Source organism: Aphis gossypii, chromosome X (genome assembly GCF_020184175.1).
Source record: "Aphis gossypii isolate Hap1 chromosome X, ASM2018417v2, whole genome shotgun sequence".
NCBI lineage: Eukaryota > Metazoa > Arthropoda > Insecta > Hemiptera > Aphididae > Aphis > Aphis gossypii.
In genome coordinates this window covers 41,988,533-42,060,621 of record NC_065533.1, presented here as the reverse complement: position 1 = coordinate 42,060,621, position 72,089 = coordinate 41,988,533, and the positions used below count along the sequence as shown (strand labels likewise).

At 27.3% G+C, this 72,089-nt stretch overlaps 3 protein-coding genes and 1 long non-coding RNA gene across 13 annotated transcripts in view; all 4 read left to right on the top strand.

Moving 5' to 3' along the window:
• Positions 1-3,737, top strand: part of LOC114129353 (transcription factor E2F5-like) — a 7,030-nt gene extending 3,293 nt beyond the window's left edge. Inside the window, exons 5-12 of one of the 7 annotated variants that reach the window (XM_050205141.1) lie at positions 178-462; positions 564-654; positions 1,392-1,466; positions 1,923-1,997; positions 2,190-2,264; positions 2,457-2,531; positions 3,438-3,482; positions 3,557-3,737. In XM_050205141.1, the coding sequence (XP_050061098.1) occupies positions 178-462; positions 564-654; positions 1,392-1,466; positions 1,923-1,997; positions 2,190-2,264; positions 2,457-2,531; positions 3,438-3,482; positions 3,557-3,675 (840 nt within the window). In that variant the 3' untranslated portion in view covers positions 3,676-3,737. The remainder of the gene's footprint in view (positions 1-177; positions 463-563; positions 655-1,391; positions 1,467-1,922; positions 1,998-2,189; positions 2,265-2,456; positions 2,532-3,437; positions 3,483-3,556) is intronic. The other 6 variants (XM_050205143.1, XM_050205142.1, XM_050205144.1 and 3 more) reach the window with 6 other exon arrangements.
• A 3,050-nt stretch (positions 3,738-6,787) lies between these two features.
• LOC114129351 (uncharacterized) lies at positions 6,788-16,606 on the top strand. 3 transcript variants are annotated; one of them, XM_050205140.1, is made up of 3 exons: positions 6,788-6,907; positions 7,045-7,142; positions 12,248-16,606. In XM_050205140.1, exon 3 carries the CDS (start codon positions 12,403-12,405, stop codon positions 15,823-15,825), a length of 3,423 nt encoding a protein of 1,140 aa, XP_050061097.1. In that variant the 5' UTR covers positions 6,788-6,907; positions 7,045-7,142; positions 12,248-12,402; the 3' UTR covers positions 15,826-16,606. The 3 variants fall into 3 exon arrangements, with proteins under 3 accessions (XP_050061097.1, XP_050061096.1, XP_027849868.2); XM_050205139.1 differs by having other exon boundaries at positions 6,788-6,940; XM_027994067.2 differs by lacking the exons at positions 6,788-6,907; positions 7,045-7,142 and adding an exon at positions 8,061-8,226.
• A 4,374-nt stretch (positions 16,607-20,980) lies between these two features.
• On the top strand, positions 20,981-38,161 carry LOC114129352 (contactin). Of its 2 annotated transcripts, XR_007605465.1 has the most exons (22): positions 20,981-21,417; positions 24,192-24,421; positions 24,582-24,821; positions 24,960-25,113; positions 25,190-25,367; positions 25,444-25,644; positions 25,744-25,846; positions 26,997-27,178; positions 27,565-27,855; positions 27,928-28,065; positions 28,299-28,439; positions 28,519-28,688; positions 30,065-30,203; positions 30,289-30,426; positions 30,488-30,723; positions 30,786-30,962; positions 31,029-31,214; positions 31,475-31,649; positions 31,947-32,080; positions 32,141-32,324; positions 32,824-32,942; positions 35,952-36,097. XR_007605465.1 is itself a non-coding variant. In XM_027994068.2 (21 exons), the coding sequence occupies exons 1-21, from the start codon at positions 21,229-21,231 to the stop codon at positions 36,044-36,046; spliced, it is 3,681 nt and encodes a 1,226-aa protein (XP_027849869.2). In that variant the 5' UTR covers positions 20,983-21,228; the 3' UTR covers positions 36,047-38,161. The 2 variants fall into 2 exon arrangements, 1 of the variants encoding a protein (XP_027849869.2); XM_027994068.2 differs by lacking the exon at positions 32,824-32,942 and having other exon boundaries at positions 20,983-21,417; positions 35,952-38,161.
• A 5,414-nt stretch (positions 38,162-43,575) lies between these two features.
• LOC126552904 (uncharacterized) lies at positions 43,576-44,792 on the top strand. The gene is made up of 3 exons (XR_007606357.1): positions 43,576-43,668; positions 43,739-43,797; positions 44,618-44,792. It is a non-coding gene; the product is annotated as an uncharacterized LOC126552904 (long non-coding RNA).
• Positions 44,793-72,089: the final 27,297 nt, after the last annotated feature.

The window sequence follows — 72,089 nt, the reverse complement described above, 5'->3', positions numbered from 1 at the left end:
AATACACATTTAATTAGGAATTTAAGACTTATTATATTATTATTGCATAATTTATGTAAATAACTTACCTACAAAGAATTTTATTTATATAGAAAAATGTCCATTTGCATATAAGCTATTTATAAATATAAAATTATACTAATATATAAGTTAAAGCCATAACAATTTTTATTTCAGATTCTTTCTAATGATTTAAAATTGCTTCAGGAAGAAAAATCTTTTTCTCGTTACATGTATTTATTGAGTAGTGACATCTCCAATAAACAAGAAAAACAATCAGTGTTTACTGTACAGCCTAAGAAAGCACTTAAAGGAGAAATTTTCATACCAAGAACAAAATTTAATCAAAATTCTAGTATTCAACCAAACAATAACAGTATACCCTTTAAGATAAATTTAAATTCTAAAACTGTGCCAATTAACATGAATCTTATTTCTTTCAAAGGATTTGCACAACTTCAGGTAATTTTAATAATTTTAATTGTTATTAGTTACATAATATTTTATATTATAAAATTATATTTACACAAATTTAATATTGATGTTAAACATTTTATGTTTAGAATAAAAGATGTGCTTCGGAAACAAATAGTAAATTAAGAAAAATACCTCGCACTAATTATTCTGATGATGTAAAATCTAGTATTACATGCAGTAAGTACTATTATTGAAAAATGTTTTTAATTTGTATTTATCTTATAAGAATTTCATCAAGGCATTTGTTATTTTAACTTTCAAACCAAAAAACCAAAAAAGGCAGTTTGAAAATATTGTATTAAATGGTTCAAGATAGTGGCATATATTATACTCTGTGCAAGTAACTTGAATGGTATATAGATATCCACTGTTCAGCGTAATTTAAAATTTAAATAATTTTAACTTTATACTGGTTGAATTTCAAATACCATCATTATTGATTACTGAATTGCAAATTTAAATCATATGATATTATGGGTTAGCAAATTTTCAACAAATTACCCCCCACTAATATATTCATTGTGTACTGCACTACTGTACCAAAGTTTGTACATTCAAACTGCCTATATTTCAAACAACAAAATCACTTTTTTTTCTAAAGAACTTGATAGGACCTATAGTATTATCAAAATATTTTGGCCGATCTATTTTGTTACTGATACCTTATACAATAATTAAAGTCAATAAATAGTTATAAAATTTTACATTAAAAAAAAAAAAAAAAAAAACAAATTTCATTATTAAATTTAGTTCTGCTTGGTTATGTTTAAAATAATTAATAAGGTTATTTATTTATGAATGATTTGTTATGAGTTTTAACAAGGATATTAATGCTAACACAGTCTGAGACATACTATTAAATCTGAGGTTCAATACATAAAATCAAATTTATAAATATACCTTATTATTTTTAGATAATGAAGAAACTGATGATATAGTAGAAATAATTGTACTGAATAAAGAAGGTAAAGAAGTGGAAAAAATTATAAGTAAGTAACCTCCATATTATGTTATGATTTTGTAATTGTGTATTTATATTTTCTAAATAAAAATGTAAGAACTTTCTCATTCAGTTATTTAGAATTTATTAACTTTTAATAAATCCATAAATCTGTAAAATATAATCAGATATTTGATTAATACAATTTAATACATTTATAATTATACCATATTATTTTTAGATAATGAAGAAATTGATGATGTATAGATAAAATACTGTACTGAAAAAAGAAGGTAAAGAAGTGGAAAAAATTATAAGTAAGTAATCTCCATATTATGTTATGATTTTGTAATTGTGTATTTATTTTCTAAATAAAAATGTAAGAACTTTCTCATTCAGTTATTTAGATTTATTAACTTTTAATAAATCCATAAATTGTAAAATATAATCAGATATTTGATTAATACAATTTAATACATTTATAATTATACCATAATATTTTTAGATAATGAAGAAACTGATGATATAGAAGACAATACTGTACTGAATAAAGAAGGTAAAGAAGTTGAAAAAATTATAAGTAAGTAACCTCCACATTATGTTATGATTTTGTAATTGTGTATTTATATTTTCTAAATAAAAATGTAAGAACTTTCTCATTCAGTTATTTAGTATTTATTAACTTTTAATAAATCCATTAATCTGTAAAATATAATCAGATATTTGATTAATACAATTTAATACATTTATAAATATACCTTATTATTTTTAGATAATGAAGAAACTGATGATATAGTAGAAATAATTGTACTGAATAAAGAAGGTAAAGAAGTGGAAAAAATTATAAGTAAGTAACCTCCATATTATGTTATGATTTTGTAATTGTGTATTTATATTTTCTAAATAAGAATGTAAGAACTTTCTCATTCAGTTATTTAGTATTTATTAACTTTTAATAAATCCATAAATCTGTAAAAAATAATCAGATATTTGATAAATACAATTTAATACATTTATAATTATACCATATTATTTTTAGATAATGAAGAAACTGATGATATAGAAGACAATACTGTACTGAAAAAAGAAGGTAAAGAAGTGGAAAAAATTATAAGTAAGTAACCTCCATATTATGTTATGATTTTGTAATTGTGTATTTATATTTTCTAAATAAAAATGTAAGAACTTTCTCATTCAGTTATTTAGTATTTATTAGCTTTTAATAAATCCATAAATCTGTAAAATATAATCATATATTTGATTAATAAAATTTAATACATAAACAGTTTCTACAATTATACAATATTGCTAATTATAATATTATGGTTAACCAATTACAAAACATTATTCATTTTATAACACATTACAGTCGTTGCTAGATAAATTGAGATGGCGGCGGCAGCGCAATAACAAAAAACCAGGGGTTCTCCGTATTTCAATGTTACTACCAAAAATATATTAATATATATATTTATATATTGATTTTTATACATAGATGGATTATTATAACTTACACATATATTTTACACATCGACTAGTTAGAGATACACCTACTGAAAAGCGCTGCCGCCGCCGCCTTAGTTTATCTGGCAACGACTGTATTTACTAATGAATAGTGAATCCATATAATTTTAATTTTAAACTATACATATTATTTTAGATAAAAGAATGTTAATAATCAAAAAACTTACAACATGTTACAAGTTTTCATTATTTATAATTTAAAATACCTATGATTCTTTTGTATTGTCAACTCAGAATTAATATAATTTTAGACTTGAATTTTTAAATTATATATATTATATATTTACACTTAAGTTATGCTGGAAGAGTTTTCGTCTTTTATTCTGCTTATGTAAACTCGTGGTCACAAAATTGTTTATTGTAAATGGGTTTTTTTATGTTTAGATTTTAAAAAATAAAAATAAATATTTTTTATATTTTTACATTATTAAATATTTTTAACACATGATTTTAACATTTAAAATATAATATATTGTTATACGTTTTTATTTTGCAGATTGTGATACACTAGATGATAATGGAACTAAATCATATACCAGAGGTATGATATCAAATAATAGTTTAATAGTATACTTTTATTCAATTTATTTACATGTAATTTTTCATTTATTTTAGTTCCTCCACTTTATTATCCAATGTTCAGATTGAGTCCACCTCCATCAGTAAATACTTTTCCATGTGTAATTGACCCTTCAGAAGGTGCATTTGAAGCTTTTGATATTAAACCTAAATAATAAGAGTTATTGTAATTAATATATCATATTATTAATTTATCAATATATTGTATTTTAAATTATTTTTTTTTCTATTTTTTTAAATTATTGTTTTCCTTGTGTAATGCAATAACTAATAATAAATTAATTCATATTTTATTAGTTTCTGGCCAGGTATATATTATAATAGATTTCTCTCATTTTTTTTTCTATTAAATCGGTGGCTACTTGTAATTGACAATTGGCTGTTATAATATACTTCTATAGTTTATTTATTGTATTTATGAATATACTCAATGTGGCTGCAGGAAAAATGGTGATTTAAAATAATTTAGAAATGTTCATTATAGTAAATTTCAATTTTATAAATTATATTACATTTTATAAGATTTTTAGAATATAGTCTGCTTGTACCAGGAACGGACAATAATAGGCCGTGCGCCTGATTAGGTACGTCATGCACTTCGTACGCACCTTATATTACCCACCGACCAATTTGTGTATGTGTGTGTATGTGTATTTAGTTATAGCACTCAACATGAAGTGGCCAGGTTTGCCGAGCAAGACCTGTGAGTGTTTGTAAGTGATGGTGTGTGTAAATGTGTATAAGTGTGGGCGTGTGCTTAAAAACTAACTTATAGGTAACTGATAAAGACGGTAAATCAATTTGAAAATGGAAAATAAAATATAATAATAAAAAATCTGCGGCCTCTTTGGTCCAACAATAAAATACATAAAAGATAATAACCATGGCCTTTTTGGCCCAACAGGTAAAAATAATTTGGCACTACCGATAATAATAATAGTAGTAATACTAATATAATAGTTAAATTAAAATAATAATATAATAAAAAACTCACAACTCTGTCGGTGCTTGGCTGGCCAGTAGCTACCTAGGTTATAATAATTTCACACGCACAGACACAAAATAATTTAAATAATACACGAAAAATAAATAAATAAGACGATCAGCGCCGACAAAAATTCAATAACAAGTATAAAATAACAACGTAAAATTGGTGGCGATTAGCGCGCACACAATATAATATAATATAATACAAAAAATGTGGCGATTCGCGCACACATAAAATAGAATATTAAAGTACCTAGTGGCGATTTGCGCACACGAACTGAGTTACTAGTACCTAAATTAATAAAAGGGTGGCGATTAGCACCAACCGAGTTACACTTTTTGCAGTAATTAACAAAAAAAAAAAAAACCACGGCGATTAGTGCGCGTAAATTCCGTTACGTATAAACGCTAGAGAGAAGACTGAAAACTTAATGTAGAAATTTGTGTCTTTGGCTATAATAATATAATGTGTATAACCGCCAACCGGTATTGGACGGCGGCCGATAGTGCGTTATGGTACGTAATTTTAACATATTATATAATAATTCACGTCAACAATATAATAGGTAATTAAACATTAAACAGAGATGACATGTAAGTAAAATATAAGTAAAATAATCACGCCAATCACGGACACATAAAACAAATAAACAAACTTAGCGTACGGCGCGTGAGTGTAAGTGTGTGTGAGTGTGTGTCGGCCGGTGACAAATATAGGCCGTAGACCTATATTATAATAAGGTGGCTAGGCGGATGGCTGAAGCGGTGTGAGTACCGACACCTATTACGGCAGTTATTGATAATAATAAAAATTAAAAATTGAGTCTAGGCGCTGGCATAGTCTAATTAATAAGTTCAAAAATATAATATAAAATAAATAGTTATGAGAAATGAGAATAAAATACTTAGGTATTGGAACTTAAAAGTGGTGTTCATCAATTTCTATTTCGGCAAAATTTTAACTTTTCTCATTATACAAGTTTTGTACTATAAATATTAAATATTGTAAATTATAATAACAGAATAGGTAAATGAAATGTCATCTACTATTTTTTGACTTAAAAGTTAAGGCTGTATAAGCCTATAAGCATAAAAATACATATTAAATAGGTAGTTATAGTGTCACCCTGTGTGTCACGGTCGATAATTTTTTTCCTAAACAATATTTTTTAAATCTGATTTCTTCATATTAATTATTATGTTCCTAATAAACCATATATTTTTAAAGTACTTTAACAATCATTGAAAAATATAAAAATATACTTTTATCAGAACATAATAATATTATAATATCATATTTTAATAGTATTGTTTAGAAAAAAATGCAATTTGCAAGTAATATTTGGTTTGGTAAAATTCAAGAAATACCTAATAAGAATGAAACAAATAATTTAATGCCAGAATTATTTAATATGTGTATACATAGGGATCTAGAGTATGGTGACCAGAAGTACTATTTTATGTAGGATTTTTTGATGCAAGTCCTAGTGTCATTATCAATAGTGTCAAGTATAAGCAATTTGTCATCTTTTTTTTGAAAATATCAAGGGCTAATACATGTTTATGATTTTTTTATAGTTTGATATTAATTTATATTTTATGATTCAAGCTAATGCTAGATTGGTTGGTAGAAATGTAGCATAGTTAATTTAATTTGTTAATGTTTCCTACATTTTAACAAAGTTTTGTATTTATTTAATCAGAATTTTACACTTGGTATTTTTACATTTAGGGTAAAAAAGGGAGTGTTTTGGGTGTGTTTAAATACCCCCTGAAATATTTGGTTTTTGTAATAAAAATTTAATACTAACCAATTATAACAATAAATAAAATAAAAATAAAAATATTTAAACAGGATTTGTATATAACATAAAATAATATTTATTGTATATTGACATGGTGGGTACAAAAGAATTTGAAAAAAAAAATGTTCTACTTTTCAATAACTGATTTGTTTGATTTTATAATATAAGGTGAAGATATACATAATCATTTTAGCCGAAAAAGAAAATCGAAGAATATCTACGTATCAAACGTAATATACATTTTGAATAATTTAATGAACAATAATCTTATTGATATTACAATGACTTCGTCGAAACCATATTGAATAAAATTTTTGTAATAATTAAAATAAAATTAATAGTTTGTTAACCTGCGCCAAACTAATTTTATTTAAATTAGTATTTATATTATTTATATTTTGTTTATTGTATAAACAAAACAAGCTTACATAGTGAAATACATAGTTTTTTTTTTGTTATTATTATTATTATTCAAACTAGTAAACAAAATAGTGATGGCTATTCGTTATTTTTAATGTTTTTTTTAAAAAAAAAGTACATTTAAAAAAAAACGACGATTTTATTTATTTTGTTTTAAAACGTCAACACCAGTTCAGTAAGAGTGTACAATGCATAATGTAAATTTTAGGTATACTTGTTTATTATAATATGATAATTAATAATAACTAATTATTATTAATGTATGGTGTATGCCCAAAAGTGTAAATAGTTTATTTATTTTTTTTTTTGTAGCTTAAAATCTTGAATTTTTCAATTTTCAATTGAAATATGTTTGAACTATTTGAAATCGTATACCAGATATTCACCTGACATCTACATTATATCAGTTGGTATGTATAAAACCATAAGCGGTGTGCGTAAACTTTGTGTTATAGTAAATAACATATATATGTGTATATATATCTATATACTATATGTCGTATATAGTATTTGGTTATAGTGAACAAAATTTTATGATTATCATTACTTTCAAAATGTATATCTTCTTAATGACATCATCAGTTTTTACATAATGTGTCCATATGAAACTATTATAAACCTAAAAAACCTTATTTTTTTAATTTTAAATTACTCGTTTAATTTTCATCTCGCACACTTGAAAGTTGAAACTATCACTAATAGTTTAAAATTTAATTCTACCTTAAGACAATATTAGTTTATACATATAAGCCAGCCACTGCCCACTACTAGATTTTAGTAAAAATAAAAAACCTTATATCATATCAAAATAACAGTGAAAATATAGAACTTTGATACTTTTTGTACCTACTCTGTAATAGTGTAATGTAGGTACCTAGATCAAATAAAACCACCAAAGTATAAAATCTCAGGCCTAGGAAATCTACTTCAAATTAAAGTTTTGTATGAAACACATGTTTAAAACTTCCATTTATTTGTATCAAAAAAAGTCGATTATGGAGAAAATGAGACATCAAATTTTAAATATCTACCTATTATAAACTCATATAATATTTTTCTTATTTCTATGAAAATAAAACACATTTTTACATAAATTATATTATTCAGCTATAATTTATCGAAAATTACACAAAGATATTTAAACACTTTTACAATTTTACTCCTACTCGCATTATTTGGTGGCGGACAAAACGCTAGTAATCTCGTGTGTTGCAACGGTGCGTAAAGAACGTTTCGTATCGGTACCCCGGTTACGGATACATGCGACGCATAGATAATATTATCTATGATGCGACGTCGGTTGTTATCATTTTAGTATCCTTGTCACCCGGCAAGAAAATCGCCGACCGTTGTTACGAACTATTGTTGACAATTTACATTGTTGTGCGGCGTCTAACTGTTTACCGTCCGTTTCACAAACGTTTGTTTTATCGATTTGCATTATAATTGTATTCACGGATGGACCCAATACGACAGCTGCCGTACACTAAAAAGGTGAGTCACTATATGTCGAGTGTTTGTTTGTTCACAACAGCCGCGTTTTCAAATCGAGAAATTCGATAAAGCCGATCAAATATAAATTTATATATTTATATATTTTTCATGTTTTTTCACAGAACAACGATTGTGTTATACACTGCTTAAGAAATAATATAAATAGATTGTATAAGATGAAAATCATATAAACCTGAGTTATGATGCTATTAAATGTTGTGGACTATATAATATGTGTCTCTTTAACTTTTCCTCCTATCATCATGTTTCAATGGTTTGACTTCACTATGAGGTTATACTACTCGAGGGTTTACTGATTAATTTGATTTCCAAGTTTTATCTTGGAGAATAAAATTGAAAAATCTGTTGTAGTATAAACTTATCCTAAAAAGAAACAAAGTTCCTTCCTCCACGTTAACTAAAAACTACGTAATTATATTAAAACCATCGTCAAAATACTTAGGTATTATACTATATAAAATATTAGCCTGGTAAAACTATACCAAACCACTAAATTGTCATCTCCATTTACTTCGTACAATGCAAAAAGTCTTAAAAATAAAATACTTGTTTTAATTACCAAATTTGTTTTTATCATCAAACTAGTATTATAATATTGAGTACCTACTGCTAAACCAGCGAATATTTGTCCTAGATAAGTCTTGCATTCCATATACATCCAGATATGTCCTATGATATGTGACAAACACTGTTCTTCATAATGATTTAAAAATAAAATTTCAAAAACTCACTATAAAATATTCCACTCAAAATCATCAATCTACTATTTCATTAATAACAATATGTTTGACTTTACTTAATTCAAAACATTCATCATTGTTTTAAAAGAATACAGCATCTTAAAATTCTAATAACTGGTAAACTACTATTTTGAGGTTCTGTTACTGAATCGTCTTTTTCATATTCCTCATGTTCATTGTACCACATAGTATTCATTGATGTTAAATAAACTGCAGTATATTTTTATAAAATAAAAAATTTTAAAAATACTATTTTATAATGCACACCTATGTAACTTGTCACTGTGCAGTATATGCCATATATTTTATAATAACTTATTTTATTTAGTAAAAGAAAAGAAATTTCTCATAAAATAACTTTAAATGGATCATTTATTTATAAAATGTATTTCTCAAAACTATTTTTAATAAATTAATGATATTTTTTTAATTTTATAATAAAATTAACATACATACAATTTGTGTGTAGAAAAAAAATCCAGGGAAAAATAAGCCACAGAAAAAATCCAATTTAATTATTAAAAATAGTTGTATTGATTGTAGTAAATTATATTATTAAATATTTAATAATGGCTATTTATCGCATATTATAATATACTTATACATAATTAGCATGTTGATGACTTAAGCATAAATTTTTAGCTAAAAATTTGATTCATGCTCCCTGGATGCAGAATATTCTAATTTTATTTTGATGTTTTTTGCTTGTTAAATAATTTTAAGCTATGGGTAAATGCATTTTTATTTATTTATATATTTTTTAGATTTTAAAGAAAATTTGTATAACATTAAAAAAATCATTTTAATATTATTATTGTGGAGTTCTTGGTGTTATACATTGATAAAATAAGTACTCTCTCAGACATATTCCGATTATACACGCTTCATTTTTTTTTTATTTATATTTTACTTTTTAATTTATTTTTAATAATTTTAAATAATGCTTAAAATGTAAGTGTATACTATTGTTTATTAATATTAAAATTCATATTTTAAATTACTATTACACCCATTATCATACTCATACCTCTAATAAAAATTATTATTTATAAATAATTTTTTTCACTTATTTTGATTTTTTAGATCATTTTTTGAAGTTTTTAGGGCATTTTTACGTGTTTTTTTGGTCATTAACATCCTAATTATTCTACTTATATATCTAGGTGTTAGATATAAATCAATTGATTTTAAGATAATATCCACAAAATACTCAACAAAATATGTTATTTTTGTTCAATTTATGGCATTTTCTGTCATTTTATTCTGAAGGAAATTCTCTTTCTTATGTTAAGATGTACCTAACTGTTTTATAAACTATACTTTCAGTCTCACACATCTATACTCTCAGTCTGACTTCATTTTATATTTTAGCGTACAATGTTTATCATTAACCCAAATTGTGTTTTGAGGGCTACATGTACGTTTTAAAACATACCGAAAAAAATAGTTATTTAATACTTTAATTTTTATTTTTTTTTATATATTTCATTATAATTATTTTTTAAATAGTTTCCCATAAATTATTTTTGCTTGTATAATTAATAATAACATACCTACAACCTGTGTACCTATTAATAATTTTATATTTGATATATATCATATAATATATAGGTATATATATGTATACAATATGACCAAATATGTTAAAAATTTTAAGTAATACTTAATTTATTATTTAATACTTTAATTTTAATTGTTATATTATATTTATTTATTTTAATTTGACATTTTTTCCGCAGTTTATTTTTCCCATGGCTTTTTTTCTGTGGATTATTTTTCCTAGGGATATTTTCTGACTACCATAAAGTATAATGATTAACAAAATTTGGATATATGTTTACATATTTTTACCTTATCCTTTAAAGTAAAATATTATTATATTTTTAAAGCACTTTTGTAGTTAGGTAAAAGTTATTATTAAAATTTGAATGTATTATTAAATTAAAAAAAATGTATTAATATTTTTTTTTTTAACTACAAAAAAAAAATATCATTATGTTTATTAATGTTGAAAAAAATGTCTGAGAATATGTATAAAAACAATTATTCAAATGCTATTACTCCAAAGTCTTGATCATAATTTTAGGGGATTATGATGCAATTGTATATTTTTTTCTTTTAATAATTTTAATTTATCTTAACTCATTATAACATACACTCGTTGACTATTATTTTTGTATTGTTAAAAGATCATTGATAAAATTGTTATACTTGTAATGTAGTTCAAAATTTGATGAGTGATGTTGCATTCCTCTTTGTAATACTCATAGGACCTCTCTTATTTCAAATGAACTTGGTGAAGTGGAATGAAGAGGTTTTTCGGTATTCGTTTGTGCCTAGAGTTCAATCTCTTCATTTTCAATTTCTCTAGGTTCATTTTTTGGTAATAAAGTTTGTAAAATATCTTGTTTGGTAAAGTTTGATGTAGTAGGTATATTTTCATCAATTTTCAAAATCTAAGTCTATTTCTTCATATTATTCTTCTTTCTCCTCCTCAATACCTTTTTCAAAACTTCCATATTTAAAACAATTTCATGTTATTGTATCTGTCACTTAGTCCCAAGCCATTGTTATTATAATGTAATGCATCTAAGAGGTTGGTTTGTTTTGCTAATTCATTGGCAGCCAATTGTTAATGATTTGCATTTTCTATATGGCCTATTATTCTTGTCCACATTTGTTTGCAATTATATGATTTTAAGATTTCATTATTCCTTGATCACATGGTTGTATTCACAATGTTGTATTTGCTGGTAAAAAAGATTTTAATATGTTTTAAAGATATATTAGCCACATATGCAGGACAGTTGTCAATAAGTAAAATGATTTAATTATTTAGTTGTTTATTCTACTTTATTAACCAACCATTCATTAAAAATAACTGATCATCCAAGCATTTGTGTTGAGGTAATAATTAACTGGTAAGCATTTTACAGATTTAAAACAATGGGAATTTTTACTTTTCCCTATAGTCTAAAAGTGTTTGTTTTTATCTGATATACTCGTAAAACATAAGACAGTGATGCGTTCTTTTGATATCTTACAGCCATTTTTTTTTCATTTTTAAATAAATAAGTATGCTCAGGTAAAGCATGTTTAAATAACCAGTTTCTTAGTTTATTTAATAAATATTAACTATTTAGTTTAAATTTTGCAAAAAAAGTTGTATAATAATATTTTTCTATTTTGTCCTACCAATATTACAAATAGATATACTTTAAATATTTACATTATTTTAACTATTTTATTTATTTTTTCAGCTATGAAATTTTAGATAATGGTAATTCTATGGAAATGAAAACAGTCAGCTCTAACACAGATCAAAACTATACCAACATAATTTATATTTAAGTACTATATATATATATATATTATACATAACATTTTACATAGAATTCAATGTTGTACTAATAAAATGAGTGATGGTAAATTTAATGGTACTTATTCACGTATGAAGAGAACTACATATGATGAAGATAGAGCTTTCAAAGATGAACCACCTTTTAAATCACAGCGTTTATATCAACATAATGATGATCAACATTTTCAAGTACAAATTGATACTCAGTTTGAAAATACTGAAATTACTGAACACAATTATGAAAGAATTCCAGCTACAACTATTTATAAAAAATTACAGGTATTGGAGATTAGGGATAAAATATTACGTTCATCTACTACATTACCAACTAAAGAAGTTAATGTTGATGAAATTAAACCAATGGTAGGTACTTGTCAAGATATGTGCCCAGAAAAAGAACGTCTACTTCGTATACATGGTAATATGGTTTCACCATTTGAATGTAAAATAATTGACACAAAATTAGAACCAGTTTTTGAAATGATGGTAAAACAATATGCTAGAAGTTCTGCTGACCAAGCTAATCCATTATCTCAAGAATTGAGACCAACGCCTATACTTGTTAAAACTATGCATTATATGCTTAAAAATATAGTATACCCAATTGAATGTAACATTGAACAAGATTTAGCTAGTTGGTATGATTTTTGTTGGGATCGTTTGCGTGCAATACGGAAAGATATTGTTCAACAACATTTACAGAACTCAGAAGTTATAACAATACTAGAACAAATTGGCCGTTTTCATATTGCTTGTTATGATTTAATGCTTGGCTATACAGGTTTTGATATCAAGTTAAACACAGAAAACTTAAACAATTGCATTCAAATGTTGATGCCTATGTATAGAGATTCAGAACAACCATGTCCAAATGAACCAGAGTTTGTATCATATGAGTTGCTTATGCATTTAGGAAATCCACAATTTCATACAGCATATGATTTATTACCAATTCATATAAAACAAACACCTCAAGTGAGATTTTGTATTAAAGCTCATACAATCTATTTAGAATCAAGTGATTGTAAGGAGTTCTTCAATTTACTAAGAAATACAACTTTCATGAATTGTTGTATATTACAAAGAGTTATTCCAAGCGTTAGATATAATAACATAAAAATGATGAATATGTCATATACTACTGTGAAAAGAGTTTATAAGCTTGAAATGGAACATTTTATGGAAAAATTATGTTTTGATGATAGAGACTTAGCTCAAGAGTTTTTTTCTGATATTCAATTACAGTTTAATGAAACTCATGTGGACCTTTCGCGTAATATAGCCATACGTGCGCCTGAGCTTAGAAGACAAAAACAAGAATTTATAATTTCTGAGAAAAGACAAAATTTAACATATTTAATATCCAGAATAGAAAACATGCCTGATGTCATAGTAAGCCCAGTTCATTCAAGTTTTGATCATAATGATCGTTTTCATGATTATACTAATAATGAAGTAAACAAAGATCTGAATACTGAAATATCAGATTCTCAGATGGTAGTAGACAGTTTTACTCCATCAAATCCAAAAGATGACGATACAAACAGTCAATTATTCTCGACTACTCCAATACAAACTCCAGTTGTTGAAATACCTACATTTACTTTTAATTTACCGAAGTTTTCATTACCTACACAAGTTCAAAAATCATTTGTCAATTTTGAATGGAACCAACCTCCCAAATTATCTACTTCACAAGATATCTTACCATTAGACCAATCAAATCTATCATCAAGTTCTCTTGAAACAAGTAATATAACAAGTCCTCCAATACCAATTACTCAAACAGTATTTATAAAACCTCCATGTCAAAGTCCTATGAATATAAGTCCTATTCAGCAATCACATCCTCAAATTAATATTAATGAAAAACCAGATGCTAAACAAGTAATAGAACATCAAACTAATCTTACCAAAAAATATTTTTGTAAATGGCAGGATTATGTTAATCGTAAGAAATCTATGTATATTGAAGAAATGTTTGCTCAGAGAGATTTATTTTATTCAGAGTGTATTTCATCATTATCTTCGTCTCCATCATCAACAAAATCTATAAGTTTTGTCGATGAAGTCGTTGAAATAATTCAAGAAGAACCAAAAGAATGGTTAAATAAACAGTACATTTTAGCAGAAAAGTACTTCTTTATTTGGCTACGAAAAGTCCTACGTAGAAGAAGAAAAATTGAAATTGATCCTGTATGCAGCATACCATGGTCAATATTTATGCAGGTACACGGCACACCAAAAGAGACGTTACCAGATACAATTAAAAACGAAAAGTCCAAGAGACAATTCAAAATTCCATTTGATTCATTAAATAGTAATAATTCTACAGAATGTGATATTAGTATTCAAATTGCTAATATATTCGTTAAAAATGTAAAAGAGATAAAAAATGATGAATCTGTTGGAAAAAAGATATTTTGGAAATTAGCAGTTAACTATGGAGATACACCAGAACCCTATTGTATAGAAAAAAAGGTGCTGACCATTATTTATGGTAAATTAGGATTTAGTAACAATCAAATCCAGACAATTCATACTGATTATAATGCATATTTTATAAAAACGGTGCATAGTTGTATTGGGCAGTTCAATTGGACAAATAATGGTTTAAATGCAGCTCTTATTTTCACAAATACGGATAAAGAAGACATTGAAACATTGTTTAAACGCGTCGATTTAATTTTACAGTCAACTCCAACAGCTATACCTTTAGTCATGATATTTTCTTCTAAATCAGATAAAAATGGTATTAAACATTACGAATATGTTTTAGATGGATACAAGGAAAACGAGTACATAAATAATTATTCTGTTCACATATGGGAAGGACCAAAAACCATTCTGGAATCTATCGAATTTTTTTCCAAACATTATGTTGACTTGACCCCTGGTACGCGTACAGAAAAATTATATTATAATTTACTCAATTTTTCTCAACAATTCTTCGTAAAAGTACGTAGTGTATTATCTGACGATAATCCAAATACTATTATTGAAAAATACAATCAATGCTTGGATGCTTATATTCAACGTTTGGGAAAAAAAAATCAAATATTAACAGACTTGGCACCCGATTTGGTTCCATATTACACTCAAAATCCAGAAGAATTTTCAAAAGAATATTCAAACTTTAATCAAAAATATTTTGAAGATTTATTAAATATTGCACACTTATTACCGTATGAATCATGGCCTCCTAAAAATATAAATGATTTAATGGACTACGTGAAAAATATGTGTACACTTTCAAACCGTAGATCTTGGTGTTTAGACATATTGCAAATGCTTCAGTTGCATAGACAAGCCGATTTAGAACACTGTTTATTAAATGCTAGTTGGTATGAGCCAATTGAAATGTGGATTGAAGGTTTATTAGAAAAGTGTTCTATTGCACAGAATGACTTCACAATATTTTATAATGGTGACCCAATCAAAGATGTACTAAATATGATATTTTCAGACCATCAATAAATGTATTAAGTTTTTATTAGTTGAAAATATACTGAACTATTAACTATTATTAATTGATAATTTTTTATAACTAAGTAATATATATATTTCTAAATTTATATTTACATGTTTTTAAATACTAAATATCTAGTATTAACTGTTAAGATATGTATAATTACAAGTATTTTTGTAAATATAAAATAGTTAATTAAAATTTTTTTTTCGTCATTTAAACTGACAGAACTTTTTTTGCTTAAGTATAGATTTACGTTGTGACATTAAAATATTGTTTTTTTATAACTAAGATTGTAAATTATTATTAATTTGTACCCATTTGTTGAGTAGCATAATGTATTATAATAAGTACCAATTGTTTAACACTTAATATAATAGTTATAGTTACTAATATATTATATGTAATATCAACAAGACTTATTACAATTTTTAATTTTTTTATGTGTGTAATTTTTATACATAATTTTATTTATAGGTATTTCTGTTGTTAAAGTTGTCTGTATATTTTTTTTTTATTGACATGTGTATACTATATTACAGAGATTGCAAACCTCTTTGTACCAACATTTTGCAATCAGTTTTAAAAACAATGTACATGCCAGTAAACATTTTTCTTAGGTAATAAGGTTTTGAAAAAATTCACCAATGTTTTTAACATTAAATGTTTATTTGATTACTTTTATATATTTTATTAAACTTTAAGCAATTGAAGCATAATTTTCAATCAAAAATTGTAAAGAGTAAATTCACAACTATATATTAATATAATTGCTGAGTATAAAAAGAATATTTTTTTTTCAATAAATGCCACTGTAAGATTGAACAATGAAAAAAATATATTTTCGCATGAAATTAAAATGTTGACCAATGAGTCATGCTTTTCTATTTGTTCACCATATCTTCAGTATAACAAGAATATTAAAAACATTTATAATTTTCTAATGTTAATATTTTAAAACAAAATTAAAAAAGCGGGCGAGTGGGTACCGTTCTACTGTACATTAGGAGGTGGGGTGGACCTCGGACTAGGGTAGGTTAAATTTGAATGCAATGATAGGTATCATTGTATACGAAAAACGATTCTGAACGAAGATGATTTGTCTAGGATATAATACATTTGGTGAAAATTTAATTTGGTTATAATTTATTGATATATAAACAGTGATTAGTTTTTGTATTACAACCATATAAAAAAAAACGATTCGGTCGAAAACTGGTTTTGCGTAAAAATTCCCGTTTTTCCGTCATGTTTTTTTTGTTTTTCTCGATTTTTTTGAAAACTGTTGGAAAATGTTTACTTTTTACCTCTATAATGCACCAAGGATATTCACTTTTCCATCGGAAACCACCCTCGAAGTTTGAAATTGAAGCATTATTTCGACTAGCTATGCTGTACACAGACACAAAAACAAAAAAAAAAAAACATACATCATTGTAAAATCAATACATTCATCACTCCGTTCAGAATCTAAAATGTAGTAGCGGATGGTCAAGCTTAAGAATGTATAAAAAGTTTATAAGTAAAAATATATTATATTTATTTGTATTAAATTATAAATTATAAAATACCTACCTAATTTTTTAAACAAATTCATTGTTATTTTTTTGATTATCATTCGTAACTATAAGTCTGAATTGTAAAAGTGGTACAATATACTATTAATGCATTAACTATTGAGTATTGTGAAAGATTGAACTGAAATATAAATTAAATTATTGATAAAAAAAATATAGTGACTGTATATTTAATAAAAATATTCATTAGGATATTTAACCAAACCATGTGTGTCATAAATTATTATAAAAATGATTTACATACATATTATCATGGTCAAAAATGTACACACAGATTGTGTTACTTTGAACTATTCCAGTGGAGGATTTGAGTAGACATGGACGTATGGAAATTTAAAGGTGAACTAAATTGGCAAATTGCATTGTAATAACTTGATTTATTTAATACCTCTTAACATAAATTCTTTTTTATATTGATTATCTTGTCAATACAAATTATTGAGTTAAAATAATACTGTTAAGTATCAACTATGAAGTTGAATAAACTATTTAATATTATAATAAAATGTGTTTAATTATAGTTTTTAAGAAAATAATTATCCATGTCTAATTACTAGGGTAGTGAATTTGTATGAAAATGCATATCATTTTTTTGTTCATTGTAAAACATAGCTTTCTTTACACAAAATTTAAGTTTGGTACTACAATTTTATTCAATTTTAAAGCTTTCATTTTGCATTTTTGCACATTTTCTAGGTCTTATGGCCATTACATATTTATTTTTTGTTTTATTATTATTAATTAGATATTTTTAAAATGTTATGTTGTTTTTTACAATTTTATAATTTATTTTCAAATTTTTGTTACTTTTTATGTAACACAGTATTACATAAAACAATAACTTTTTTGAAACCATTTTTATTTTTTTCAACTTCTAACCTTTTTCCATTAAGTAAGGTTAGATACTTACATAATTAAACATTTGTGTTTTAAATAAATAAAATATTTTCTTTTTTGTAAGCTATATTATAAATTGATTAAAGTTATGAATTTTTCTTTTCTTTCTCAAAAAAAGCTGTACTTACTTTATTAGCTAACAAAATTATATCAATTAAATATTAAAAATAATCAATAAAAGGAAATTTGTAAATTTGACTGATGACCAGAATTCAATTTATATGTACTGTCTTAGGTAGATAAAATTGTAAAAACATTATTGGATAAAAAATGTAAAACAGCTAAAGCACAGATAAAGGTAATTTTCAGAGGTTTTTTATTGTAATACCTATATCTTCTTCTTTTTCCTCAGCTTATCCGCCCATTAAGTGCCATCGCTGCCATCATTACACCTCTCCATTTCTCTTTATTTTTTCTTTGTCCTCCAGGTTGGGGGTAATACCTATATAGGAGTTTTTAAAATAACCAGTCTCCGGTTATTATTTTTAATAAAAACTTAATATACCTCACTGGTTTTCACATGTATATATTTTTGAAGTAATCATATTTAAAATTAAAACTTCAATAAATTATAAATAAATAAATACATTTACAAATTACCTATATTAATTTAATAACATACAAAGAGAATATTAATTAATACATAACCAATACCTATTTAATAATATGAATTATGAATAATTTTATTTCTAGTTCTAATACACAACTACCTAATCATAAAAAAAATTCTATTAACTATAGAACTATTTGAAATACATCATTTTATACCATCAGTGTACAGAAATTAGTAAGCATAAAAATAAAATAAAATAAAAAATTAGGTGAGTATGTCAAAAAATGTCAATAAGTTGTATTTAGTTTTCTTATTGAAATTATCATTAGCAAATAATTGGTAGTTAGGTACTGTAAAAGTTCCTATTTACTTAAGTATTTAAATTAATAGGAAAATAAATAGTTCTATTTTTATACTGTAAGTCTGTATTCATGAGTGAAATCTACTAAAAACAAATAAAATCATAGATAGGTTCCTATTAAATCTTGTCTTAAGTCATAATATACAATTGTCATAACTACCTAATTAATAAGTTATTTTATTATTAATTTTCAGTAGATGCTATTCTTCAGTTTGTAAAAAGAAACAGGAAAACTTATTATAATTATCATAAAAAAAAAAAAACTATAGCAATTACGAAAATCAAATATATTTATTTTTATGGAAAAATGTCTAACAAAACTTATTGATTACAGAAAGTGAATAACATTCTATAGAAAAATTATTACAAGACATTCAATAGATTAAGTTACCAAAATATCAATACGAGAAATAACTAATAAGTACTTACATTAACAATAATAAATAATAGTGGTTAGTAAAAATAACTAAAATTTAAAAATGTTATATAAATCAATGTCTAAAGAACAGATAGTTAACTTTATAAATTATTAAAAATATTTAAAACATAAGTTTTGAAAGACTGACTAAAAAAATCAAGTGTAGTAGAAATAATACTTATTGACTAAAAGAGGAGCTCTAGAGATAAAAAATGTTGTACCAGTGTTTGTTTGTTTTGTAAAATAGAATGTTAAATAAATTTAAATTACTACCTAGTGTGTTTAAGAGGAATAACGAAAATTAATTAGGGCTAAGATCTCAGGACAAGTAACTAGACCATTTGTAATAAATTGTAATAAATGAACATTTTATTATCAGCTAATTTACGCCTTGTATCGAGATAATGAAGTCCTAAGGAATCTGGGAAGTTGGAAGTAATTAGGAGAAGAAAAACTTGACATAATAATATGAGCTATGAGCTAGGTATTTAAAAAAAATATATATTGAATATTGTCTAGATCATTATGACACTATTGTAAGTTGAAAAATCACACGACCGGACGAGTGAGGAAAATTCGAGATTTGATCTTACTAAAGAGTTGTAGAGAGTGTTTTGTACTATTACACTATTGATATTAAAGTTATTACACCTATTAGGTGTATTGTAATAATAAAATATATTTTTCACGCTTAAATTTCCGATTTTTGATAATTTTATTATTTAGACAGGTACCTAGGTAAATAAATAAATAAACGATAAAAAATAAATTGTTTATTAATCATGAAATATCTATTGGGCGATTGGAATATGATATCAATAATCTGGCTTCTTACGGTTCTAAATTCTCTTCTAAAAATTTTGTAATAGATATTTTTACGGTAAACCCCTTCAATAAGTCGTATTCTTTTAAACCATAATATGACGATTTCGTGCTATATTATTTTCGCTATTGCGTTATCTTTTAAAATAATATTTCAGATGGGTACAAGCAGGGGCGGATTTAGGTATGTGGTGGTCCGTGGGCGGAATGCATTGTGGGGGGCCCTTGGGCTGCAACCCATTCAGCCCTCCCTAAATCCGGCCCCGGGTAAAGGCGGCGTACGCTTCACCGACTTTTTTCATCAATTTTATTGTCACGTCTTGTGGTTCAAACACAAATAATTTTAGATACCTATTAGAAATTTGAACGTCTTTACCTCCACGGCTCCACATCGCAATCGACGGGCGTGAGCGAACGACAACGGATTACGGACGGAACATTCCGCTGATTGAAACTGATAACAACGATAAAAAAAAAAAAAAACCACCTCGCGCATTGTTCCCGACCGCAGTCGAGGCGGGCGTGTTCCGGGCGGCGGTGATAACACTACTGTTAACATTTTCTCGTCGTGTTTACTGTTTTGTCATTGGTAGGTATAAGCAATTTAACGCTTACACTGCTTATTATTATTTTTTTTGTTTTGTCTTGCAATAAACCGTCGCTCGGTTTTTTTAATTTACGCCGTTCACGTTCTTGGTCAATCGCGATGAACGGAAATCGGCCATCACAGTAAACGAGCAGTAGTGACACCGTGCGCGCGATTGATTTATTTCGCTTTTCAAAATGATCAAGTCCAGCTATCTGTGCGTTTTGGCCGTCCTGTGGTGCTCGACACCGTCCACTCGGTCGCAAATCAATAACTTGGACACCGAATGGCATTGTCCGCAGCACTGGATCCAGTACAGCACCTCCTGTTATAAGTTTGTAAAGTCGCCGTACCGACCGAGAAGTGAAGCCCACAGAAACTGTTTGGTATGTGTACCTAATGTCTCAAAAGCAAATGCGTTTGTTTTAATGTCCTCTGTTTAGAACACGACATTATGTTTATATTATCAAAATACAGTATTCATTATTAGCTGTAAGTTGTACCGTGTGCTGCGGTGGTACGTTTTCGTGTTGGATATAAACTGTAAATCATTTCCACAAGTGCATGTTATATTTTATTTGTACATTATCGGTTGTTTAACAATACCCATACATTGTGGTGGTATTTAGAATTTTGCTGACCTGTGTACACAATTTTTTTTATTCCCTTTAAAATAATATTTTCCGTGTTCCTCTCACCGGTTTTTTATTGTGACAATTTTTCTTACCCATAAAAAAGCTTACAACACATGTGATATGTTAATAGTATCATGCAGTATAAAAATTAAATATCTACCCAGTGCCTTAGAATATTGAAAATTGTAGGTACTCTCAGTAGTACCCATGATAACAAAATAATCAAAGTAAATTGTAACATTTATTAATTTATTTTTTCATCTATTTACAAAATAGTGAAATATTATAAACCTGTTTTAAAAAAAAGCATCCAGTTAAATTTACTGCTTCCTAAAAAAGTACTACTCGGGGCAATTGCCCTCCTTGACCCTCCCTCTAAATATGCCACTGCTCATAAAACATTGTTTAAATTTTTTTTAAAGATTACCTATTATGTTAAAATACACCTCAGTACTCAGTAATTATGTCTAGTATATGTAGGGCAGAGATATGATTGTATTTATAGATAATATTTTAAATTGGTTCAACATAATCTCTCTTGTTCCTTCTCTGCAGTTTAAAAATTGATGCTTCTAATGGTCATTATGGAATTAACACGTTGACTATGTATGTCTGCAATTTTCACTCATTGCCAGTGCTGAAACTTGGTTGTTTAGGGACCTGGGGAAATATAAATTGTGGGCCCTATAACTATCAAGTACATAACATAAAATGCTACTATATAGACATTTTTTATTTTGTTGATAAAACTAATTGATTATTATTTTTTTTATTTTAACTACATATTGTATTCTATGTCATAGAATTAATAATACCTGTATTTATACTTATACATCTATACTTGGATAATTAGAATAAGTTTGAAAATTTCATATAATTAACAATTTAAAAAAAAATTATAATACTAACAATATATTAATTAATTAATACTCAATCAAATTTCATTCTTTTTGCTTTCATAATTGAAAAATTTGTCACAATTTTTTCTATAGGTATCTATCTCTTTTGTATGACATTGTTCGATATTTAATACTGAAATGTTGGATAGTCGCTCTTGTCCAATTGAGTTCCTTAAATAGTATTTTTATTATTTTGAGTTTTGAAAAAGATTTTTCTGTAGTTGTAACCGTTACTGGCAATGTCAAATAAATTATGAAAGAAATACGTTTGGGCGCATTTACCCAAAAAAGATAACACTTTGGGGCTTAAATCCATAAAATGTTTGGGCGTAATCTTTTCCTTTATAATAGTATGTTTGTATTAATTTATTTGCATATATTAACATATTTTACTAAATCTAAGCCTATTAGGGTTACCCAGAAGACCGCGAGGAGGTTGGCTCAATAGTTTTCCAAAAATGTTAAAAGATTTTTTTTTTTAAAAATCTAATTTTTTTATTTTTTGATTTATCAATATTATTCTATATTATGATCTTTCCTTTTGATTAATTACTTTTTTTCCCCGCAAAACGTGGTCCTAATTTTTTATATAATTTAATAGGTATAGACTTATATAAGTCTTATAATATATTTATATTATTAATATTACTTAAAATATAAGACTTGATTACTAGTTGCAGTACCTATTGTGCTCAAAGGTGTCTTCATAAATTATACATGCTCCTGATATATCAGAATAACTTGTAGCAAAATCATTTTCAAGAATATATGATGTCACTGTTTGAATACTATTTAAATTTTTAATATTCATTATTTCTTTGATTGATAGCAGTTGACTTGTTAAATCTGAACTTATATCTGATTAATACATTTGTATGAAATTATATGGTTTTTTTTACAGTAATTTCATCTGGTCCCAAAAGTGATTAAGGTTTTGAAAAATTAAAGATATTACAAACATTATGTAAGCCTTTAAATTATATTTAATTTGACATATTATTATGTCAAAAATTGGTAAAAATACTTTTATTTTAAAATTATCTTGTATGATATTTATTAATTATATCTGTGAAATTTTTAAAATAGGTACCATGTTAATAGATAGCCCACTATGGGACCCTGTCAAAAATGACTTTGGGCCCTTTATGGCTATTGCCATAAATTTCCAACTCTCTTAATTAATTAATTTAATCTTTCATAAATTTGTATATGAAAATAAATAGGCCTATTTCATACTTATTTATCAATTTCAAGATTACTTACAGGTATATTGTTTATTTTTGTATATCATATTCAAAATCATAGCTTCCCTTCCATAATTATAGTATTAAACCTTGGTTTAACACTTATTTTAAGACTAAAAAAAAAATTGAATTTGTACTTATCTTTGAATTACGTTCTATATCATTTTTTAATTGTACCTACTTAACATACTCAAAATATATATATGACGACTTTACACAAAAAGGATATATTATATATATATAATAAGGACATTTTTTATAATTCCTAATAATTAATTTAACTAAAATATCACTTATATCTGTAAATAGTGTAAATTATTTGTTTTATACTTAAAACAGTTTTATAGTTTAAACAACTAATTTTGAACCTGTTTTTTTGTAGGCTTCTGGAGGTGATTTAGTTAGTGTTACTGACATAAATGAGCATGGTTTTCTCGTAAATCAACTCTTGAAACAGGACCCTCAACATAGACAGTGGTATGTGGGTGGTAAGCAAACAAGCCCTGGAGTATGGGTAAATGATGTAGACAACAATACTCCACTTATGAATATCGAAGGAGCATTATTACCTGAACAACACACTACATTAAACAGAGATTATCTTGCATATACGTAAGTCGTTATAATGTTATCTTGAGAAAATAATATATACATTCTTATGTTACTAATCAAATTCAATTTATGAAAATACCTTCTATTAAATTAATAGAAAATATCATATCACAATTAATTTTGTAAAAATGTTAATTCCAAATATTATTTTTTTTTTCAGATATTCAGTTCAATTACAAAAATGGGGATTTGAAAAAGTTCCAGGAGATCGACATTTGCTTTATATATGTGAAATGCCACTAAATAAACAACATTTAATAGTTGAAGAACGTTCTTATAAGTATGGCTATAACATTGATGATCAGCAAAAAGTGCCCCGAGGTCCTTATTTTATTAAAGAACCTACAGATGTAGTATTTGATAGTTCTAGAATATCAATTACCAATGATGTAGCTTTGAGGTATGTATACACAATAATAAGAAATTTACATTGTTGTTATTAATTATATGAATAAAAATATTAATTAACTTATTTAAAAATGAATATTTTATTATATTTAACTATTTATGTATTATATATTGTTAAAAAAAAATTTAGTTGTGTTGCTGGAGGTTATCCAACACCAACATATGAGTGGTTTAAAGAAGAATATGATAACCAGGATCAATTGTTAGCTACAAAAATTGATCCACTAAGTAATAAGAGATTCACATTAAGTGGCGGAACTCTTATTATTTATGCTCCTAAAAGGGTAACAATGAATAACATAATTTTTGTATTTAAATTGGTGATCAATGTATATAAACAAATAATATTGGTTATAACAGGATGAAGATAGAGGTCGATATCATTGTAAAGCATCAAATATGTTTGGTTCTGTAGTTTCTGAAAGCATACAACTTTCATTTGGATTTATTGGTGAATTTAATTTACAACGTCCTCTTGAACGTGGTAATAAGAATTGGGGAAAAACAATATTTTGTGATCCTCCTCAATATTTCCCTGGTGAGAAATGATTTATAAAATATTTTTATTATTTACTTTCAAATGAATTGTGTCTATTAATTTTGATCGTTTTTAGAGGTGAGATATTATTGGGTCAGAGAATCATTTCCTAACTTGGTTCAAGAAGATCGTAGAGTGTTCGTCTCATACGATGGATACTTATATTTTTCCGCTTTGGAAGAAAGTGATGCTGGTAACTATAGTTGCAATGTGCAAAGTGAAGTTTCAAATACCGGCAAGAATGGGCCCTTGTTCCAGTTACATGTAGTGACACATTGTATGTACTTGTATTTTTATAATGTTATTTAATGTGTATGTTGATTTATTTACTATTATTACTATTATTTTATTATTATTATTATTTTTTTTTTTGTAGCTGACTATCAACAACTTATACTACCCAACAACTTCCCAAAAGCTTTTCCAGAAGCACCTATTGCTGGCCAAGAAGTTAGACTTGAATGTGTTGCATTCGCATAGTAAGATTATTATTCTATTTTTTTTTTTTATACACCAGTTTCCAAATTTCATCTTTAAAATATCTAATATATTTGTTATAATAATAATATTGAAAATACATTTTTATGCTAGAATTTATGTTATTTCCTTGTCATAATATTTGACAATGCCTAATAAATAATAAAAAAAAATATGAATATTGAAGAAGAATTATGTTTAGTGACTGATGTTCTTTAAGCAATATGAGTTATTAAGTGCCAGTGTTTTTTTTTAATTGATTAATCTTCTTTTGTATATCAAATTGTATGATCTATGTGAATATAGGCATGTATACAAAGCTATTCAAATAAATTTAGACTAAACACAAAGAGAAATATATTTTGAATTTAGAAATTGTATAGAAATTAAAAAAATTATAAAACTTACTAATTACCAGAGTGTGGGTTTATATGCATTAAAAACTAACTAAATATCTAAAACTAAATCTTAAATATGCATAGAAAATTAGAAAAAAAAAAGTTATATTTTACTACCCCGATTATTGATATAAACCCTAAGGCCATATTTGGAAAAATCGTATATTCCTACAAGTATAAAACATAATAATTTTTTTCTTGTATTATAATAGACAAAAGTATTTATTTAAAAAATGTCTAAAAAATAAAAAAAAACATCGAAATATGCACTAAAAGATGAAATATGCAATTAAAATAGAAAAAATGTCAATATATGCACTAAAAGAGTTTCATTTTTTAAATTTTTAAGTCATGAAACAAATTTTGTGTTCACTTAGCATATCATACGATCAACCAGAATAAATATGCAAATGCATACAAATCTTCGCTTTACTAATTACTATTGCGTATTATATTTTAAAATAATTATATTATTCCCAGGCCAAGCTTATAATTATAATGATTCCTAATAAAGTAATTAACTATGGCAATATTTTAATAAATGAAAAATTTTAGTCATTGGTTAATCAATAGTTATTTTCCTTTTATAATTATTATTGTAACTTTCATTTCATCAAAGCCTGTTAAATATATATAATGTACAATTATAACTCAGTATTTGTTAAACTAAAATTAATTTAAATATTCTCCATTATTAAATTATTAAGTGATTTTTTTTTCTAATAAAAACAATTTTGACTACTTTTAATTTTAGTCCTGTACCTTCATATAATTGGACAAGAAAAGGTTCTCCGTTACCTAAAGGCTCTTATTTGACAAGCTACAATCGTGTATTGATAATTCCTGAAGTTAAAGTGGAAGATCAAGGAGAATATAATTGCCATGTTTTTAATGACCGGGATAGTAAAGAGAAAAGTGTTACTCTAACAATACAAGGTAATTAAAAGTACGGTAACATTATGTAGTTTTGCTAAAGAACTTAATGAATCATTTTTGTGATTCCATGCTTTTATCTATCAGTATAAAGTTGATGTTAATGCATTAAACAATTTCTATTTATGTACAAAAATATATCTAATTATATTTAACTATCAGGAATTATTCCTGAATTAAATTGTTCGCTATGTAATTGTCCATTGGCCAACAACTGTTTTACAAATAAACTATTTGTACACATAACTTTTAAGTCTGCAGATGATTGGAAATATTTATTATAGGTGTTGCTTTTTAAGTATTTTTCATAATATTTTTGAATGTTCGCTGTATTAGATATGTGCATCTGATGTTATGGTTATTATATTATGAACCATATATTATTTTAGCTGAACCTAACTTCACAATCCCACTGGAAGATAAACACATGGATCACCAGTCAGATTTGACATGGACATGTGAAGCTTTTGGCGTTCCAGATGTAACATATAAGTGGTTTAAAAATGGTGAACCACTAGAAATTGATAAACTATTACCTGATGATCAAAAACGGTATGTGATACAAGACAATGTATTGAGCATAAAATATTTAGAACATGAAAAAGATTCAGGAATGTATCAATGTCAAGCTCGCAATACTTTAAAAACCCGTTACTCATCTGCACAGTTAAGAGTGCTATGTAAGTTAATGACATTCTTTAGTGTATAAAACATTATAGTGAAAAATTCATAATGAAATTTTCTTTTTATAGCTTTACGGCCATCATTTAAGAAAAAACCTTTGGAGCCTGAAATATATGGCGCTGAAGGCAAAAATGTTACAATTAAATGTAATCCTGAAGCTGCACCTAGACCTAAATTTACATGGAAAAAAGATGGATACACAATAGGTTAGTTGTTATGTTTTATAAATTAATTAATGAATAATTTAACACATTGACTACCGTGCGACCATAAGTGTCCAAACATCATTAGGACACAACCACACAACATTATTTTATATTTGATTCATTCAAAAATTGTTTTGTTATAATAAAATGTTTCAATTACTGATTTTATTAACTGTATTTATTTTTATGTATTTTGCACATATTTCATTAACATTCTATTAATTTTTGTTTAGGGGCTGGGGGTAGGCGTCGCATATTAGAAAATGGAAATTTAATTATAGATCCAATTGGTAGAGATGATGAAGGCATGTATGTATGTATTGCTGAAAATTTGTATGGAATTGCAGAAAGTCATGGAAGACTTATTGTTATGCGTAAGTTTATGTTTCGTTAAGTAATTATATTATAATATTTCTATTTTACATTTTTTTAATTATCATAACTTTACTGTAGGTGGCCCTGTGTTCATTGAACAACTAAATCCCCAAATCAGATCAATTGTTAAACATGACTTACTATTACGTTGCCAAGCTGTTTCTGATGAACTCTTAGATATTGCATATGTTTGGACCCACAACAATATGCCATTGGTTAATTCTAATTCTGAACTTACGGGACATGTTGTGAGTATTAATCTTTTAAATCATTTCAAATTGTTAAGTATTTGTATTGGCTTATTATATATTATAGGTTATAGGATATAGGTTATGTTATAGGTAATAAATAAATAATTTTTATCTCATAAATTTTAATATATTAAACATTTTTTAATAAATGAATAATTGTATATAATTAAAAAAAAGTACATAAGAATTTCATCTTTGATCTGCTAAGAATTTAAGAAATAAATAGGTAGTTATAATATTATTTACAAAAATACATGTATCAATATACCATTGGTTCTCAGAAATAAAAAACTTTATATATTTTATTTTAATTTTAAAATGATTAATATTAATAATTAACAATACAATTCTTTGAATTTTTCATCTTCCCATTAAAGGTCAATAAATAAATATTATTTTTATTTTGTGTTAGTTATTATTATTTTTTTTTTTATTGATCTTAAATTAACATTGGTAGCAGCGGTCATTAGTTATTATATGTATAAATTAAAGTTTTTTACTAATCAATAAAGTTTCTCAAATTATGTTATTTAAAATAAATTATAAAAAAAAGATTTTCTTATAAATATCAAAACTTGATTAGTGGTATCTGTGTTTGGTCCAACTGCTGCGTCTAGGGCAGTGATTCTCAATTTTTTTAGTATTGGGACCCAAATTTCCCCTGAAAAATCTTTTGCGACCCACATTGTTTCACTTTTTAAAAAGAAGTTAAAAAAAAAATTCTTATTATATAAATATGTGTACATTTTTATTAGGTTATTTAGTATGAATTATTATTTATTACCTACGTAATTTTTGGTTCTCTATTGCTATAATAATATATTTAATATTAATTTAACATACATTTTTTGGAATCTATATTATTCAAAAAAAATTTTGTGACCCACCAAAAATTGACTGACGACCCATCAGAGGGTTGCAACCCATACTTTGAGAAACGCTAGTTTAGGGTTTTGGAAATGTTGAGGGTATTACGTTCATTGTTCATCTGTATACTATAAAAATCTGTAAAAATATGGTTGACTGATAGTTCGATACTACTGGTAGTGTACATTGGTTTTTCTTAATTTGCCATTAGGTACCCATGTGTTATGTTAAACATGTGTGTCCACTGTCCAATAAAAAGTCTATTTAATATTGTTTTTGAAGAGAGTTTGGCCAACCGAAGATGGAGTTCTTATTTTTCTTAATAAATTGAAAATTTTCTATTTAACTAGTTTCTACATAATATGGTAGTGACAAACAAAATTTTAAATCGATAGTATGCTATTGCATAATTAAGCAATTGCAAAAAACAGTTATTACCAAAATTTATCAAGTACTCATTGTACCTTTGCATTTAATTTATTTTTATTAATAATTTAATGTTAAAGAGCATAAATAGTGGAGAGCTTTACATTCGTAACATGACATTGGAAGATTCTGGTGAATACAAATGTTTTGTACACAGTGTAGTTGGGGAAATATCATCAACAACTACTTTATTTGTTGATGGACCTCCTGGACCTCCAGGTAATATTATATTTTTACCTAAATATTGCAATACAATTTGTATGTACTATGTAATTACAGTTCATTAAATTATTTTTTTGTATAGGTGGACTACAAGTTGAAGTCATAAAGACATCTGCCAAACTTCAATGGTCTGATGGTGCATCAAACGGTCGTCAAATTACACATTATATAGTAAGCGCCCGCTCACAATGGAACAGTACTTGGTATACAGTTGCCACAGGTAATTTTGAATTTATAAATTTATGTTTCACAATGCTTAAAACTATTATTGTATATTGCAGATTTTATAGTCAAGGAAGTTGATAGGTATAATGGACGTAAAGAAGCATTTTTAGAAAATGTTTTGCAACCTTGGTCCAAGTATGAATTTAGAATGATAGCAGGAAATGAGCTTGGCTTTGGTGAAATATCTCTTCCTTCACCTCAAGTTAACACACCAGCTGATCGTCCGTATAAAGCACCTACAAATATCACTGGAGGTGATGGCAAAATTGGAGATTTAACAATTGTGTGGAAAGTAAGTCATTGTTACTTTATTTTCTTTGAATTGGTCTAAGTACACTTATTTATATCATATAGCCACTACTTCCTCAAGATCAAAATGGACCAGGTATCTATTATAAAATATATTGGAGACGTTTGGATCATGATACAGATTTTCAGTATGAGACATTGCAAGATAGTGGTAATATTGGAATGGCAGTGGTGCACATAAAGCCAGAATTTTATTATACTAAATATGAAGTCAAAGTTCAAGTAATAGTTTTTACTTTATTTATAAAATTATCCTCTATTTGTATAATTAATTTTGTGTATCTACAGCCTTTTAATTCATTCGGTGCTGGTCCTATATCAGATCCTAAAGTGATATACAGTGCAGAAGATATGCCACAAGTATCTCCACAGCAAGTGTTTGCTATTTCTTACAACTCAACTGCCATTAATGTAAGTTGGGTACCAATTGATCAATCACGGGAAATGCTGCGCGGTAAATTAATTGGTCATAGAGTAAGTATATTTAAGAATATTAAATATGACCCACTATACAGTACGCCATGAGAGACTACAGCGTTGTGGTGAATAATGCATTACACAGCACCTAGCACCAGTTTCAAGGCTTTGACTGTTTAGTGACGGACGGGGGAATTCCATACTTATATGCATGGCAGAGTTGTGGTCTTTCATGGCTTAAAGTATAACTGTACTTTAATACAAAATATGTTATTAAAATTTTTCATAAAAACATAACCATTTAATATATTCTGTAGTTAAAGTATTGGAAAAAAGATAAGAATGAGAAAGAAGAAGATGCTGTATATTATTTAAGTAGATTTGTTAGGCCTTGGGCACTTATTGTTGGATTGCAACCAGATACAGAATATTACGTAAAAGTTATGGCTTTCAATTCAGCTGGAGAAGGTCCAGAGAGTGAGCGATATATTGGTAATATTTTAAATTTCATTACTCAGTAATAAGTAACATTAGAGAAACTTTTATTTTTGTAAACAAATAATTTTAAATATTATTTGATTGATTTTTTTAAGTTAATATCAACTTGCATGTTTTTTTCTGTATTATTGGTCATTTGTTATTAACAATTTAACTAAAGATTGATTATTAAAAAAAGTACTAATGTTTAATGAAAATGGAATTAAATAATAATAAATTAATTTTATGCACTAAAAATATGAGTCATGATGCAAAGAGTGACTAAAACTACATAATATTTTGTTTTTACAGAACGAACATATAGAAAAGCTCCACAAAAACCACCATCATCTGTTATAATAGATGGCATAAATCCAGGTACCATACATGTGACTTGGCGATATGTACAACCAACACTAGAAGAAGAACCAATCAAAGGCTATAAGGTTTGTATATCATTAAAACCAATAATTAATATAATCTTTGATTTACATATGAATTGTTAGGTGCGGGTTTGGGAAAACGATCAAGACATGAGTACTGCAAATGATACGATTATTGAAATCGAAAGCAAATTAGAAGCATACATTACTAACCTGACACCTGGAAAAGTGTACAAACTTCGAGTATTGGCATATTCTAATGGCGGAGATGGGCGGATGTCATCACCCATTAACACTTTCCAAATGGGTAAGATTTAATTAAATTATACATTTATATTTTTATACATCATTTAAATTCTTATTACATAATTTATATGATAAATTTAATTGTTTCCATTGTTAATTAATCAGTTCATTGCCTGAAGTATGTTGATAATATCAAACACCTCTGTTTCCATGTGTAGTACTTAATTTATAATTTTTATTAGTTGTATGTAATCTTTCAATTTCTTTGTATACCTAGGACCTAGGTACGGTATAATATAATACCAACATAATTGATACTTTATAATGTTTAGAACCGAGTTCAGTTATTATAATTTTTAATTTTATAAACTTAGTACATTTATAGTTATAGAGAAAAAATGTATGTGATTTTTCAATCAAATTTTCATAGCACATTAGTAATGTAGTGGTTTGTATGTGTTTCTTTATGTATCATGTATCTATAATTCAAAAATAAGTACAAAAAATGCCAAGCCATTTATTTGCATAGTTGGTTTAATATTAAATATATATAATTACAGGAAGTTTTACTTAATAGTGAAAGTAAATTACTTATATGTAGCATATAATACAAATAAATAAAAATATTTATGTACAATGTGCTGAACAAAATACAAGCTTACTCTAGTTATCACAATATGTAAGTAACATAATTTTATGTTAATGAAATAAAATAATTTCGCATGCCGATAATTGTGTACTCTTCCATGGTTCCATACCTAGAATATTGTTCAACTTATATTTTTTGCATGCATTTTATTCGAAATTATATTTAAGAAAAGCATAATTTATTTTTACATGCAATCATTACATTTTTTAATATAATTTATAATTCCTTTTTTTTATCGGGAATTTGTAGTGATTTATAATTACTTAAAGTTCTGTAATATCTAATATGTAAAAATATGTATGTACATTAATTAATTAGGCAATTCGTCGTTATTGTAATTTTGACATTCTCTCATTTTACAACGTACCTAATCAAAGCGATTGGAATAATAATAAATGCATATTTTTGTGAGAACTGTGAATCACGAAGCCTATGATAGACAAATCTTAAATCGTTGTTGGTTTTAATTATCAACTATTTCCGTTAATGTTTTTCATCGATTGAAAAATTATTTCTAATTTTCGTAACTGTATTTTTAAGTAGATATTTTGATTTTCAACGATTTCATCTTTCCCGTAGGGTTTTACACATTCAATTCGAGTAATTTGAACGCACAAGATTGTCTAATCTGTAGCTATTAATTGTAACGATTATTATTAAAAAAGCCACACCTGCAGCATGTGTTGTCTTCGTCTTACATACGGTAAACATCAATGTATATAGGACGCTATGTCAGTTTTATACAATATTTTAATTTTTAAGCAAGCTGTATGCATTTTCAAATCGCAATATTTTATATTTTATTTACACATAATTCATTAGCCATTACCCGTTTATAATTATAAAAATATTATTAAAAACTTAAACTAAAGACGTACAAACATTGAGTTCTTACCTTGAATTTGATAATTGGTCCTGAACGTAAGTTTGCTATGTTGTTCGTAAAGTTATCTAGTAGATTCCTGTGGTTGTACCTATGTTTGTAAGTTTTTAAGTTTGTACGTTAGACTATGAAAAATCATGCGAATATGACATATTTTTAATCACGCTTATAATCGTCACTGTCAAATCACCACCAATAATCATGATGTGCCATCGACGTTAACTTAATCGAGCTGCTAACATTCATTTAATTGTTCGTAACTTGTATAGAGTCGTAAAATGACGGCCATTATTTTTATGAATAATGATTAATGAATATAATATATAATATTATGGATGATTTGGAAATAGAATGTAATGAAAAAATAATTAACTTAAAAAAAAATAAATATTTATTTCTAACAAAACAGAAAAATACGAAACATTTTAATAATGATCCTTAAATGATTGAAAATTGAGGCTTCAATGTATTTGATTGTAAATATTTATTGAATTTGTACCTATGCCTTAATCTAATGTGATTAAGAAAGGAATTTTTCTGTATAAAAAAGAGTCAATATCGATTTATATTCATTATAATTTATTAATAGCTATATTAATATTATATCTTATGTGTTGAAAACGAAGTTGCTTGGAATATAATAAATATAATATATTTTTTTTCATAAGTAGAATTGAATCTATTTTTTTTTTTTAAATAACGTTTTATTTTTCACTTTTTATCACAAATGAATTTTAACGCTAAACTCAAACCATTTTGCAGTAAATAAAATTGTTAATTTTACGCAGTTTATTAGTAGTCGACTATCGCTAATAATAGAGTATAAATGAGTAATATTAATAATTAATAGTTTGCTGTGCATTGTATAATTAATAATACACGTTAAGACATTCTAATAAGTTATTAAAATACAACGTAATATCTGCCTGTATAAATTGGACTTAATATTATTTTTTTTTTATATTATTTTATATCCAAAATAATCGTAATAATATGCTAGTATATGTTATTATTGCGTATATTTTACAAATAAACTGGTATCTTTTTTTTTATATTAATTATTATATCCATGTACATAATATTTTATACTAAATTAACAAAAGTATTCGAAAGTTTATACAATATCAGCATAAATTACTTATAGTGTATAATTTAAACAGAATTTTTTTTTTTAAAAACCTGGAAGTAATTTTAATCAGACTGGTATGTGCTTATTATAGTAACGTTAAGTTGTTGGATATATGCAACAGTTTTTTCTTTATAAAAAAATAATATTATGATTTATAAATTTGAAACAATAATAATTCAAATCTAAAATATTTATAAAAAAATACATATACATTAATAGTAAATTCGTGTTAGTACATAATAATGTTTTCAGCTATAAGCCTATAACTATTGCTTGTGCGTGTAACTATATGAATTATGATAAACATTTTCATGTATATTCAATAAAGATTTAATATTGCAATAAATCTACCTAGTAAAAACATGAGTGTTTTTATGGAAAACATAGAATTGTATAAAATTCTAAATTATTTACTTGATACGTAATTTCATTAAAAATTAGTTTTTTATGTACCAATTAAATGAATTTGGAAAAATATTTACTCATATTAGTTGTATTTTACTCTTATATTTCCGTATTGTTAAAAATAAAATTGTATAACTCATGTTACTGAAATAATAATTATAATAATATTGTACTTAATATTTTAAAATCTCAATAATTGTGATTTTCCAAAACCTTAAAACTATTATTTGAGTAAAACAACAATTGTTTTCTAAATTGATCACATGCACGTCACAATGTCACGTTTTAAACACTTTTCTATCAAAAAAAAAAAAAACGTATAGGTACCTACATACGTTTTATTTGCATACGTATAAAATACACTATTTAATCATTACGATTTGTTTTCCGTTGCCATATTGTATTTCAATATTCAATATGTATTTAATTTTAACTTGTGTGTTTGGTTTTCATCCAAATGGTAAGATGTACCTACGCTTATTGTGATCGTTGTGTATTATGTCTTTTATAATGGTTTAATTGTTTTGTCTTGCATTATTGGGAGGAGTCATTCCTGATCAGAATGTCTTATCTCATAGTGTCAAACTTCTGTTTAATATATTTGTGTGTATTTTTTTTCCAGGTAATCCCGATCTGTACTTGACCAACAATGCGAGCAGAAACTCGGCAGTCTGTCTGTCGATCGTGTTACTATTGAGGTTGTACAGCATCATTTAAAAAGTAATAGATCTAAAACGTAATGCGCACGCGCACATATAATAATCTCAATTATTATATTTTTATAACACTTTTTTTTTACTATTTTAAACGTATAGTTTTAAGTTTAAGACAATAATTCGTTTTGAGTATGGTCAACTTTTGTGATTATGGTCAAAATATATCATAATAGATTATATATATTTATAAGAATATAAACCTGCAACGGTAAACTCAGTATAATATTGTTCATACAAGTAATTATATATATATATATGATTTTGGTGTACGTAATGTGCCGCATTATATACCAATTAATGTATATTATGCAGAAACAGTGCCTTGAAATATTATTAATAATATTATTATACGCATGAATCAAAAACTCTCGCCTGTGTTCAAAATATATGATTGACAGCCATTATTTAATATACTAAAATTGTGATTTAATACTATTCTGTAGAAATAAGTGTGATTTTTAATTTAAATACTGCAAAATTTACTTATAAGTATAATTTCAACGTTGTAAAAATACTTGTTTAAAACGTTTCAAGCATAAGCCATTTAAACGCATGCGCCGATGTTAGATAATACAGCTGTGGTTCTTAACCTTTTTTTTGTTCGTAGCATGGGTGTTTTATAAAAATCCCAGAGCACCCTACACACTTTAACGTGTATGAATTATTTATATTTTCAATAATTTTTCGGTACATCTAATGTAAATTCATGGAACATTAGTGTTTCGCGGCACACCAGTTGAGAATCACTGTAATAATATAGTATAAAATAATTAGTTTATAGTGATTATAATGTTCATACCTACAAGTTGTTTTAAAATAATGAATTTCGAGCGAAAAATTCCTAGTATAAAAATGAATCCATTCTAATATTATGTACATATAACTTATAAATTATAATATACTAGTCTATAATAATTTTAATATAATTAAATATCAATACAAACAAATAATTAAATATTAATTTACTTTTTTTATCATTATAGGTAAAATTTAAGAGAGTTTTTTTAAAACAGATCATTAATAAAATATTTTATACTATGCTATTAACAAACATTTTTTTAATCTATAATTAGTTAAAAAATGATAATAATACGTTAAGAAAAATGGTAAAATAATATTAAACGCTATCTAATATTATATGACACAAATTTAATTTTGAACATAAAAAACAAACTATTATTATAGTTGTATCTGTTTTTAAAGATTCACTAATAAGTAAATCACAAAAAAACTATTTAATTTAAAAAATATAAAGGTAATAAAATATTGCATTAAATTATGTTTGAATAAAATCGGAATAAGTTTATTACATCTAATATTTAGTTAATGGATCATACTTACCCATGAATAACATTCAAAATTCCCATATATATATAACTTATAGTACAACAATAGTACATACTGAGTATACTGGGTATTATATTTCCATATTTTGATTTATAATTAGGTAATTATCATTTAGGAAGTACATATAAAAATGGATTGATTTTTATAATGGGAATATTTTCCAAATATCTCTGACAACACGTAGAACTGCCAAAAAAAAAAAAACATTTAAACATAAAATCACTATTTACAATATACATATACATTACATACATATATTGTATACATTATGTATAAATAATCATAATAATATAATCCGTCCACTTAAACATTTTACAACATTGACTTATTTTCATAATGTATATTATTTTATTTTTGTACTTGCGTTTATGAATAAAAGTTAGTTATCGCGATTTCATTCTTATAGGTATATATTTTTATATTAATTGCTTTTTATATTTTTTATTCATTATTTTTATGTATACATTTTTATTTTATTTTATACTGTGTAATATGCGTTTTTTTTAGTTTAAGTGAATCTTATCCGTCCATATATACTATCTAGTGATATTTTTTAGTGCACAATAATGACGTACCTATTAAAGTAGTCGTTTATATTTTATTTATGACAAATATTAACAAACATATAGTTATGTAGTGCTTAGAACAACAATAATGTTTATTAAATACCATTTTATATACTTATGAAACTTTGTGACTTTATTGGCAATGTGTAACGTCCACTTATTTTTTGTTTAAATATTATATTATTAAAGGTAATCACAATATATACATGTATTTATTTATATTATACATTTATACCTAACTTCTTATTGTTTTCTAGACGCGTTAAGCGTTTGGAAAACTTGTTCGGTATTCTTCTACCAGCCCACGAAGTTTGACTGGATAACATGAAAAGCCTAGTAAATTTTAGATGATTTTCACTAGTCTGAAAAGTCGTGGAAAATTAGAAGTTATTTTATTTATTTATTTTTTTATTAAGAAAATTTACGGTTTCTAGAATCAGCGCATTAGTAAAATAAATAAAGTAAGTTCGCTCATTAATAAAAAACAATTTGATTAAACAAGTTTTTATTTATCTTATAATTTACTTGTTTATCTAGATTTTTAAATAAAATAAATGATTTATTTAAATTAAAGTCTTATTTTTAAAGAAAACTTGTATTTTTGTATTTAATATTACAATGAATGTAATTTTACTATTATTAACTGACTAATAAATTAAACCTTTCAATTTTTAAACCTTTTGTCAGTGTTTATGATTGAAACCATTTGACCACTGTAATTAGACTTCAAAATATTGAATATGTTTAAACTGTACGGTAACACACGTACCTGGTAACATGGTATATTTAAAAGATAACCACAGTATTGCAAATTCAGCTTATTAAAACACTGGGATTTTAATATGATGGATTAAATTATGAATGGATTGCACAATAATGGAGTGTATAATGGTACCTATATCGGTCATTAATGATACAAGGGTGATAAGCATAAAGAAAGCTCTGTCTTAAAGAGTTAGATAGATTTCCTAAGTTTTAAAATATAAATTTCAGTAATTTAAATAAAAATAATATAATAATATAATAATAGTTAGTAATTTAGGCTAACAGTGGCCGTTTTAAATGAAGGATCAATCAATGACTTATCAGTTATATCATTGAATTTAAGTTTAACACATTCATTACAGTGACCTAGTCGATGACGAGGAATACTTGACACCTATTGGATAGTGGATAGTTGAGTGGTTATCTATTTTTCAGTTTTTATTTTAATTATTAATTATTCAATAATATTTTGCGTTCAACTTTAATCACAGAATCACAAAATGTATATGTTGTGGTAAAAGTGCAAATATCGCTATAAATGTATGTATATTATACATTGTATAATATAAGTTTATATTATGTTTTAATGATTCGAATACCTCAAAATTTAAACTTGTATAGAAAATTCCAATTTAAACAGTGGTGTGTGTATCAAGTTTCTACGACTAATAATTTTTAACTATAACAAAAATCAAAAATTATTTGATAGTAAATCGTTATTTTACGCGTGAATTTTGGATTTCGTAAAAATTTAAACATAAGATACATTTTTTTAAATTTACCAGCGCTCAAATTCTTTTATAATTATTGTCTAACTAATTTATTTAACTTATGGAGAATCTAGTATATTCAATTTTCAACTCTTAGCTACTTACAAATTTTTTTATAAATTTTAACTACAAAATAATTAGCAAATATTTATGTTTTTTACGAATGTTTGTTAATATTTTAACTTCAAATGTTAATAAAAAAAAATCATAAATTGTGCCTATGTATTTTTATAATTTTTGGATCACAATAAGAATAACTTATGAAGAACTTTGTATTAAATTTTAAAGTAATTTTACTCAGCCAAAAATGTTTTATTGATATTTATAACAAAAAAAACTAAAAAAAAAAACGAATATTTAAAATACCTATAATAACCTTAAAATTAGTAAAATATTTAAAAAATTAAATCATATAAATAAAATGTCAATCTTAATAACTGGTGAAATTTTCAAGTATCTACGACTTAATATATACGAATACCTAATAACAAATATTGAAAATCTTTTGAGGATAAATCGTTATTGTTACAGAATTTCATAAAATTTAAAACTCAAACGCTCATAACATTTTCCCATAATGATGCTTCGAGTTTTCTATAAAGCTATATGACTATATAAGCTAAAACTTAAAGAAAACTAATTGTTTTACTCTTTAACCTTAGATATAATTACAAACAAGTTTGTGAATTTTCAACTATAAAATTTCTTGAAAATTTTCACGATTTTGACAAATTTCGTAAAAATTTTAATCTTAAACGATTATTATAAAAAAAATTGTGACTAATGAATGTTGAATTTTTTTAGCTACAATAAAAACAACTTATAAGAAACCTTGAATTCAATTTTTAGGTATTCTCAGGACACTTAAAAAAATAAAAAAATTCTTAGAAAAATCGAAAATTTCGGTTGTCTATAAATAACTAAAAAAAACCAAAATATTTTAAAAATTTAACTGTACCTATATAGATAACACGAATATAAATATATGATAAGAATTTCATGTGTTTACAGTGATTTGTTTTTGAGTTACAACCATAACAAAAAATCGATTTTTTTGAAAACTACTGGAAAATTTTTACTTTTGACTTCTATAATGCACCAAGAATATTCACTTTGTCATCGGAAACCACCCCCGAAGTTTGAAATTGAAGCATTATTATTTCGACAAGTTATGCTGTACATAGACACAAAAAAAAATACATCATTGTAAAAACCAACTTCGTTCAGAATCTAAAATAGAAACATATTCATCATAAACTATTAAATATACTTATAGGCTTTAGGTACAGTCTAATTAATTAAAATATAACATGCATTATTTTGAATATTACTAACTTTTTTGGAATTTTCTTTTGGGAAATTTGTTTAAATATAAAAATTTTGAACTTTTTAGTGATTTGATGAGGATATTTGAACACATTTTCCTGAAGAAAGTTCTAATAATATTGTAATTATATAGGTACAACTAGATTTAAATACAGCAATAGGGGAAAAAAAATATCAAACAATATTGGTTAAACATTTTTAGATAGCTATAATCCTCAAGATTTATCAAGTAACGTTTGTAAAAGCATCAACTATAAAAATAAATTGAGGCTTAACCAAACCGACAGCAGTCAATGAACATAGTCATTTGAATGACAAATTATTGATATAGAATATATTATATAGTTATCAACTGTACATACAATATATATTAAACGTAAGTATACCTACCTCTTCTCTCGCCAGTGATCATAGTTATAATGACTTAATACTATACATATATACCTATATATGGTACTTTAAGTTGTCTATCACACGTTATATTTTAATATATAGCTACCTATTAATGACCGCTTACAAGACCAACTTAAATTTCATATTCTTCCTTTTTTGTTTTAGCAATTGCCTCAACTCGCATATGAAAAATGAAACAAAAGACATTTTAATCCGCCGAATTAGCTATTTCTATTAAACTAAATAATGTATACAATGTAGGTAGGCATACGTATATTAATACTACCTAGGTATATAATATATAATATCAGTGTGTTACACACACTTAGAAACATACTTTTATTTATTATTATTTTTTTCTTTTTTTGTATTTATATTCATCGAGTTCCCCGAAAAATGTAATAATAATAATAATAATAATAAAAAACCATATCGAATAAATCATTTTATGTAGGATAAAGGGAAACACTCCCCGTCCACGATAAACGGATCGAACCGCCGATTAAAAAAAAAAAAAAAAAAAAAAAACAACAACAACAACCAAATCAACACCGGTGCTGCACTATCGTGCGGCGGCGGCTTTCTCGGTGGTGCAACAGGGTTCGGTCGGGCGGCAGAAACAACGGACCGTCGCGCGGCTTCACACGGATAATAATATTCGGCCGACCCACCCCCGCGCCGACCATCGCGTATAATACATATAATTTGGTCGCACACAGTACGTACTCACACACATACATATAAATTTCGAATGTATATATATATAAATACGTATACGTTTTACGTGTGTATGTGTGCGCGAGTATTATTGTCTGTGCATATTGGCGCCACCTCCTCCGACGGCGGCGGTGCCTATTTATACCATATACACACACCTGTACGAGTGTGCATTCATATATTATCATACACATAATATTATTATTATTGTACGCGCCGTCTCTTTTCACCTCACAAAGAAAACGACAATATTTTACGCGCATTATGTTATATACCTATACTATTATTATTATTATTATTACCATCAACGTCTTATATTATGTTTATATGTATATATATATATTATCTACAGCCATCATATTGTACATAGGTACCACGTCGCTGCGAATTCGCAGGGCCCCGAATGCGCGCACGCGAAAAAAAATAAAAAAATCACACGGCGCGCGCACCGCAGACCGGGGCCCGTCTTGTCATATAATAATAATAATAATAATAATCATTATTATTATTATACCTAAATAATTATAATAATATATTCGTTTCGTTTTGTGTTTCCCGCATATAGCATAATATATTATATTCCTACGACCTACGTCATGTCATTGTTATGTGCGGCGGCGGCGGTGTAATTCAGCCGACGACGACGGATGCGCGACGGACTGTGGTCTAAAATAATACAATACTTAATATATTATGTTATAAATATATTATACAATACATACTTTTAGAAAAAGGCTAACATGAAACAGAATGCTTAGTCATTTGTACATAGCATTTACAGTAAATGCGATGCACCTGTATGACCTGTATATAGTTATATAGTATAATATTACTAGTGTATAATATACTTAGTACTTACCCGATAAAAAACTTGCCTGTGATGTTGGAATTTGGAAATCATCGTTTTTTTTTCTATTTAAAAAAATATCCCTCGACATCATAGCCGATAACACATACAATTTTTTTCAATGATATTTTCATAGTTTTAGTGTAGAAGAATTTTGTTAAGTAAAGTTCAATAAACGTATTAAACAATAATACATTTACTCTGGCTTATTCTATATAAATTATTATATTAATTTGTTCAATCTCCTCTATCCCTATTTTGGATATTTTGTTTTTGTTCCTTACTTTACATTCGATTAGTGTTATATTTTTTGTATATTTCACGAAGAATTGTTTCTTTATCTTCCTAGATAGCAAAAACATATTATAATAATGTATTGTTACACCCATAGAGCAAAATGTCATTTGTGGCGGACTTGGTTATTTCGCCGCCGACCGTTTCGTACTAGTCTGGAAAATGATAATAGTGGTAAGTTAGGTTATGCGGTGGTTACCCAGTGACCGACTTGAAGTTGTGATGCATAACAAGTCGAGGGATATTTTGGTTTTTTTTTGTCCGAGCGCAGCGTAGCGAACGAGTGACAACGCGGGCATCACTGTAATAACGTTTTTTTCACATTGGTGTCACTGCTAAAAAAAATTACAAAAAAAAGGGTATCTGGTAAAGTTTAAATATACCTAATTATTAAGTTGGCGCGAAATTAAAACGAGCCAATGAAATGTGCGGAATTACGTACGTTGCTGGGACAACAGAGGGTTTGTTAATATATATAGTTATACGCGTCCGGTGGCGAAATAAACGGCGGTGAAACGAACTATAAACCCTGTTTGTGGTGCTTGAGCCGGTCGAAGTTGTGCTCTTGGAGTGTCAGATTTTTTATTATTTTTGAATGGTGACTGATCCGGTACATGTATTTATTGTAGAGATCGTTTAATTTGTGTTTTTTTTTTTTTTTTGTATAGAAGTTAACTAAAGAAATAGAAGCAGTGGCAAGTTTTGTATGAAAAATAGTATTTTTAAGGTAAAATTTATTCAAACTTGTATTAATGTTTTTCGACATAATTAATGAAAATCACTAAGCTTAAATTAGTTTCCTAACTCGTAATAGGAATAAAAATACTGTTATGTGAGGGAAACTGCGAGAAATAGCTCGTAGTTTTATACTATACCGCGAATACGAGTATAATACGGCTATAATAAGGTTTATTACAATATATCCTCATAGGAAATTCTTCTTTTTTTTTTATTACGTGAAAATTGCTATTTTGTCTAGTTTTTGTAGCAATGTCTTCGATAATAGTACACGACTTGACCGTAAATCAGAAACTACGCAATTAGGTAGTAATATTATATATAATTATGCACGATAAATAGAACAGCATACGTTCATTGTTCGTAAAGTGGCAAAATTTATTGGTACTCGCGATATAGTGGTATTTAGAGAAATTAGTGTTTGGAATATATTATACATGTCTATAAGGGCACTTTATGGTAATAATACTAAAATATGTTATTCGTATGATGTAAAATAGAATGCTATACTAAAATGCGAGCTAAAATGTTTACAATATTATACGCCCGTACACATATACCTATATAAAGGGGATGTCGAATGCTTTTTAGAGTGGACACGAGTATGTGCGCTCGTGTATATTTTATTATATTTAATTTATATATATATACAGTACCTATAATTTATATATATACCTATATAGATACATCTATAAAAAAACGGTGTCGAAATTGTAACCGTCCGCCACACACATGACATTAGACTAAAAGAGATGTGTGTTTTATTACTCATATTAATATATTACATATATGTTGGTACGTAATTGAAGGTTGGGAATTATTCAAGACTGCCCTGTTGCGAGTATACCGCGCGTATATAATATTTATCTACGTATACAAGTACCCGGTGAACAGAGTTGAATGAAACAATATACTCATTCAGAAATTGAAAAAATACTTTTTGGAGTACCTATTCGAAGCATTTACAGCATTAAGAATACTATTAAAATATAATCGAATTATGCGTAAGTATATTATTTACTATTTATATTAATATAATATAATACCTAAATGTCTCTTCGGCTTCGTGCAGAAATTACACGATTGCTCTCAGTTACACCATATTAGCTTATATTAAAATTATAATATAGACCAGAGACCTATATCTACTAAATATTATTATACATAGGGCGATCCTCTTTTCTTTATCCACTTTTTACTGTTGAGAAAAGTATATTAAGGTTTATGAATGTAATTTATAACTTATTTGATTAAAAAGTTTAATATTTTTTATCGTAATCGACATTTAAATTGTTACATTTTAAAAGGCAATATATTATACATAATATTTTTTTAATTTCAAAGCAGTATGTTTTTTCTGAAAACGACTACAGTATTTTTCAGTATTAATACATATAATTAATTAGTTATTAGTAGATAGTAGATGCCTATTAAAATGTTTATAGATGAATGTAGGAATGATATTGCCATCAAAATGTTGGTCTATACTCTATTGTACTATACGTATATCTACTTATACTCGACTGGTGCCATCTAATTACTTATAAGATATAACTGATACAAAATAGATGTTGGAAATTTGATTTCTATACATCGAATATCTTACAAAAATATTTTAATTAAGAATAGGAAATTAACTATGTATTGCTTTTGATAGTTTTTTAAGATGTTGAGTGCTTACTATTGAAATAATCACTTATATAATTATGTATAAAGAATATATTATTATGTGTATAAGTTCCTTCAAAAATATGATGATAAAACGTAGATATATTCAAATAAAGAACTTGGCTCATATTTTTTATGTCAGTAAAAGTAATCGAACTTCATTCCTTTTTTTTAAAGAAACTTTTTGAACAGAGTATAAAAAATTATTATAAGAAATAATTCATAGTGCATTGATGTATCAAATATTTATATTGTCTATGAGCATTGTGAATAAAAAAATAAAAATGCATATACATTTGATACTGTAAGTCTGTAAATGACCACCCTGTCATATTATTCACTTTATCGATTGATATAGGTACGTGTTTACACATAGTTTTCAATCAAATTGAGAAGCTGAACCTCATACTTCTATACACACTAAAAATATTAGTTTTTAAAGTATATCTAAGAATTTTTATAAATTATGGGTAATAATATAATATTATAGTATTCAAGAAATACTATGTTATTATTAATAACATAATAATATCGTGTTGATTACTCTTATATTATAGCATAATACCTATGGTTTATTATTTATCTAATTGGTTTTATCACAATTCTATGATAATTAGATGTTTTCCCAGGCTTTTCATATCTCAGCGAAATTCATTAAATATTTTTCTTACCATTAGTCATTACAGCATTACGTCATTTATTTCATGATAAACTTATATATACTTTATCCGTAATATTTGAGATGGATCAAAAATATATAAAAAAACATACCTATTATATAGTCTGATTTTTTCAATGTCAAGGTTATGATGACTGAAGACCGTTTGATTTTAATTCAATATAGAAATTACAAGAAAGGCTAATTTTAAAGAAATGTTTTGATTTTTAAATAAAGTAAAACTTTGTTTTAGATTTTGAGTTGAGCGATGTATTTAGCGACGTTATTTATTTTACAATGCGATGTATGTTGTTTTTGTGATAAGTAGATGGAAAAATATTTAGATTTTTAACTTAAAGACAGGTTTTTAATAAAAACTAGATCTAATTTGTATTTAAAAGGGTGCAAAATTAAAAATTTCCAGTACTGTTCAAAATAACCTGGAATTAATGAAAAACTAAATTTTTAAGCAATACCTATTTTATTTTATTGTTATAAGTTAAAAATAAATAACCGTAGATATTTTAACTTTAAACGATATAATTAATATTGATTAAGCGGGTACATATTAAATTTAAAAAAAATTTTGACTTTTTTTGGACTTTTTATAAATAATATTTTTATTAGTTTTTTTCTTATAAAATATGTTGTTTGAACATTTTTTTGCTAATGAAAATTCTCGAAAATTGAATATAAAGTTCTTTTTAAGATGTTTATTTACCAATTAAAAAAAGTTGAGAATACGTCGTAGTCACTAGATAGTCACAATGTTTTGTAGATAGTAACATACCTTCTCGCGATAGCATTATAATAGAATTTCTAGACATTCGTTTTTGACAAATGTTATAACACGCACAATACATTTAGTAATTTAGTATAATAACCTACTTAAGATAATGTTTGCAAATAATGATAATTGATTATTATTTTTGGAATGAATGCATTGCCACTTAGTAAATATCGTAGTTTGGACAAACGACGAGCGATCCATTTCCTGCTATTAACGCATAATCTTTATTATACATTTCCGTTAGGAGCATAGAATATAAAATAAATGTTCTTATAGCAAAAACAAGTCCATTATATCAACACATTTCGGTATACAATTTGTGTCTACGATGTGAATATTTTGTGATTAATAACAATAATATACATATAATGTGATACTAATATCCCATATCATTTAAAAATTGTAAAGAACTAAATTTGATGGAAGAATGACCATTTCCTGCCATTATAATATAACAGATTAATATTATTGTGTTCCTATCAATAGAATAATATTTACGTAGTAGTTACAACTGCCGGAGTTACTATTATTAGAACTAATGGTTAAAATGTCAATTTCTATGACCCTGTAGGTATAAATAATACAGAGTGATTCACCAAGTATGATCACCTTTTTTTCATTTTAAAATTAATTTATTTAAATTTGTATTTTTAAAATTTTTGGGAATAACTATCACAATTAAATTATTTAAATTTTTATAACATTTAAGAAGTATCCTGAAACAATACAATCCTATTTACATATAAGTACCAACCGTTTATAGATTCTGAGCAGAATTGAACAGTATTGATTTTACAATGATATATGTTACCTATGACTGATTTCTAATTATTTCTAGATATTTTTGAATTTTCAATTATTGTTGATTAAATATTTCGGGTAATCGGGTCCATCATAAACAGTTTGAAAATTTTATGGAAGATCTCACTATATTAGGAAGATCAGTATTGTCGACGATGTTTTGTGGTGACCTATACAACTTTTACGCATACAAATATATTACCTATGCATTTACCATACGCAATGACATTTTCAAAATAAATAGACGAATTTTAAGATATTAGGTACTTATGGTATCACCATGAATCCATATTCTATCCATATATAAAATTTAATTTAATTAATATATTCCATATTCACAAGGTGGTATATAATATTGACTCAAAAGTTAACAATAGTAATATGATATAAAAAAATATCATTAGGGACAAGGCACAATAAGTTTATATACTACGAGATATATCATATACCTATTATTTAAAATTTTACCGTGTCTCTAAATTTCGATTTTTGTAGATACCTTTTGAAGGTTTTTAGCGTGACGGTTTCGCCCTGTAGAAAATGCAGGCCGTATAATATTGCAATCTTAATCTTAAAATATGTATAACCGTTAAAAACTTAAATATTAACCGTTAACAATATTAATAAATATTTATTATTAATTATTATAAATATACTGAACAATGAATAATGCGTATGTATAGCCGTATAGGCATCTACTATTATAGGTATATATAATCACGGAACATCAATTGCGCACTGTCCCCCTATAATACAATATATTATATTACAAACTTCCGATCGTCTCATTAGTCATTAATATAATATAATATTATATTTAATATTAACGGTTTTAAAATTTGTAACGACGCGTTTCTGAATTCGTGATCTGAGACACCGATAAAATAATATTAAAAGGTGCATTTATACATATTACATATATATACATATATAATGTATAACTACACAACGTATAACGTAATAACGGCGGTTCGCAGACATGTATTGATAAAAATGGTATAATAATATATTATATCCACTCGATACGGATCTATATTATTTTTTACGTATATTACTATTGTTGTATTGCGTGCACTATACACATCGTCGTGTTATATCACCCCGTCTCTAACTATATATAATATAATAATATTATGATGAGTTGTGTACGGTGGTCGATAGCGTTCGATTTGAATTTCAAATTAAAATGGACGTATTGTTCTTGCGTGCCATACACACGGGGTAGTGAATATAATATGACTTGCGATGATGGTGTCCGGCGTGTTGTTCTCTACAGTCCGTCGTCGGAGTCGAACCGATATTTCCCTTGTCTAAAATAGTATATATACTTATTATTAAATAGGAGCTTACGAACTATATATATATATATACGAGTATATATATTAAGTAGTATTATATGTATGAAAATCTGGCCAGATTCTGTTTTTACGGTTTAAATGACGGTACATACTTATAGCTGGTGATATTCACCTGCACTCGTCAAACGGTGCGGGTGGCGCCATCGTCGAGGGTGGGCGGACGTAGGTATAGGTGTACGTTTGTGTATTGCGTCCACCTTAACATTTACTCACATTTTCACTGATTATAATTATTGTATGAATAATGCTGTTTTATTTTTTTAAAGTAAATCTGATTAGTGCCTAATCAACAATATGTCACGTGTACAATTATATTTAAAGTTATTTTCATTTTTCACTCGATTATTTTATTAACTAAACATCACGATACATATGGTGGTGTATATTATTATATTAAAATATTATGTTGGTAGGGGGGCCGACCCTCTTAACAGCTAGTCCTAACCGACACGATGCATAATATACAAACTTCCCACGGGTTTATGAGATGATATATGGTGTATAATATTTATATATATATATACAGTAATACTCCGTATAGATCACGCGATGGCTGACAGCTGTGTTAAAACCTCAAAGTTCCGCCAACGACACTGGTGTGAAACGCTTTCACCTAATTATCTATCCAAAGGCTATATAAAGTTATTGTTTGTTTGTTATTATTATATATAGGTACTGTAATGTATTAAGCATGACGATTGACGACCGGTCGGTACTCGGTAGTTACATTAAATCTGTCATCGCTTTAGTGGTCCTTTTACTATTTTAGCACATGTATATGGATTGGGAATTGAGTACAGATTATATTCTATAACATACCTATACGTATATATTATTATATGCTTTGGAGCTATTTTCAAATAAACTGTAGTACCTAATTTCTTACGCAAAAATGTCGAGCAGAAAAATCAATCATTTTCCACACATGTAGTAGGTATTGTGGAAAATGTCGTGTCGGGTTGGACCATTGAAGACTTCTGGCTGGATATCAGTGCTCACCACAGCAGTGAGTTTAATAGATATTCTATTGTGTTACTCTAGATAATATATTAGATACTATAGTCTTTAGATACAACCATTATTATTATTATAATTAAGTATTAAGTATTTTAATCAACGCTATTTCAAAATTATAATGTAATCCGAATTAATAGACTCTAGTATACGTATGGTCTATATGGCAATTACATTTATATTGATTTATATTTTAGACTAAATATAATATACGTATATCATGTATTATAATATATGTATAATATTTCAGTGCTAATCTATTTTGCTTTTGTGATAATGTTATATTATTAAGAAACTATTTTTATTCAATATTATTATTGTTTTAAAAAATAGCATTTTACGAATGTACGCCATATTAATATATTAGGTACTATGTTAGAGTGTATAATACGTAACCGTTGTTTTCCGTAATTAATATCGTTTCGTCGCCAAGACGATTCGATACGGGCGGGGAAAAAAATGAAATGAAACTGCGCAATGAGAAATTTTCGATGCTGGGTGAACGGCGTTTTGTGTTTGTTTTTTTTTTTTTTGTTTATCTCAATCGGAAGGATTATACAATAATAATATCGTTGTCGCCACCGCAACAAAGCGCATATATTACGTGTTATAATAATATGCGGGTGGACGAATGCATTCGGTACTTCTACTACAGGTATAATATCAATGACGCGCTATTTTTTTCTTTTCAATAACTCCACCGTCATCGATTTAATATCCCTGACCGTTTTTATCCGATTATATTCGTAAGCAAAAAAACATGTAACGCTATTTGGCTTACATTATATTTACGACAAAACACATACATTGTAATACACAATTTATAACAATTATTAATAAATATTACAAACAAGGACGCTAAAGGTAAAACAGGGGTGGCGAACCTATGGTGCGCGCATGCTAAATCTGACAAGTTGGCCATATTTTCATAGTATCTATGGGAAAATATTAATATTTATTTTATTTTAATATTTATTTTTTATATTATATTATATTTTTTATTTTTTTTCATTGTTTAATATTGCGTTTAGTGAAAAAAAATATATTGTACAAAATTAGTTATTATTTCTAAAAAATATAATTATCAATTATAAAAAAATTGAAACTCACTCCTTACAGACATATTTTTTTTTAATTTGATTACTATATTGGTTCATTTTAAATGAAACATGTACTTATAAAAGTTCATTTTTTATAATGAACTACTTTGAATTAAAATAGTGGATTAATGCATAATTGGAAAAATAATTATGCCGCTTCTTTTACATTAAAATACCTATTACTTATGAAATACACAATTTATTTTAAAATAATTTCACAGAACATTTTTAAGAATCTACCATCCTGAAAAAAATGTTTATAGGTACACATGAACTTACTTAATATGAAATTAGTGGCAAATCAATTTGTTTAAGACTTTCATTACGACTTATAACATTTTGGCATGTGAATATGTGTTTCGAAAAAGGTTCCCCTGGGCTATAGTCTACTTTCTAACGTTAATTCTTATTGGTGCAGCAGTTCAACTGTTCAAGTATACATGGGCGCCCATTGGGAGGGGCAAGGGGGGGCACTTGCCCCCCCTGGACAAAAAATATTAAAAACTTGTTACTCAATAAATATTACCATAATATAATTATTATCTTTACATTTGAGAATTTTTTATTTTGACCCCCCCTAAAATTTTACTTATGGGCGCCCATGCAAGTATAGTAAAGTTTTTTTAATTGATCGTGTGTAGGTGTAATAAAAAAAACTAGCGCATAGTGAATTGGTTGGGAATATTTTAAATTTCCAAAATAGATAATGGGTATAGTAATTTGTGCCCATAAGTATGTGTTATGTCTAAGTGATATTTAATGATAATAATGGAGTTTATCGATGTTTGTCGTTTATTTTAAACACTGCTGTGATACATTTATTGGTGTAAAAGCAGCCTGATGATTATTAGTTTTAATCTGAAATATGCAAAAAAACAATTAAAAGCACTAATAGCCAAATTACAAAACAATTATTATCATATACCTAATAATATACATTTATACCATGATATATCAATTTAGATAACTCGAAACTTAATATAACTTAGTATTATCTTTCTGTAAATACTATAAAACAGCAAAAATAAATTCTTGGTATAGATAGCTAATATCTTAAAATAAATCGAAATGTCATTACGCTTAGTAAAATGTATTATAATATAATTCACATAAAAGTATATCGGTTAAATAAATAATTTCATCCTAATTTGAAATAAATGTCTATAAAAAATAACTTCTTTTATTTTAGACTTTATAATGCTGTTGTATGAATTACTCACGAGGAATCCATTAGATTAAATTTTTAAGAATTTTGGCATGTTAGATAAGTTTTATAGATTTTTTTATTTTAATTTTTTTTATTTTTTATTCGAAAAAAAAAACTAAAAAAAAAAAATTGAAAATATCTCATGGCTATAATAATAGCTTGAAAAGAGCCTAAAAACTTTTTAAAACGTCATCATTTAATGAAAATATGAGACGTGAGTATAAAATATTGGTGAAAATTTCAAGTATCTATTATAATAACAATAATTTTTTTTTAACTTAATTATAAATTTTTAATAATTGTTTGAGAAACAATTATTTTACTAGTGAACATCGAATGTTGTAAAAATTTAATATTAAAATACTAATAAAATATTAATTTGTCTTTCCAGTTGAATTATCATTTTATATTATAAAAGTTGAAAAACTTAAAAAGAACCTTGTTTTAAATTTTTCAAATAATAGGTGAAAATCAAAGATTTTTGTGAATTACTAACTACAAAATAATTTACTAATTTTACGAATTTAAGCTTTTATGAAAATTATAGCGACTATAAATTTTTGATATTTTTTAAACTGAGAAATTAATAACTTATGACGAGCTTTGTATTACATTTTCAAGAATTTCTACTTTTCGAATATTTTTTAGTCTATATAATATATGAAAACGAAATTATAACAAATCAAAAATTTCTCATAAATAGCTCAAAACAATCGAAATATCTTAAAAATTATATAGTAAATAGAAAATTATGATATAAAGATTTCGTTATTGTTTTTTGAGTTACACTAAAAAAAAGAGATCATGTATTTGTATGTAAATGTGTACGAAAAATACTTTTATCTCTCACCCCCCTAAGACTACTACTGATTAGTCTGGTCAGTCCAGTGAAGTATTTACTATTCACGTATTTATTTTTTAATTGGGAGTATTCTACATTTTTAGTTTTACTTAATAATTATTATTTTCTATAATGTTCATTAGAAATTCATTTTCATCAAAATACATGGATTATATTAATAAATTGAGAGGGTCGACGACAGAAGGGAAATGAGTACTCCTCGGGTTCGACCTCTCCACCGTCACAGGATTTTCGTTTTCTTTGTTACCATCACATTACATATTTATACATTCATACCCGCTTCCGTGAAGACAACTGTTTAACGGAAACGTATATGTGTGTCGTGTGTCTGAGGTCAGCGGGAAGGTTGTCCGAAAAAGTAACTGGTGTAAAATACCGACTTGAATCTTCATAAAAATAAAACGTTTTAATAAAATTAATGTAAAAAAAAGCCTATATAATAAATAACACAAACATAATGTATGCGCGTATCGTAACTTTACTAACTATAAGTCGTATATAAGTGTATATATATATATATATATATATATATATTACTTTAGTACATATTTACCGTTGTTTCATTCACCGTGTTCTTTTATAAATCGTCAACTATTCGAGTTCGACTTTACTAACAGTATATACATAATATATATAATATATTATAGAAAGAAGTTTCTTAATGAATCGTAAGTGTATAGGTATAGATAACATTGAACCTATTTAAGGATAAAAACAAGTGCATCAAACCACTGCATTTATTAAATACGTTCGATTACGAATAAGATTGATGGTTTTAAGAAAATATCGGTGGGTTCAGTGGTGTCAAGCTTAGATCTAGTATGAGGGATTTAAGATGAGCGGAGGAACTATACATATTTTTCAGAAAAAATATAGTTAAAATTTTAGTATAAAATAGATTATTTATATGGATTTTAAGACTATTTATTATATAAATGAATACATGTTATAAGAAATTTTAAAAAGGGGGACTAAAGCAGTAAAGCCTACTTGCAGCATAGCACTCTCCTGGATCTGCATTTATTTTCAATAATCCCCGCACACTTTTAAATAATTTTCGGTATTAACCGGGAAAGAGAAATCGTTGCATCTGTGATCTGTCTGTTTCAAATACTCACTTTGAATAAAAAAACTAAATTAGTTGTGTCCTACATAATTATATAACATATATATTCTTACAGTAATACTACGTAATATCTACAGTGGAACTTTTATTTATCGAAACTGAAGATTTTTTGAAAAATATTCGTAAAATAGAAATTTCCTTAAAAAAATAATACTTGTTCACTTAAAAAACTCTTTATTAGTGTTCGAAATGTATGCTAATATCAAAATTTATTGATAATAATACATTTTAAATTATACTAAGTATGTAAATTATGATTTTATTTTTTATTCTTTGACAACTTTCTGAAACTTTTTCTGAATACTTTCTTGAACAACTTTTACACCATTTTGACTTTAAAAATACTTGCACTTATTTAAATAAGTTTGATCAACGAATATGTATTTTATCAAAATGTAATAATACTTTTCAAATTGCTGTAATAATATAAAATTATTTCGTTAAATAGTAACGTTTTTGAATGAAAATTGTATAGTTCCATAAATATTTCATTGTATAGATAACTTATGTAGTTTCGTTAAATGGAAGTTTATTAAATTGAGGTTTTACTGTATATAAATGTATAAATAATAAGATAGATGTAAATTACTATGTTATAACTTAGAAGTAGTGTTTTCGATCTAATACAGATAAAGTAAAAATGTTAAAAATATATGATGATAAATAATTTAAGTAATCGACAAAAGGAAAAGTTGTAAGAGCAGTTTCTTGTTAAGCAACAACTGTTAGATATGTATAATTGATTTTAGCATTGACCACCAACATATAACTAAAAACCATACGTATTTTGATTGTGTGGTGAATGGGCATCTATTCAACTTTACAGCAAATGTAATACATGTATGATATTATATATATATATATTTCTAGCTTTTTTGATGTTATATTAAAACCAAAATGGTCACAGTAAAACTTTCGTTCGTCTAATATTGACGATATTTTATACAAATATTGATTATATTTTGACAACATAGGTAAATGTTAAATAAATTGTTGTGTGATCGTTCAGTTTTAATAGATTATATTATAATAAAGGCTACTTTATACTTCCCCTACTAGTTCAGCTGAGGCAATACACCGTATATACACCGCAATACACCGCTACATAACGATATTTTAATCTAGTGAAATCAAAATTGATTACAATTTATTTCAATTACCTACTTAAGCTTGTTCATAATCATAGTACCAATGTTTCTCAATCGTATATCACATATATTTTGTATCAACTATAAAGTAATAACTAATTATTAATATCTCTATTCAAATCAACTTAATTTTATGTTTAAAACTCTAAAATAATTAAAGCGTTACAGGTATATACTATTTTCCTCGTCGGAATAATAAAATTATACAGTACCAGAGTACCTACCTATACATTAATTATAGTATCATTCGTATCATAATATCCATTATTGACAGTAGGCACATACATTTGTTCAGTAAATGTGTATTTGATATATTTTAATATTCTACGATTTTTGTTTCATTATGAAAAAGTTTCAGTATTATTTGTGATAATTTGTTTTTATCGCAATTAAATAATATAGAATATATTATAGTCACAATTTTTTTTTATATTCAATTTTAAATTTTAAATTCTGAAGTGTAGAACACTAGAGCAATGAATGTATTGATTTAAAAATGATGACTATTAATTTTATATTTTCGATTGACAACAGTTTTGAATTTTTCCGATCAAAAAAATAATTAATTATAGATGTATAAAAAATATATAGGTTTTCCGAGTATGAGCACTGGTCATCTTCTGATTATTGATGAGCCATTAACTTTAAGTACCTATAAAATACTAGTACCTATATGGTTTTAGTATAGCCATAAAAAGTTAAATACTTATTTTTATTTTGTTTTTTGGTAATTTTTTTCGTATCCATTTTAATACGAAATAGTTTTAAGATTTAAACAAAATTTGTACTTCTTGAAATTTTCCTTGACATAGGTATATTATTAATATTTTTTACGTTCTCATCTTTCTTTATTTGTATAATAATTGTACTAAATCGTATACAACACACAAAATGTATATTATCATTGTAGTCATTTATATAGCGAACCTCCCACATGAGTAAAATGCCAATTTTGAGTATATAAAATACATTTTTTGAACGCATTCTTAAAATACAATAATAATGTATTGATCGTAAATGATGAATATACCTTCACTCAATAATAGCACTCTGATGGGATTGTGGTGAAATGTTGTTGAATTAAATTATTACCTGGTCTTTATCAAAAGATCGGTTCACTTGATGTGCAGTGTTATTGTTCTGCTGTAATTCAATAAAATACAATATTTTATATTTTCTCGTTAGTGGCTTATACAAACATATGCTGCCCATTATAAATATATTGACGATTTTCAGCTAGATATAAGTTTAAGTTTTCGATAAATTTTATAACACAATGTATATATATTATTATTATTTTTTATACCAATTTATTTTAAAGGATATTTGCGAATAATGACAATATATAAATAATCGTTTTTGGTCTGAATATCACGCTGTGTACGTTGTAGATTGTTCGAGCAACGAACGGTCCGTTTCCTGTTATTAACGCATAATCTTTATTATACGTTTCCGTTAGGAGCATAGAAAATAAAATACATGTTCTTTATAGCAAAAATGTGTCTATTATATTAACACATGTTGGTGTACAATATTATATGTCTACGTTGGAAACATTTTGTGAATAGTGACAATGTATATAATATTGTGATACCAATACCGGCAATACCCCATTATCGTTTAGGATATTGTAAAGTATCTAAATTCGTCATACGGAGGAATGGCCGTTTCCTGCCATTTACATAAGAGATTAAAATTATTGTATTCCAATCAGAAGAATAGTATTATTTATGTGGCAGTACCAACTTCCGAGGTTACGCTTATTATATCTTATTAAATTTAGTACATGAAATGTCAATTTTTTTTGCATCTCTGTAGTTTGTAGATATAATACAGATCGATTAACCAAGTATGCTCACTCCAATGATTTCCATTATACTAATGGATTTATTAAAATTGTGATTTTTTGTAACTTAAAGATATCATATAATAATTTATATCATTTAAAGAGCAGTCAAAATGCTTCTATTTTAAATTTTGATTGTAGTAACTATAGTAGAAAATTTAATCCAGTTGAGACTTAGACCAAAAATAAATATGAGAAATTGAAGTTTAAATCATGATAACCTATAATAACGATTTTTGTTATCCTTCAAAAAATATCAATCGTAAAAACTTGAAACATTCTATTATTGAAAGTTTAAACTTCCCCATTTTAGATATTATACTCTTGTCCCAGCTCACCACATTTTTATATGGGCAAGTGTACAACCAAAATAAAAACCTATGTTATCTGACATTTTCAAGTACATGAAAACGATTGTATAAAAATATCTTTAATAATATATTATTTGACTTACGATAACGACATCTATAATAAAATATCAGAATCGATAAATAATGCATTTTGTGCGATATAACATGAGATTATTCACTCACCCCACCCGAGCTTACTCGCGTTTCATCCACTCGATTGTCTATACGTCATATTGATAGACGATTTTGTATCACATGATAATAATAGGTATTAAATATTTATACATATTATGATGAATCGTTGTCAAAGGTCCAGACGCTCAAATATTACTATTACGTCGCGATTGAATCGGTCTTGGGGGGAGGGGGGTAGATTGTCGTCGTGTGTATTTTTCAAAAACCGTATTAATGATGCAACGACAACGCCGTGGACATTGTATCGCGCGGCTTAAGTCGAGTGACTAGGTAGGTGGTAGTTACGTATTATAATAATATGAGTGCCCCCATACGGCCATATTATATATATATATATATTATAATAACATACGCATATATACAATGTCTGCAGCTCGAGGAGTATTAAACACATACCTGTGCGTATAATATTATAATCTATATATATATAAATATATTATCTAATAACGAAGGAAAACGGACGGTTGAAAAACGTGTACTCGCGTATATCGTATATATTATTAAATATATTATTCAGATCGGACGAGAGATTCGAAATAGTTTCCAGGTCCGCCGTACACCTCCCCTCGCGGTACACACACGCCGTATAGTAATAATATTATAATATATACTCGCGTACAAGTGTTGTAGGTACCTACACATATGTGTGTATATTGTATTCGTATATTATAATGGCTTCATTTGTCTACCATCGCCGCCGCCGAGTATTTAATATTTAATATTTTATATTATTACTATATATACATACCTATTCCTAACTATATATATATATACATAATATGACGTATTCTAGTCATATTACTACGCGCGCGTATAGGTACACTGAGTGAGCGCGAGTCTTTGTACGGGACCGCCCTGCCGACGGAGTCTACGGGTGGCGAATACCGTGGTCGTGGTAGGTTCCATACACGTCGTATATACAAAAGATATATAATACACTTGTACGTGTGTGTGTAGCACAGGTATATCGGACCAGTCGCCGCCGCCATAGTCGTCTTCGTCGTCGTCGTCGTCGTCTTCGTCCCCGGTGGTTACTGTATACTATATATATATATATATATATAATATTATTGCCGAGGGAGTACTGCTACGACTGCCGCCGAAATTCACGCTGGGCCCCACACAGGTTATATACGTATATATATGTATATAAGTATAACCATATAGGTATAATTTCCATCACCGGCAGCAGCAGCAGCCGCCGCCGCCACAACCGGTCGCGAACGAGCACCGTGAGACGTCGAAATTCCGGTGCGGACGGACGTCGTCGGCTGCGGCGGCGACGGCGGTGGAGGAGACGAGTTCCTCCTATATGCGCATATTGCCGCCGCACGCGCTCCACCACGCTCGTCGACACCACTGCTGCTGCTGCGGCAACCGATCTTCTCGTTTCGTCCTCCGTTTTCGAATTGTATTCGTATTTATTTTTTATCCTTCTCAGAACAAGCACGCACAAACACACACATATACAGTGTCCACACGGTTTTTTCCTCATACCACCTAAATGCAATTTAATTACGTTTACTGGCGCGAACTTGCTTTAGTTCCGAGACAACCCAGATTATTGACCCACCAATCCATTTATCTCAAACAGACTTTTATAATAGGCTTAATTTTATGTATACAACGACTGACATACAGCGTGTTATATATAAAAGTAGGGAACTAGAAAGTCCAGTATGCCAATACTACCGGCGGGCAATCACATCCGTCCAAAATTTCAACGAGACGACAGTGGTTGTCTCATTATATATTGAGTCACGGCGCGTATGCATGCGTGTATGTAGTGTCACGTCTCCGATAGGATTCTGTAGAAATGTCAAACCGTCGGTTTTTTTTCTGTTGATTTTTTCTTTACAAATCTATATTGACAAAAAAACAAAAATTGCAGCGAACAAATACATAATTTTGAGTTGAATATAAAAGAATCGAAAAATCTTAGATTTGTTACCCTGGTACTCCGTGATCAAAATGTTGACATGGAAATTGTTTGTAATACTGGAGTAAATTGTTTAGCAATAGTTCGATAGCAAAAAAAAAAAAAAATTGTGATCACACAACTGTGCCCCGAAAACGTGTATTTGAGTTGTGATTAACCATGCACCTAGACTAAAAAATTGTTGACATTTAGTTCGGTTTACTTATGTCATGTTTGTGGAATTGGTATTTTTACTCTACAAGTGGGTGCGCAACTATAGCTATAGACGATGAGTATTAATAAGAACTCTAGAACCCTCAATATCAAAATTGTATTATTATTATTATTATTATTATTTCTCTCTAAACCTTTTAATTCTTACCATCGATTAGGTATACCTAATTTTAGTATACTCATTTTTTTTTTATTTTAAACATTATTTGATAATCGTTGTCATCGCGGTGTTAATTGGTTTTTAGTGGAAAATAAATCACTTACATATCATATTTTATAAGTAAAATAGTTCCTAACTATGAAATTTTGAAACTTTGGAATTCATTTTCATGACACATTTTGTACTTTCAAAAAATAGCTCAATTCAAACTAACAATATTATCGTCAATATACAGTTGTGAAAATTTTTTTTCTATGATTATCTCGATTAGATTAAAATGAGACGGATGAAACTAGTGCTCTGAAGTATTTCATTTAAACTTGTAGAAAAGTAAATACACATCTATTGTTTAAAAATTGTCTTACGATAAGCAGTAACAACAATATAATGAAAAGGCTGAAGGTTCAGTGACAACTTAGAGATAATATTTTAATATGTTTTTAAGTACTATTAATGTTTGTATTTTTTTTTTTATGTTGACAAATTCACCCAATTGGCCCGAAAAAAATAAAATTTGTAGTTAAAATCATATTATATTATATAAACTATAGTACATTAGTACATATATTTTTTGTAAAACTTTGATTATCCTCAGAATTTTAGTATCAACGCCAAGGGCGCCCATAGGAAAATTCTCAAGGGGCGACAAAATTTTAATTTATCAATTCATTTATAAATAGAAATGGCTATATTTAGGTATATTGAATATTGTATATACTATATTATAATACATATTTATATATAATTACTAGGGCTCAGATTTATATGTATTTATGCTACCAAAATATGTATTTTACTAATATGATTTATTTATTAATATTTAATTATATAATATGTCCATATAAGTTCCTAATGAAACAAAATATATTTTAAATAGTAAAATTATTTAAAAAAGGTATTAAAAATTATAAAATATAAATAAAAAAAATATTAATTATCTTAATTACAATTTATGATTATATGCATTTTTAAATTTTCAATCGTTATCTATCGTTTATCGAGGTCATAAATATCAAACAATATGCTAAGATTTTCTGATTTTCAACATTTTCCACGGGGAGGGACATGTCCCTCCCTTCCCCCCCATATGGGCGCCCTAATCGGCCTGCAGGTTCACCAATCCTTGGTTCATACTATAATACAATGTATATCGGCGTTCAACCTAACACGTTATTCAATATTTCCATGATAAATTTTACGATAAGTATATTATTATAAATGGTGAAAGCCGACGTTCGGATGAATGGACATACGCGTTGTACTCGCGGTATTACCGGACGGCGGACTCGGACAGGCAGGACAATTCGACACCTGCAGCTGTATTATATATAGTGTCCCTGAATGATGTCCGGTACAACAGGTAGATAGGGTATGCACACATAATGTACACGACGGCGTCCATTGAATACGAGGGCCGTTATACCGAAAACGCCATATTATACAGATCGACATGGCCTGCAACGCGGGCAGGGCAAGGACCCTCGAATATAAGAAGACAAATAACGTTATACACAGAAGTATATATATATTGTGATGTACAATAGGTATAATACATAATATAATACAGCGTGGAGTCGCACGATGGCAAGTCGTATTATGCCGAGTCCCTCAGGATAATAATTTCTCGGACGTCGACGTGAAGCAGCTGTACTATAGAGGAGCAAGTCGCGACGATTTTAGGTCTTTCCGAGGAACTGCGTTCACCGGTGAAGCGAACGTACAAAGTGTATATAATATATATAAATTATAATATTGTGCACACAACGTCGATCAGATGTGTGGTCTTTTGATCCATTTTATGTATATTAAGTGTGTGACCGGTAACCTGCAGAGTACCGCGTAACCATTTGTCATAAAATCTGCTGTAGTTTTATTTTGGGTGAATGCATTGCGGCAATGCGTCCGATACATAATATATCAATAGAAAGCTAGGTAATCGGTGTTCTATCTTTATAATATTTTATAGTAATTTTGGTGCAGTTCATGTACGAGTGTGTTTGTTGTACGTAAACGTCTATATATTTTTAACATTATTATCCTTATACAGAGACGATTAGACGACAGAACAATTTTTTCAAATAGTCCTATCTGTGATAAAAAAGTTGAGATTTTGTTTACTATTTCATTACGCGTGGACGCGGTATAAGAAAATATTATAACCGCATGACGTATTGTCTATATGTATATATTAATCTTACTAGTTACTATACATAACATCATTTTTACGTTAACTACTCAGTAAAAGTTCTTAACATTAAATCGGAATTGTAGACTAATTATAAATTTATAAAACATAAATTTAAGAATATTAACTATGGTCTCAAGGATCTAATAATTAGGTTAGAACTAAGTTATACGTGTTTTAAATTTCACTAAGAATTTACAATTATAAAATGTGTATTACGTGACTTAAAATAGTAAATTTAAAACTCTCACATGATGACATACATATAATAGTAATTAGTAGTCTTATATTAAAATCATTTCTAAGAATTATTAGATCAATTTACTTAAATATTGAAAATAACATAAATAAATATGAATTATTCTAAGTGTAAAATGCCATGCTGGGCGTTTGTAAGACGGAACAACACATATGAGAGTATAATATAATGTCCTCTTAATTCGAATTTGAGTTGTGTACTCATTGTTAAGAGTCTGTTTCTGACACATTATTTTCGAGGGTTCACATTTAAGGACCGGTTTATCCTTAAAATAAGGTTATCGTCTCTGGCGGTAGGAGCCGAACTATATTTTTATAACCGGTAATCGAATAGAGGCAGAGAGAATTCGATTCTTTCTCGCGTGCGACCGACGTAAAACGATGGCCATACAACCATACCTATATACTATCACAGGTACCTATAGGTATTTATTTATTTTCAATGATTTTAATACAATTTCAACCTATTTACATAGAATTATCAAAATCATATTAAACTTTCTTTTGTATTATGGTATTAAAATATTATTTAGTCACTATCTAGTACTTATGTGGATATAATTATGTGTTCATAAGTTTTAGTACAATTTAATACTCGATTATATTGACTAGAGGAGTTTGTTGGATTTTTAAGTATTAAATTTCAGATATTTAGATCAGGATTCATCTAGTAAACTAAAAAAAATATTAAAAAAACAAACTTTATAGTTTTTTGGATTTTGTAATATTTTTTCAAAACAATGAATTGAATTATCCATAAAACATACAAAATAAATTAAACAGAAAATAACTATCAAATTATGATTTGATAGATCATAAAAACCTAACTATGTGGTATGATACACGACATTAGGTTTTCCTATTATCATAATTTATTTTAATTGACTATTTGACTTATTTAATATCGAGTATTTGACTATTATTACTATACAACTACCTATTTTATTATTATAAGTATTGACAAAATACGTATAACATATATTAAAAATATAATATATTAGGTATATACAGGTTGACTAGCAGCACAGATGTGATGTCGTGATGACAACATTAGTTGAAAAAGTTGTTAATAATTTTAATAAAGATATACTAACATAAAATGAAAATTCATCGGAACCAATTCGTATGTTTACTTAAATATAGCCTACCCGAAAATCAATTCGGCAATTACTTCGAGAATAAGTAACTCTTATATATTTAGGATAAATTGGAGGATATAATGAAAAATAAAAACAACAACCGTATACCCGACATGAACACGGAAACAGTTGAACTTTAGCCACTCGTCATGTCAGTCAGAACTCACCGACGCTGTCAACTGCATTTTCACTACAGCAGATAACCGTATTATAATAATAAGCTCGTTCGATGGATTCGAATCGTCTATAGGTACATTCATTACGCGTGATGCTCATTAATGATTTATTATAATATTGTTATTAATACGTTACGAGTATAGCGTCGCCTAGGTAGCCGTTTAATTAATATACATAAAATATGTATTGTAATGTCAATAAACTGCCGGGATGACGGGTATCCGCAATCGATTTGGGAGGAAATCGGAAAATTGTTTAATAGGTACACAACTATGACGCTTTCAATTTGCGAACACAACAACGACGACGACGACGACGACGACTACGAGGAACACGACAAAACGCGATTCCGGCCGATACGACGCCACAACATAACGACTGCACCGAAGATAAACGAAATGAATTCCGACGACAGCTTGTACAATTATATGGCCACCCAAGGGAGGAAGTCGCTGCCCGGCGCCGAGACGGGGACGACGAAGAAAATCAGGAAATGCACTAAGGCGACGTGCTCACGGCCCAATAAAGGCTACCGGTACGACGGCAATGCAGACACGGTCACTGCATCACTCTACTGCAGCAATCCAGTGCAGAAGACGTCTCGTCCGGCGCCGTCGCCACACGACAGGGGACCGGCGTGCAACAGGACCTCCGTCGCCGAGTGTCGTTGCCAATGCGTCACCAGGACCGGAAACTACGGAGCCAGCGACAACGTGCAGTGCACCAGCACGAGAAACTACAGGGTCGCCGATGGCCAATGCATGAGCACCGGAAAGTGGGGGGCCAACGACGGTCAATTCGCCAACAACAACGGATGCGCCTGCGCTGCGGCAAAGACGGCGGTCGCAGCAGCGTGTCTGCAAAGTACGAACGCTCTCGGCGTTGGCAGCTGCAACGACGGCACCGCGACACTGATGTCCAAGGTCTGTCGGTGGGCCCGGGCCGCTGCGGACTGGACATGGGGCAAGACCACGAATATACTCGTGGCCGCCGTGTCGTTTCATATAGGCTTGTACCTCTGCGACTGGTGTGGTGTGTGCTCGTGTGTAGAAGTAGAACCTAACCCGACTTGACGGAGGCGACAGCGATAGGTTAGGTGTTATCGCGTCGTATGTAATGTAATAAATATATAATGTATAATATATATATACATAGGTATATATATATATATATAATGTATAAATAAACCGTATTTTGCGACTACCAAGACGACGTCGATCGTCGCAGAAAATCGGTTTGCGAACGACCTATAATAATGTTGTAAAATCATACTCACTCGTACACACGACACTACCCACAAATTCCTAATCAAATTATATAATATAATACCGAGGAAAACTGTTTAATATTATTATTGACGCACAGACGACGTGTCGACGTGCGTTTTGTCGACATCGACTGTGCAATATATGTATTATTTATATTTAAATCATATAATATTATGATACGAATCGTATATATTATAGTGTAATACAATATGTTACGGAGTGTTGGCATTAGTGAAAACGTCTAATCAACCGATCGAAGTACGGCTGAATCTCTACATCAGGTATGTTTATTAATTATTTTTATTCGTGTTAATTTTTTCCATTTGTTTAAAGTTGTTTTCTCGTAGAAAATAAAAAAAGCTCAGTATACATAGGTATCGTTCAGCACCAGTGCCGTATTTAAGGGCCCGCAGAACCCACGTTGCGGGGGGGGGGCAACGGTAATTTGGGGCCTTTGTTTATAGGGTTATATTTGGTATAACAAATTTTTTTAATTTTTTTATTTTTGCGGGGGGTTCAAATTTGTTTGTTACGACACTGTTCAACACTATACTTTCTACAACTGCGATCTAGACATTTTCACTTTAGCTTGTATAAGTCACCTGTAAATGAAATTTCACTTTGATTGAGTACTTAATAAGATATCGTCGTTGTATATTATATAATTTTATTGTGTCGTTTATTGATGGCGTCGAACGTGATGATGTTCAATATATTATTATTCATATTTTTTCCTTAACACTGTGTAAGATTATGCAAAAATAGGTGATAGCTCATAACATGAATATTTTTGAATCCGGGTAATTCCAAAAGTTCAATTCTATTGTAACCAATAACCATAAATTATGTTAATAATTTGAAATTAAAGAGGAAATCATCCAGGAAGTAATATTAAACATTATGATGTGTAGTATAGAGGTGGGTCAGTGGGTGTACAGTTGTACACCGTTCAACTGTAAAATACGCATACTTATACTTGCTTTTTCCGCTTTATATTAAACTCTGATAAATCTACATAATTTATTTACCATACTATATTATTATTCACCGTATAAGAAAAACGTCGAATAGGACGTTAAAATACGTATTAATAAACGCAATATGCCTATTATCGTTCACATGTTGGACTGGCCACCGTTTACAGCAAAAACGATATTATATGATGTGTAGGTATGTATATAAAATAATATATATCTGTGTATAGCGCCATCCGTCTATATCTACTTAGGTACTATGACCAAACGTTAATAAGACGAAAACGCCCCGTTCGAAACGAGACCGTTCGGTTTTCATCAAAAGTTTAGTGGCGTGCGTTTATCTTACCTGTGAAACGTTTATCACCGTGACAAAAGAAAAAAAAACATCTCGTACACATCGGGCACGAAATCAAACACGAAAATTACACGTTATTATGCGGTAGGCACTTATTATTTATATATACCCACTCGTTTCATTTATCCGGTAGAAGTATTAGGTGGGTACAATACGTCATATACGTCATATATTTTAGGTTTTCGGTCGTCCAATTGCTCTGCGCAGCGGTAATTTTAAATTAAAAACAAAAAACAAAACTACAAACTGTAATGCTGTATAATATAATATTATATAAACGACCGTGTGTACGCATAACGGATTAACAACCATAACTAATGATCTCTCCCGCGGTCAATCCGTTCCAATCGATTGATTATTAATACGCACCACTCAAGGGTCACGTTCGGAGGGTTTTCGGTGTGCCTATATACATATTGGACCGTCGAAGTAATTGTTTCGAGTATAGTAAGAACATTTCGTCCATGTATTATTTCTATAGGTATATACGCGTTATATATAAGCGGTAATCCTAACACTGTATTAATGATTTTGGTTTTTTCTTTTAGTAAAACTAATTTAGATGTTTGGAATTCAACGCTTTATATAATATTGAAATGTGATAGGTAAATTTAAAATAAGAATTTTGAGTGCATATAGAATATAAGCGATTGGTAGTACTATGATTACTTAGAAGATAAGTAATTGCATATTTCATTTGATTTTATAGGACATACAAATCTGAACCCTAGTAATATGAGAATTTAAATAAACGTATAATAAATTATAAAGACAGCATGCAGTGAATGTATTTTATTTTTTGTGGAAAACTATTCAGTTGATATTTAACTCGCTTATGGGTTGTTGTCAGTTAAATTTTAACTTGGACGGTCATATTATTTTATGCGTAATGTAAATTAAAATTTATTACAGTTAGTATAGCGCTTTTCATTGTTTTTAAAATACGTCTATGCACTATGAGGAAAAAAATTATTTTGGAGCTAAGATGTATTTTATGGCCTATTACAATTGATTTGTTTGAAAATGGTATATTTTTACATTTTTTAAACAATTTATAATAACAACAAGAAAAATAGATAAAAAAGATAATTTACAAATAAATTCAATTAAACATTTGACATTTTTAGCGAATACAGACGTAGATAATATTCTTTTCGTTTACCTAATAATAAATAATTCGGAAAGGTTATATCACATATTTATTATATTTTTGCATTATTGCATTTTTATACCCCCAGTTTACGCATCACAAAGTGTTACGAAATACTAATTAGTAATTACTTATATACCTACACACAAATATTTATTTTATACCCGTACCTACGTATTTTATTACTTAAGTTAACAAGTTAACTAGTTGACTAAGTCAAAAATAATCAATGTCAAGAAACCCCCAATGGAGGGAAAACTACGAAAATAGGTACTTCAAAATGTCAACATTAAGTTTTAGAACCATATTTTTTAAATATTTAGATGTTTAAAATATTCATAAAGCGTTATTTAGTAAAACAAACTTCTTTTTTTAAATGAGAACCAACATTTTTAATATAAATTATAAAGCAAATTATTTTATTAAAAATGTTAGTGAACTTAATTAAGTCAAATTTTAACGAGTTATTTAAATATATATATTAAGTATAAAAGCCCGTACAATTAGTATGTACAATTATATATAGTAGATGCAATATTAAATTTAGTACTTTAAACTTGTTATAATCAGGTTAGGATGTTAATCATTATAATTTCAAAATAATTTAACCTTTATATTATAATCATCCAAACTTATTGTTCTCAATATATAAAGTTAAATGATTCAAAAACTACTCGTTTGAATTATTTGATTTGAATAGGTACATTAACATTTTCAAAAAATTACCTGTTACATAATTCATAATAACAAAGTTGGTTTTATTTTGAAAAATAAATGGTGTAAAAAAAAATCCAAGTACTTGAAAATAAAATAATCCTTAAGTACCTACCTATTTTTAAAAATTCGTAAAATCATATCTTAAATAAATTCATTATTAAATGAATTATGATGGTGAGTATATTTGATAAATCGCCCTATTGGGTATAGGTATAGATTTATAAAAATAATGATTACCTTAATCTAAAAAAATATTTATTAATCGATTATAGTTAGTCTTGACAGTACATAATACAAAGATATTATAAACGTTCAATAAATAATAATGACATATAGGAGTATATTTTAACCTTGCAATTGGATTACAATATAAACAATTTAATTAAAGTATAGGTTTGTGTATAAAACTATTAAATTATAAGTAATAGTCAAATTGAATAGCAATTAATGCTATTTTTTGACGAGGAGTAGGATAGTATGGTAATTTTATATTTAAATTAATTTCACATCGTTATAATTGTAATGAAGTAAACTTTATTTTACACTTTTATTCATTTTTAATGTATTTGTTTTTAACAAATTAATTTTTGAGATAATTTTAGATGGTAACCGAAAGGTTGAACGCTCAAATAATGACACGGATTGCAACAATACGTCTAGTGTGATGCTATATTGACAGCATCCAGCAGTAGTTCATATTATACCACATAGTTCATTTATGTAAGTAACGATAAATTAATAACGATTTAAATCATTTAAGGGTTTTATTTTTTTTTATAAGTATATTATATGATATATATCTAAAAAGTATTTATTAACAAATTATATGTACATAAAATATTATATTATGATTTATGACGTATTCAGCAAATCATTACAACGATTTAGAATTCAGGAAATTTTTTTTTATTTAATACTGTCAGTGGTAAGTTTTCCAGTAGAAACGACAATACTAGATATTATACAGTACGGTAACTGATAATTATAATACAATATGAAGTATTTTATTTTTCACCGCGGTCTGTTACAATCAGCTATTTGCTGATATTATACTTGGATGAGTGATTTAAACCCTCTTGTCAAAGTGATCCGGCAAACACACAAGAAGAATTCGGAGAAAAATATTCACCACTCGCATGAATAATTTCAAAAAAAAAAAACACGCATGATCGACTTTCTAAATAAATTTCAAATATTATCGGACACGTATACAGTAGATAATCAAAAACTAAAAATGCCAAATATTAATGAAATCAAGTCCGTAATTTTGTGGGTAATATAAAAATGCAAATGTTTAATATTCAAATTTTAAAAAGGGAGAATATATAGGTAACCGCTATGCTATACAGTTGGTGTCGGGTGTACCTCATCATTGAGTAGATTACTGTAAAATATGTGTTAAATTTCAATTTGGAGTTGTGCCAAATCATCCCAAACAAATACAGTTCAAGCTTTTCAGTCAATAATATTCACCATCTAATAACTTCTGTGCCCAGATATGTTTTTAACGATTCACTCAACAATTACCTTAAAATTGAAACCATACCCACAATTACATCCAACCCCTACAAAAAATTCCATTCTAAACCAGCCACCCACACCAACCCACGTATACCCAATAAAGACGGAGCAAACCCACCAAATAATCCTACCTGGCGATTAAAACGACGATGTTCAGGGATTTACTTAGACCCTGATCATAATGTCGCCGAGAGTTCTGTCACTGGACAGCCTCCCTCCTCATAAATATATTACCATGTAAATATTATCCATCATCTTTATCTATCCTATTTTCTATTTGATATAAAAAAAAAAAAAATTAATTTAAAGATAAATACATATACGAAAAACGAGCGAATAAGAATACATTATATACTAATACCTTTTTAAAACTGTTTAAAATACAAACGATTAACGATTCTAGTGTAATATTTTTTTTTTCAAAATAAGTAATTTTCTAACCAACATTATTTGTTCAAATTATTTATCCATCATTAATACCCAAAATTATATCTAATAGTTACAAAACGATATGTATTATAATTCGTTATTTTGACATATTTTTAATGTAAGTTAATAATACCTTAACAGTTATAACAGCATAATCGTTTAATGCTCAAATAGAATTTTAATTTACAATTAGTGAAATTATAATTGCCAAAATAATAAAATAAATTGAAACACCCGAAAATAAAAATTATTGTAGGTATTTCAGTAATAATGAAAAAAATAAATAATGGATATTTAAATTACAATTTAAATACTAGATAATTAAAGTATTTAAAAAGTATTCAATATAAAATTATTTGGACATTTTTTTAAAATATTTTACAAGACTATCCATTATATTATATTTTATAGGACTATACAGACTCGTTTTTATAATGTGTTGTCTCCAAGGATAAGGGTCGTCCTGAACATCCTTTATGTGCGACATGCGTACATGCCGTCAACCTGTAACTATACACGTATTAGATGTTTATGTAGGTACCTGTGTATTATATTATATATTATATTATGCATTTACATTTACAAGGTACAATGCCGAATTTTAGCGTTTTATGAACTTATACCATTTAAAGGGTGGTAACAGGTTTACTCTTTATTCCGAGAAAAATCGGACGTAGGTTACCACCCAACATCATTTAGTCCTACATAGAGTGATTTACTAATCATGCCCATCCTTACCCTTTTATACTGTAGTCATAATGCATTTATTAAAATATTAATTATTTTTGGAATTTATAAATATACTGAACAGTGAGCGAACATATTTTAAAATACTTAGATTTGTTGCCATTTCTAGAATGTTCTATAGTAGTACAAACTTCTCTTTTCAGATTAAACTACCCTTTTCTATCATAAATAAATTATAAAAAGATTTTTTTTTTTTAAATTATGAATCAGCATTTTAACTAATAATTTCTGAGTTAAACTTAATATAAAAATGTAATAAACTTTTCATACTAGAAATAATTATTATAATATTCCTTAATACTTGTTTAACATAAAAATAAAATAGTTGCAAATTTGTAATATTTAAATATTTACAAATTTATTTTATATTTATTTTTCAAGTACTATATTGTAATGGGATAATTTTATAAACCACACAACATACAATATGTAATATAATATTAATATAACTGCAATTTTCAAATTTTCAATATTCATTACCCGCCATGTCTCCCTTAATAGGTACGTATAATTAAATCTTGGTAACTACCCACTCGAATTTCGATTTTTTTGCATAAAAATTTTCAAAAAAAAAAAAATAATAATACCCTTATAACAGTTAACAATAAAAAAGGGTGGCCATCGTTTCAAAAAAACACATTTGTATCGTTATTTTATACTAAAATAGTGTAAAATATCTTATTATAATAGTATATTATCTAAAATCTATAAATATAAATTATGGTTCTTAAATATACTTAAAAAAGTACAAAAGTAGGAATTTTAAAAAATATATTGTTAAAATAGAAAATGGGGCTGATCTTGCTCGATGAATCACTCTGTATGCTGTACACACAGTATTTTATATACAAAAGGTATGCACGACCGTGTTTCGTATGCCGCAATGATTTTCATTCCTTTGCAGTTCGAATCGAACAGTTCGG

What these genes read in the sequence shown, in the direction of transcription:
- LOC114129351 (XM_050205140.1), top strand. Translation starts at nt 12,403, where the DNA reads ATGAGTGATGGTAAATTTAATGGTACTTATTCACGTATGAAGAGAACT.
- LOC114129352 (XM_027994068.2), top strand. Translation starts at nt 21,229, where the DNA reads ATGATCAAGTCCAGCTATCTGTGCGTTTTGGCCGTCCTGTGGTGCTCG. An exon ending in ATTTAACAATTGTGTGGAAA is followed by an intron (nt 30,724 to 30,785) that starts GTAAGTCATTGT and finishes TATATCATATAG; the next exon opens with CCACTACTTCCTCAAGATCA. An exon ending in GTAAATTAATTGGTCATAGA is followed by an intron (nt 31,215 to 31,474) that starts GTAAGTATATTT and finishes TATATTCTGTAG; the next exon opens with TTAAAGTATTGGAAAAAAGA.